The sequence below is a fragment of the Babylonia areolata genome, chromosome 21 (assembly GCF_041734735.1).
Source record: "Babylonia areolata isolate BAREFJ2019XMU chromosome 21, ASM4173473v1, whole genome shotgun sequence".
In the NCBI taxonomy this organism is placed as follows: domain Eukaryota; kingdom Metazoa; phylum Mollusca; class Gastropoda; order Neogastropoda; family Buccinidae; genus Babylonia; species Babylonia areolata.
Window position 1 is genome coordinate 46,047,337 of NC_134896.1, and position 67,257 is coordinate 46,114,593.

The 67,257-nt window shown below is 39.3% G+C and overlaps 3 protein-coding genes across 7 annotated transcripts in view; all 3 read left to right on the forward strand.

Moving 5' to 3' along the window:
- Positions 1–19,105, forward strand: part of LOC143296548 (3'(2'),5'-bisphosphate nucleotidase 1-like) — a 19,752-nt gene extending 647 nt beyond the window's left edge. The window contains exons 2-8 of one of the 2 annotated variants that reach the window (XM_076608571.1): positions 2,502–2,603; positions 3,153–3,263; positions 4,328–4,376; positions 7,561–7,704; positions 11,335–11,480; positions 12,033–12,342; positions 16,363–19,105. In XM_076608571.1, coding sequence (XP_076464686.1) covers positions 2,502–2,603; positions 3,153–3,263; positions 4,328–4,376; positions 7,561–7,704; positions 11,335–11,480; positions 12,033–12,311 — 831 coding nt within the window. In that variant the 3' untranslated portion in view covers positions 12,312–12,342; positions 16,363–19,105. Of the gene's footprint in view, positions 1–2,501; positions 2,604–3,152; positions 3,264–4,327; positions 4,377–7,560; positions 7,705–11,334; positions 11,481–12,032; positions 14,616–16,362 lie in introns of those variants that run through there. The other variant, XM_076608570.1, reaches the window with a different exon arrangement.
- A 6,211-nt stretch (positions 19,106–25,316) lies between these two features.
- Positions 25,317–34,541, forward strand: LOC143296426 (uncharacterized). 3 transcript variants are annotated; one of them, XM_076608345.1, is made up of 5 exons: positions 26,117–26,243; positions 27,070–27,200; positions 28,607–28,768; positions 30,023–30,142; positions 31,512–34,541. In XM_076608345.1, exons 3-5 carry the CDS (start codon positions 28,644–28,646, stop codon positions 31,672–31,674), a joined length of 408 nt encoding a protein of 135 aa, XP_076464460.1. In that variant the 5' UTR covers positions 26,117–26,243; positions 27,070–27,200; positions 28,607–28,643; the 3' UTR covers positions 31,675–34,541. The 3 variants fall into 3 exon arrangements, with proteins under 3 accessions (XP_076464461.1, XP_076464459.1, XP_076464460.1); XM_076608346.1 differs by lacking the exons at positions 26,117–26,243; positions 27,070–27,200 and adding an exon at positions 25,317–25,452; XM_076608344.1 differs by lacking the exon at positions 27,070–27,200 and having other exon boundaries at positions 26,079–26,243.
- Positions 34,542–43,340: 8,799 nt separating this feature from the next.
- Positions 43,341–60,719, forward strand: LOC143296191 (uncharacterized). 2 transcript variants are annotated; one of them, XM_076608002.1, is made up of 10 exons: positions 43,341–43,537; positions 46,108–46,360; positions 47,424–47,538; positions 51,209–51,340; positions 54,188–54,381; positions 55,886–55,962; positions 56,476–56,514; positions 57,221–57,367; positions 58,053–58,169; positions 59,970–60,718. In XM_076608002.1, the coding sequence occupies exons 2-10, from the start codon at positions 46,117–46,119 to the stop codon at positions 60,168–60,170; spliced, it is 1,266 nt and encodes a 421-aa protein (XP_076464117.1). In that variant the 5' UTR covers positions 43,341–43,537; positions 46,108–46,116; the 3' UTR covers positions 60,171–60,718. The 2 variants fall into 2 exon arrangements, with proteins under 2 accessions (XP_076464117.1, XP_076464116.1); XM_076608001.1 differs by lacking the exon at positions 43,341–43,537 and adding an exon at positions 44,342–44,478 and having other exon boundaries at positions 59,970–60,719.
- Positions 60,720–67,257: the final 6,538 nt, after the last annotated feature.

Below are 67,257 nucleotides of genomic sequence, written 5' to 3' on the forward strand. Positions count from 1 at the left end.
AGGAAAAATTCAGTTCTTTCCAGTCATCTTGTTTAAAACAATTTTGCACCTCTGGGATGGGCACAAAAAAAAAATGAAGCCTAATTATATGCAAACTGCATTTACTGTTATATTTATATTTTTTGTATTCTCTAAACTTGGCACTTTGATCTGATATTCTGACCCAACAACAAGAGCAGTCATTATTATCATTTTTTGTTCAAACAGGAACTTCTTTTGCTAAACATGGAAGTTTTTTTTATTTTGCAAACGTTTTGGTGCAGATAGTAAAAAAGGGAAAGTACTCTGTAATTAATGCTAGGGGACTTAATTCAAATCTGGTTGCAAAGCTTTATAATAACAAATACAGAACACATTTTAACGATTAGATTTTTTTTTTAAAGTGTATCACAAGTGAGTCTTGAAGGCCTTGCCTCTCTTGTCTCTCCTTTTTTTTTTTCCGTTTTAAAAATTTTTTTTTTTATATAGCTGTTTACAAGAGTGCGCAGTCACTTGTAAATTTAGGCCACATAATATTGCACTTTCTGCACACTGAGCCGCTCAATAAGCAGATAATGACTAAATGAGGACATTTTGCTATGTAATTTGGTAAGGATGGTTTAGTGCTACCAGCCTTCTTGGACTGGAGCCAAGTAATTATCACACAATGTATGGCAGCATCCAAAACATATCCACTTTTGAGTGCACTTTCAACTTGGTATAAAAAAACAAAACAAATGTATGTGATTAAAAATGTGTGGAAATATTATAAAATTTATTTATAATTCTGATTTGATATTTCATACTAAAAATTTATATACGTATATATATATATGTATATATATATATATATATATATATAATATATATATATATATATATATGATTTATACTTTTAAAAGATAAAACTAAGTTATTCATAATTACATTAAGATATTTATTTCTTATGATATTGTATACTATATAACAGTCATTGGTTTGTTGAAACTCTAAACAAGATTGATTCATGTAGCATTTGAATGGCTGTGTAATTATGTTTTCTGTTTTTTCCTCATGTGCTTACATGCTTCAGTGCAGGTTTATGTGTTATGTATTGTATGTGTGCTGCAAATTAAGACAAATTTTGCTGTGTTCTTACTAGCCATGGTTTAATATGCTCTGTGTTCAACTTTGTATTTTAAAAAAAAAGTTCAACATTAAAAAAAACCTTTTGACTCCAGTTTGTAAACAAAGTGAGTATGTAATAAACTAGTGTGTGTGTTTATGGTAAACTTTAATGTTGGCATTTTCTCACTTACCATAGCATGAAGTACAAGTAGCATCGGTGCTAAACTTTGTAGGATGGTAGGTAAGAACAAGACCTTTGAATTAATCTGCTTTATGATAATATAGAAGGCAGTGTGAGAGGTTAAAGATTAATATCATGATTTGACAAAATAGAAAAAGTTTGATGAAAATGTTATTTTTACATCCAGTCTGAATGATTAATCAAATTTGGTTTTTATCAATTTCTTAAAATCATACATTATGAAAAAAATTGTCTGTACCCATCCATTGGTCCAAAAATCTTAAGTAACGTCAGATAAAAGGCTACTTTTACACTTTTAGCCAGCCAGAACTGTTTCCGTTGTGAAAACTTTAGTTTTATTGTTGATAATATTAACCACTCAAACTTTCCAAAAGGTCGGTTCTAGCATCTTCTAATCGGAAGTCCTGACAACAGTCTTTCTCATTCATTGATTGATATGAACCAATGAGTGTGTTAGACATGAAATGTTGTTCACAAGATTTGATCCTAAGGACCTTTTACTTAGCCAATCTCCACCGCCAGCTTCCATCTTTTTTTTCTTTTTTTTCTATTATTTAGCCAGAAAGTCCAGCAATCATCTTTTTAAAACTTAGTTTCTCTGTCATGTGTGTGTATGTTTCATGTATATAATATTAATTAATAATAATATGATGTGTGAGTGATTTTGTTCTTATAAGTCATATGTTTCATGTCTGACATGTAAACATGTTTTGTTATCAGAAATCACTTTTATTAGTTTGACATATTAGAAAGTGTTATGTAAATACACTTATCAATATCAGTATTATATCTTGGTATGAACCAGGCCACATTCCTCTGTCACATAGTTGCATGCATTGTTGATAATGAAATTAGAGCAATACTTTTAAAAACATGTAAATGATTTACACAACCCTAGAGTAGGCTCTTATTGCCTTACTAGTGCACTGGGTTTATGTGAGGGTCAGGCATATTGCCTTTTTTTTTCTTTTTTTTTTTTTTTTTTTCTTTTTTTTTTTTTTTTTTATAGTTTAGAATACATACACCAGTTTGCAAGCGTTCATGCCTTGAAACTGAAATTTAGTGAAAACTTAAAAAAACACATGATATGATCTGTGAACTGGATGATGTTACTGTTAGGCTCACACATACACATGTACACCCACTCATTCATGGAATATCTACACTACAGCAGCATCTTTGTTATAATGTTACATGTTGACATTGTTTGCAGGGCAAAAATGACTTCCAGACAGAAGCAGACCGAACAGCTCAGAGATGCATTGTGGCTTCTCTTCACAAACAGTTCCCGAAAGTGACCATCAAAGGAGAAGAGGTAGGCTTTGGTTAGTCAGCATGTTCTGATTCTGGGGATATTTTGACCCAGTTGTTGACAGTGATAGACTAGTTGATACTTCAATGTTTAAATGTCTTGAGCTTTTTTAAAGTTATTTTACTGGCATGTGTCAAAGATAATCTCAGTACACTCAGTCTGTGACCATACAGGTCAAGAAATTCCCAGATAATGTTCAGGTGACAAAATTTTACTCACCCCTCCAAAATGTCTGTTTGCCCACCCTAAGTAGAGAGACTGTTAATGAAAGTAAGTATGTATACGCATACATGTACTGGTGTCGTAGTGACATAAAGAGGCTACACACGTTTGACCAAAATATGATATTTCATGCATAAAAGCAGGTGCATCTTAGGTTCTTCTGGCTGTTTAGATTTGATCAAAACAGTGTATTTTACTCCAGAACTAAATAATGTGGCATGTTTTTAGGTTGTTGTTTTTTGTTTTGCTTTAAATTGGCCTTTTTCCCTAAAACAGCCTTTTATCTAAGCTCCTTTCCAGCAGTGAATTGTATGTGACTCCTTTTGGCAGGAACTCAGTCCCACAGACACGGTTCCAGATGAACTGATAGAGAAGGAGATGGATGCAGAGGTCTTGAAGCAGACTTGTCCCCAGAGTCTGATGAATGCCAAAGATGAAGACGTAAGTTCTTGTCAAACAGCTGTTCTTCAGAACCCTGTCATTGTGTCTGCAAGGGGATGGATCCAGCATGCAATGGATCCATCATACAGTGTTGTAGGTTGAGCTCACAAGTATGAACAGTTATGACTACCAGGGTACGAAGGCTTGACTCATTTTTGTTCAGATTTGTAATTTTTTCGTACATTATATAATTTCATTGGGTTATGCTGCTGGTCAGGCATCTGCTTAGCAGACATGGTGCAGGGTACAGTGTATATGGATTTATCTGAAGGCAGTAAAGCCTCCTTAAGAAACTGAACTGAACTGAATTTCACTATAAGTTTCACATTGAATTGATGACTTGTTCAGGTTTGTAGTTGTTTTTTTTTTGTGAAAGTCACCAGATGTTTCACATTGAGGATTTTTTAAGTTTTGTGATTTGTCGTGGCGAAAGTTACTAGACATTTCACCGTGAAGACTTGTTTAGGTTAGTAATTTGTTTCATGTGAAAATCTCTAGAAGTTTCTCATACACATGTTCGTAGACAATACAGACCTTCCCAAAGACAGAAATACCAAACATAATACATAAGATCTGCTCACACATTCATTCAAAACAGATGCACATATGTATGGAAGAATCTATATTATATAAGGATTGAGAAAATGAAATATGGGGTAATAGAAGAAAATGATTTTCCAAGGTATGCATAGATTTACACAAAAGACCAACATATAAACACACACGTGACAGTCTGCTTTTTTTTTTTTTTTCTTGACCATCAAGCACACTTAGCAATACATTTTTCTTCTTCTTCTTCTTCTTCTTCTTCTTTTTTTTTTTTTTTTTTTTTTTAGTCGCAAGAGTTGGGAGCCATTTTTTTTCTGTAATGAATGATATTATGTGAGTTGGACAAATTGTGTCATGATGTCTGTTTGAAGTATACTGTGTAAACTGATTTATTTTATTATTTCGCCATTTATGATTAATAAGTTTTTGTACATATAAAGTGCTTTGAGCTCTGAGAAAAAGCGCTGAATAAGTATTCAATATGATTATCATAATTATTATTGTGTGTTTTTCAGATTGTGATATGGGTGGATCCTGTGGATGGCACTGCAGAATACACACAAGGTAAAAAAATGCATAAGGGTGGGGCTAACTCTTTGCTGTACCTGATCTTGGTTTCAGTAGAGTGAAAATGTATTGTATGTTTTGTGGTACTTCTTTGTTTCTTGTTTTATGTTACTTGCTGGTCTTGTTACCTTAAAACAGTTACTCTGTGTCCTTTGAACTAGTATCTTGATGTATGATCATTCTGCTGATTTTCAAAGTTATTCTGTGTCCTTTTAACTGGTATCTTGATTTGTGACTTTTTTCATGCTTGTTTTTTCTTTTCTTTCAAAATTCTTTAGCAATGACATTTTGAAGAATTGTAAGTGATACTGATAACATTAGTGTGTTAAAAAGCATAGTGATGACATAAATGATATTCACAATAATATTCAGTTATTGTTTTTAATTTATGTCCTTAAGAAGTGTTTGACTTGGTTGATTGTTTTGTTGGTGTTTTTTTTGGTAAGTTTATATCTGGAGAATATTTCAGAAATAATACTTTCTTTTATTGACATAAAGAACACTTTATTATGTTTATACCTCTCTTTTTTTTCTTTTTCTTTTTTTTTATACTGTGTGTATGTGTATGTTTTACTTTTCCTGCATTTTGTCATTTTCTGAGCATTTGTCGTTTTATTCTTTGTCACTACTCCAGCTTTTCTAACAAACAGCCCAGGTATGATGTGTTCCTGTGTGCAACCCTTCCACATTGTCACATGTTTCTAGATAAGAAAGAAAACAGTGGACCATAAACATCATGTAACATAGACAGGAATACAAGCTAAACTGAATCTGGATCTACTAAACTCTTATTAGCATTGCAGTAGTGTGAATGTATAGAATACCCAGCACTTCAATATCTGTAAACAAACCATGGTGTGACAGAGTTGCATGAACAACAGTGAAAGTACACATATTTTGATTTTGAATCAGTGTTTAATTAAAGGGACAGGAAACTGCCAGTCAGAAATGTCGGAGCACATAGCTTTATTAATTTGCATTATTTTTCTTAGTTTTGGATCATGTAGCTGAAGTAAATGAACAGATATTTTAGTCAAAGCAGTGTTGTCAATTTTTCATTGTTTAAATGAATGGTGGTTGTACTGACAGTGGCAGACACTGTGTGTATGTATATATGTGAATGTGTCTGTGGTAAACGTTTACAAATTCTTTTTCTTTGGAAATACTCTGTCAGTCGACAACATATATGGCTTTTCTTTTTCTTTTCTTTTTTTTTTCTCAGTTCTTTCCACACATCCCAGTTATAATGACAACACACGTCTGGGAAGGGCACAAAAAATGTGATGAAAAAATCTTCCCACAGTCATTTTACTGTTAAATTTTTATTCCTTTTTCTCAGAGCATAGCATTTTCATCTTACATAATTATTGACACCTGGATTAGTAACAGTGATTTTTAGTTAAATAGTAACTTTATCCGCTTAATTTGGAAGTTACATTGATGAATAAATCTGCCAAGAGCAGCAAATTTTTGCCATGTGATGGAACAATGGTTTGAATATAAATGTTTTTCTAAAGATCTCTCTCATCCAAAACATTAACAAAAAACAAACTCAAACCATGAAACTGAAAGGCTGCTATGTTATACACTTATTATTAAGGCTTACACCATTTACATTTGCCCAGTAAATCATTTCATCGATAAAAACATAGTGCTAAATGACTGTTATCCTGTTGATTTGTGTATTCCTTTTATATAGTGTGTGACTGGCTTCCCGATAAATTTGATTTTAATCAGAACGTTGACAGAACACAAGGTAAAGATTTTTCATCTTTATCACCTGTAACATACAAGTAAAAAGATACAACACCAGTAGGAATAGCTACAGTGACACCAGCCAGTAAGATTCATTGCCTAAAACATCGAAAGTTCTCGGATGTAGATGCGGATCATATCAGTACTTTCTGATAACATGACATAGAAAGGAGATCCTTGTTGTAGACAATATTTTCTGCAGTGTTGAAGTGTGTATCCTCCATGTGTGTTTATAAATTGGTCAGTTCATTGTGAATGTTTTGATTTTGGTACTTCTGACAATGTCAGTTATCATGGATATTATGATAAATTTGAGAAATTACTATACAGAATTAAACTTTGAGTTTGAAACAAAATTATTGGAATGAAACCAAAAGTTCAGACTTTAAAGCAAAAATATTGGAATAAAACCGAGTTAATGTTGTGCTTATGTCAGTGCATGGTGACTGTTTTCAATTTATGCAGTGTCTTGCTTTAGTGTTAATGTTTTATTATTTCTTGTTGATTGATTTTGTGTGTGACTGTGTTATGGGCATCTGCCATTTGACTGATTGTTTATTTATTTTGTTTTACTTCTTTGTGTGTTTTAGTTGATTCTTCATTTCTTCACTCAGATATTTACTGTCTTTTCCATGAATTTCAGCTTTGCCAACATTGATGTTTTGGTTGGAGTGTAGTAGGTAGTTACTAGTTATTTGCACTCTGTCACTTTTCTGTGTAAGAAATATGTCAGGAGTATATGTTGTTTTAGATGAGGCAGACCATATTCCCAAATTTGATTTGTTATTTATTGTGCGAAAAAAACTATTGATGAATACTTATTGATATTATATGTGTGTTGGGGGGGGGGTATTGAATTTATACTTTCTGAATTTGTGTTATCAACACACTTTTTATTACTCACATGTTGCCTTTAACTGTCTGTGTGTCTGTATAAACTTAATGCTGATGCATCAGAAGTTGTTCACACAATGTTCATCGTTGATGATTTTATTTCTTGGTGTAAGGGGTGAATACTGTGCCCATTTTTAGGGATTAATATGGTATTGTTTTGTGTTGATAATTTGAGTCCTGATAAGGTAACAGTCTGGTGGTGATCCTTGTAGTCAGCTGAGTGATTAATGCACAATTCTCTAAGTTGAAGTATTGATATTTGTATTATGTTGCAGTTTTTAGTAAATGTTTTGTGAAATGCATTTTTTAAAGTGTGTGTATTTGTGTGCGCGAGTGTGTATGTGAGCGTGCACATGTGTGTGTGTGTGTGTGTGATTGATAACATTTTAAAAGTCTCAAATCTTATGAAGGTTGAGAAGATGGGGAGCAGCTGACAATGGTGAACTTCCTCTGTCAGACTTGACTGTCAGGGCTGAGGTCATGTCCTGAGGCCATTGTGGCTGACTGACCCCTGTGACATTGGCATGTGCAGGTTTGCTGGACCATGTGACTGTGCTGATTGGAGTGGCTGTGAACGGCATTGCCACTGGGGGCATCATCAACCAGCCCTACTACAACTACCAGGCCGGGCCAGATGCCAAGCTGGGCAGGTGTATATGGGGACTGATTGGATTGGGTAAGTGTTCTCATCCCAGCACCCGTCCTTTCTTCAGCTGTCTGACTTGGTTGTGTACACAGTTGAGTGTATGGAATAATACTACTTTGATTGTCTGTCTGGTCAACTTTAACATTGTTATTATCTCATCAGGTGGTCGTACAGAAACCTGACTGGGCAAGATGATACTATTATTGAATAAGACCTATCAGGCATTACCTTAATGAAGACAGTGCACATCAGTGAAAATCCTCTTTCTGTGGAAGAATGCTTCAGGAATTGTTTTAACAATTGAAAATTGTTTTCTTAAAACTAGTGATGAATTATGCGTGTTACTTACTACTTTGGAAAATCCTTCCATTTTAGATGATTAGACATTCCACTTCCTCATCCTCTTCCGAATTTTTCTGAAGATTCATCTGTTCAAGCAATAATGCTGTCTTTGGCGATCACAGTTACAAACATGGTTTTATCCATGCTATTGATGTTGTGTATATATTATATATTTGTGTGGTTCGGTGTGTGCACACATGTGTGTATGCAAGTGAGTTGGACAAATGGTGTCGTGATGTCTGCAGTGAGTGTCAAAATTGATTTATTGTCATCTACAGTGAGTTAAGTACATGTAAGGTGTTTTTAGCTCTATTTGAGAAAAAGCATTGAATAAGATCTTATTATTGTTTCACACATATAAAAGTAAAACAAACTTTTCCATAACAAATATATGCATTACTTTTGTTAAATGGGTTCTGCCAACTTGAAATGAAACAGGTTTCATTCATTGAGTGTGCTATGTTCTGCCAGTGGGAAACTATTCTGCCAAGTAATTGTCAGAGGGGGAGAAAGGAGGCACAGTACTGACATAACTTCAGTGTGTCAAGATTTTGACGTCAATGACAAAGAGAGAAAGGAAACTTCATTTGTGTCCTTGTGAGGAAATGTGATGAAGGATAGCATTTTCCCTCTTTCCACTGTCCAGCTTCCCTTCTTCATTTCTTGTCTGTAGCTAAATGTTGCATGGACAAGAAAATGAAGTTGGCCATTTTTCAAGTCATGAGCAACAACCCTGTACTTGTTAAAAGTCTGTATGTAGTCACAAGATGTCACTGTGCACTACCCAATGGTTTATGTAATTTGTAACTTTTTCTTTTATGCATATCACCCTGAGCTCTTAGAGGGAGAGGGAGTTACACAAATGTATGTCATTCTTTTTTAAGTACATGCATATATATCTATCAATATATCTATATCTATACACACACACACACACACACACACACACACACACATAGGAGCATAAGGATGTTTTGGTGTCATGTACTGTACCATGTCAAACTGATGCAAACTAGGCGTATCGGTTTGCTCTGCTTGGCCAAATTTCGCGCTGCTAACAGTGAAAAGATGACCTGTCTTGCCCGGTCCGCTCTTAACCAATCAAACGCATCTAAAAGCTACAAGCACTGAATCATTCCTTTGGCCAAGGATCTCAATGCCATCTTGTCAGGTTTACGCTCTGTCTCATCTAACGCTTTTTTTTGGCTATTAAGCGTGTTCATTTGGCCTTATTTTGTTGCATGGGCTGCCTCTATTGCTCTGAAAGATTCTTATTTTCATATCCTCATTCATCCAGCGTCCCGTCGGTACCTGAGGATCATGTGGAGGGACAAGGTGTTCCAGTTCTCTGCCCTCCCATTTGGTCCGTCCCTTGCCCCTTTCCTGTTTACCAAGGTGGTGTGGGAATTGGTGTCTGTCGTCCGGTCAAAATCTATTCATCTCTGTGTACCAGGATGACTGGTTCATTCTTGCCCAGTCACAGGCTGTGTCAGAGTCATACGGCCAGACTTCTAGACCTATGCTTCCAACTGGGCTTCCTCACAAACCAGGAGAAATGCAATCTGTCCCCAAGTCAGTCCTTAGACTTCTTAGGGATGAGATTCGACACGCAGTTCATGATAGTCTCTCTGACGCCAGATCGCTGGGACCGACTGGCAGACCTCCTCTGCCACTTGCGCCGTTCGTGCCAGGCAACAGCGCAGACTCTTTCATTTCTCCTCTTCAGAGGGCACTGAGGCTATGGTGGTCCCAGAGAATCCAACAATGGGATACCCAGATACGTCTGGGTGAGTGGTTCCTTGAGGTGACATCAGAGTGGCAAACCACCCCAGAGGAGCGCCTATGCCACATCAATGTTCTGGAACTAGAGGCAGTTTCGCAGGGCTCTCCTGCACTTCATCCTGGCAGATGCACTCAGCAGGTCCAAGAGTGTCATCCACACAGAGTGGAACCTGGACAAGGTCACCCTTCAAGGGGTGTGGGAGCTGTGGTTTCAGCCGACAGTGGACCTCTTTGCCACAGAGTTCAACAAGAGACTCCCTACTTATGTCTCTCCGGTCGCCAACCTGAAAGTGTGGGCAGTGGATGCTCTGTCTCTAGAGTGGAACAATCTGATTGCCTACGCGTTTCCTCCTTTTCCAATTCTGTCCAAGGTGATCTGGAAAGCCCGCAGCTGATTCTCATTGTGCTGAAATGGCCAGCTCAGCCCTGGTATCAGGACCTCAAGTCCCTGACACACGTTCCACCTCTTGAACTCAAAGCCAAACCTCATCTGTTGAGGCAGCCTCGTTCGGGGATCCCTCATTCCAATCCTCAGCTGCTCCACCAGCTGTTGTGGGGTTGGAACTGTCAGCACCACCATTGAAGTCTTCCACCCTTCAGTCGGCCTCTGTGTTGGAGGCGCTTACTGAGGGGGGCACCTCCTCTGACCTCCTCTCCATAGTCTCCAAAGCAAGGAGGGCGGGAACTGAGGCTTTGTATGACTTTTGCTGGAAGAAATGGTTGCAGTGGTGTATGGCTCCCCCTACTAACCCTATGAGCATGCAGCTGGCCAACTTTCTGGCTCACTGCTCCTTGGTTCTCAACCTGTCTGCTAGTTCTGTGCGAGGGTACAGGTCTGCCATCTGTACCGCCATCAGACAGCTAGGTGGTCCTGCCTTTGAAGCGGATTTCCTGCTCAGAGAGGTGGCTAGGGGCACCTCTCTGAAGGAAGCTAGAAACCCCAGAAGAGTGCCCCTGTGGGACTTGTTCCTGGAGCTTGATTTCATTTGAAAGCAACCCTTCAAGCCTTTGGGTACTATTCCTTTCGACTTACTCACCCTCAAGACCACTTTCCTTCTGTTGCTGGCCACGGGCCATGATAGAAACAAGATACATGGTCTTAGTGGAATGCCACAAGATCTGGCCTTCCACAGAGATGGTTCCATCAACCTCCGTTTCCTTCCAGAGTTCCTGGCTAAGAACCAAGACCTGGAGGTCCCTTCCCCGTCTCTGAGGGTCAGACCTTTGTCTGATATTATTGCCTGTCCATCCCCGCGTCTCTGCTGTGGTTCTCATGGGGCATTTTCTCGATGGCCACAGAATGATTCAGCACTTGTAGCTTTTAGAGGTGTGTGATTGGCTAAGAGCAGACCGGGCAAGATGGGTCGTCTTTTCACCGTTAGCCACGTGAAATTTGGCCAAGCAGAGCAAACCGACAGGCCTAGTTTGCATCAGTTTGACATGGTAAGTATATGTATCACCAAACATGGAGTATAATACAAACTCCTCCTGTTTGTTCACAGACTGTATGTGATGGATGTGCCTAATTTGCTTCAGGATCTTTTGGCTTTGAGCGGCAGAAGCCCCCAGAGGGTGAGAACATCATCACCACCACACGGTCTCATTCCAACCGTGCTGTCACCGAGGCTGTGGAGTCATGCGACCCCTCACAGGTGGTGAGAGTGGGTGGTGCCGGCCACAAGGTCAGTGACAGATAGCAAAACAATCATGATCATTTGTTTCTTCAACTCCAGGCTTTTTTCCTCTAAAATCACATTATATAAATTGATGTCAAACTGAAAATGAACTCTAGCCTCTCATTTCTACACATGTCATTTGCCTCTCCCTTTTCTGTTTCTCGCACAAATGTATGTATACACATAGACACAGACACACACACACACACACACACACACACACACACACACACACACACACTAACTCACTCAGTTACTGGATCCCTGTTACATAGTTCAGTTGGAGTGTTCCTGCAGTGTGACTTAGGCTACAGGTATTATTCTATTGATTTTCTTTTCTTGATGTTATAATTTTAGTACTTACGGGATGTTGATTGCACTGTTCTAATTGATCAGTATGTCACCTTTTTATCAGCAAACATGTCAACAGTTCCTTGTTTAGAGATGATTAAAAAAAAAAAAAAAAGTATTCTTGTATCATGTTTTTTTATTTGTTATATCTTGACAAACGTGTATTTTGCCTTTGACTCATCCTGAGTTTGTGTGGTGCTGTGCCAGGTGTTGCTGCTGATCGAGGGGCGTGTGCATGCCTATGTGTTTGCCAGCAAAGGCTGCAAGAAATGGGACACCTGTGCCCCTGAAGCCATCCTCCACGCTGTGGGGGGTCGCCTGACAGACCTGCTGGGGAAGCCCATCCCCTATGGACCCCAGGTCAAGTTTCCCAATGCTTCAGGTGTTCTTGCTACCGTCACCAATCATGACTGGTATGTCAGCAGAATTCCTGATGATATCCGTGAGATGTTTGAACCTGAACCGGAGCAGACCCCTGTGGCCTGAGTCAGTCATTTTGTGATCCAGCAACAGACAGGTGAAGAATGATTCCATGATTGTTTGTGATGACTGTAGTTGTCATGACGTCCCCATGGAGGGAGCCCATCTTTAGTTTTGGGGAGAGAATCAAAGGCTAACCCACTAATTTTTTTTTCCACTTTACTGGTCATAGGTTTACTTTATTTTTCATAATGTATCACCTTACACTACACACCATTTCCTTTGAAATGGTTGATAAAACATCTGCTTGCCAAATGCTATAGTTGGAAACCCAGCATGTTTTATTATTGTCTGAAAGCATTGTTTATGATGGTTGACTTAATGCTTGATTCAGTCTGGACAAAGCAGTCCCCAAATTAAGTAAGTTGTTAAAATGACTGTTGTACTGTCCACAAAACCAAAGGATCAAGTGTAAGCTGATGAACTGTTTGTGTTGTGATCACCGTTCATGATAAGATTTTGTTTTTATGTGCTAAAGATGTTAATTTGTTTTGTTTTTTACTTTTTTTTTAATGGTGTGGGCATGCTGGAATGTGGTTGTTTTTTTGTTGTTATATTTTTACTTTTTTTTTCCCACAAGATCATTTGATACAGTCACGGCAGTTGTTTCCTCACCCATTTTGTTGAGGTTGCTCAACCTGCAGCGCAAAGATGGTTCCAGAATCATTTCATTGATAACCAGATAAACAGTTCACACATAACACAGCCCTACACAGCAGTTTGGAACAGAATGGTGAGATCCTGCAGTAAAAGAAAAGGCATGCCAAGATGGGGGGAGGAAGGCTGCGCTGTAACATGTCACATGGCTGAACAGGGAGAAAGGTCTGGTGTAGAGAAAGGAGGGACTGACCGCCTTGATTGTGTCGGCCACCCAATACATTCCACACATGCCTGTGTGTAAAACCGTGCGGTTGGTTGGTTTGCTACACACGGTGTCAGTGTAGGTTGTCTCTGAACATTTGCATGCATGAGTGTTTCAGTATACTAGAAGACTATATTAAAAGAAAAGTCTGTCCACATATCTATACAAATATATATCTATACTATCTACATATTAATATGTAGGTCTATATATTTCAGTGTCTGTTTTTCTTTCTGTGTGCCAGCTGGTATACATCTGTCAGTCTTCTTTTATAGGACCATGTATAAAATGAAGTAACTATATTTGAATACCTCTCTCTCTCTCTCTCTCTCTCTCTCTCTCTCTCTCAGCACATTATTGAATATTTGTTTGCATGTATGTCAGTGTGCATGCACAGACACACACACACACACACACACACACAAATGCACACGTGTGAAAGTTCAGTTTTCAGTTTTCACTTTCTCAAGGAGGCGTCACTGCGTTCGGACAAATCCATACACGCTACACCACATCTGTTGAGCAGATGCCTGACCAGCAGCATAACCCAACGCGCTTAGTCAGGCCTTGAGTGCATGCTTACATATTTGTGTACCTATGAAAGTGGATTTCATTTTACGTAATTTCGCCAGAGGACAACACTCTCGTTGCCATGGGTTCTTTTTCAGTGCGCCAAGTGCGTGCTGCACACGGGACCTCGGTTTATCGTCTCATCCGAAAGACTAGACGCTCAGTTTGATTTTCCAGTCAAACTTAGGAGAAAGGGCGAGAGCGGGATTCGAACCCACACCCTCACGGACACGTGTGAAAATCAATGCTGAGCAAGGGGAAGAAGGGAGGAAGGGTAAGGTGGATGGGGAGAGAATGGAAACATTTTGCAAAAGTCATAAATTTTCTCTATGTTCCAGGCTGGGGAACTCTCAGTGGATCCGCTATTTTCAGTGGAAGAGATGATTTCAGAGGGAAACAATTTTTTTTTTCTGAGGAAAAAGTATTTGGGGGTAAGAGAAGAAACTGATTTATTGTTTTAGCTTTCAGGAGAGGCCCCCAAAACTTGTTAAAAATCACTAATTTCATTTTTGCCAAGGGGGGCTTTGCCCCCCTTTACCCCACAACAGGGTGCTGCCCCTGCACCCTACCAGGCGCCTAAGGCAGCCCCTGGACCGTGGCCAATTTTCAGAGGAAACTCTCCTGGACAGTTCCCCAGCCTGATGTTCATATGTAATAGGAAGATGGCCAAACTTTCAGCCACATATAGATCTGTAAATAAATGTACACCAAACACAGGGAGAAGTGTTCAATTTGTGAGTTGGGCTCATTGCTTTATGGCTGTGTGGTGCATGTTTCAGTATTTGGATCACAAAAAAAACATTAACAGCAACAAGAACTGCAAGATAAAGAGGAGAGGAGGGGGAGAAGAAACAGCAACAATAACAACAACAACACCACACACACACACACACACACACACACACACGTACACACACACACACTGTGACATACTTGTGTTACCACTGGTCAAATCATACTGCTGGAAGAAAAAAACCACACTGTCCACTGGCACTGTGTCTCAGCATTGTACACTTGTAAACTACCATTCAAACTACTAGTACTACTGCTTCTATTACTTCCATCACCACCACAATTACTACTACACTTACTGCTGCTGCTATTACTACAACTGTGATTTCTTTACCCTTGGATATCTAACAGTATTTTCTTCTGCAATACCTATAAGTGTAACTGGTACAGGTTATATTTCATTCCCTCAAAAGTGATGTGTTTAAGTCACACAGCTCAGTGACTCAGCATGAGGGTTGAGAGTAATATACATGTGCAGCGCTGATGACTTACAGACCTAGCTCTGATCACTAGCACTTACCTTCAATCATCATTTTTGAATAAACTTCCATTTTTGGTGCAGACACTAGCTTTTGTCAGACCAGTGACAACACTTTGAACTATCACTCAGTGTCACTGAAGCACATACACAATGAAATCAATGCACAATAGTTATGAAAGCACAAACACCAGCAACTCATGTATGAACACCTTCAGACAAAAAGGAAAAAGCTTTGACAATGGGTTTGATAAGAGTGTGCTATGGGTGGGCAGCATTCTGACTAAGACTTTGATTTGGAAGTTGAATTGCCATGAGGTATGTGTTGTGATTTTTTCTATTTATTGAACTTCCTACTACCACATCATCTAATCTTGTTTAGACAATGATACTGTTAAAATTTGTGTAAGTCTCATTTGAAATGCTCTTCATCTTGAGTTTTCTTGTTAAATTAATCTCTTTCATGGAATGCATGTTGTTAATCAGAATTTCAATTCCAGAAGTCATAATTTATTTTCTGAGATGTGCAGAGCAGTATTTTTCTTTTTCGCTTATTTGGCATTGGTACCATTTCTTATTTTGATTGTTTCACTGTACATAGTCACTATCTGCTGTTGATTTGCTCACTTGGTAGTGCTGCTGCAGTTGTATGTCAGTCCCATTTACACTGACTATTCCATTTACTGTTATTCTGGTTTCCCTTGGTTCTTTTGAGGGAGGGGTGAGAGACAGGGATGTGGATGTCTCATTTTTGTTTTGATGATTTCCTCCAAAATGATATTGGAATTTTTAATGAAATTGATACAACTATGAAATGAAAAAAAATGTTTTAAGATAATGATAAATGATACAGATAGGATTTATCATCCTGGCTTGGCTTCACAAACACAGATTTAGAAAGGGGGTTGTCCATGTCTGTTGCAAGCACATTGGTGACTGACTGGATTTGAGGCAATATGAAGATGTAATTGATGTTTGCTTTTAACTTGAGGTTCTGTGATTTCTAGCTTTCTGTTGAGGGATATCTCAAACATGGTCAGTGTTGACAACATAGCTGTAGATGTGGATCAAATCAATTGAATCCTGGACACAACACAGTTTTCATAAATGCAGGAAGAGATACATGTCTGGAAAGAACTGTTGTTACAGAAAGTTACTGGTCTGTGAATTTGAGGTTTGTTCTTTGGTGGGGGTTTTGTTTGTTTGTTGTTTGTGTGTGTGTGTGTTGGTATGTTTTTTTGTTGTTTTTTTTTGTTTTTTGTTTTTTTAATCAGTGCCAGCATGATTAAACTTAACATTTTAACAATTATGTTCAATTCGTTCTGTTTACTTTAAATTCACATTTTGTCATTCAGGTGAACTGTGTATACAACTGTAAATACCTCTCCTGTGTGCCAGCATGTGTGTGTCTTGGTGCATCTGCTGACATGTGACTGGGAATAAATGCAGTCATGTACTCTTCACTGTGTGAAAGATTTCACTTTCCTGATTTTATGTTCCCTAATGGTTGAGTTTTTAGAGTAAATGCTGTTGACCTTGTAAGTTTTCAGTTTATAAAGATGTTTTTCTAAGAGATAAAGTTTAAAAGCAAAATGATGAAACACATTTTGAAAGACCCTGATGCCTATCCCAGTGAGTCCGCACATCAGTGAGTGAGGTCCATATTGTTGCAACATATGTGACAGATGTTGTACTTGTCTTCTCCATGTATCCAGTCTGTTGATTGTTCACATGTTGATGGATTCATGAGTTTGAAAACTGCATTTTCTGTTTTCATCATCAGTGTAAACACCAATTTAAAAAAAACCTAAATGTCTTTGTTATTGTTTCTTTTTGACACATACTGCATATTCTGCTTTCATCAACAGTATAATCACCGATTAGAAAAAATAAATGTCTTTGTTATTCTTTCTTTTTAATGCATGGGAACATGAGCATGTGTTGCAGCATTTAAATAAACTTGGCTTCCATGCTGGCATGCCTCCAGGATGAGTTAACTAATTAGAACTTTGGGGGGGGGGGGGGGGGAGATGTCATCTTTATGCTCATGTCCATCACATAGTGCTGTATAAACTAAGGTCACTTTCACATAATTTGTGCTCTCAGGCATTGGAATCTCAGCAACTAATTTCCAACCTGAAAGGATTTTATCTGGAAAGCTAATTGAGTGATCATTTTCACCTCTAGCTCTTGATTTAAAAGTTAATGGTGAGATACATTAGTGTAAGAATCCTAAGGTTGTGTGAAGAAGTATTTGGTGATTATGCTTCCAGTCTTAAATAACATACAAGGTAGTTTGAAAAGCAACACTGAGTAAAGATGAATCACCAGGTGTTTGACAAATGTTCATGATAACTGACAGCAAATTGGCTGAAAGGTGAAAAATGTCCATGATAAACTGGCAGCATATTGGCTGCATGGTTCTGAGCACAATGACTGTTTCCTCATATATTGCACAGGATCTAGAGAAATAGGCAGGCAAAAAAACCTCTTAACTGTAGAGGTTTTTTTGTTTTGTTTTTTTCTGACAGTTACAAGGCCCTCTTGTCTCATTGCATTGCAGTAAAAGCCCTGGTGGTAAAATTTATGAGAAATTATATCCACAAAAAAGCACAAAAAGGCTAATGATCTGTTTTGAGGTTCTTCAGGCCCAGTCAAAGAAAAGGTTATAATTTGTTAGAATTGTTCCATTGTATGGTCATAAGTGTTGTTTTTCTTTGTCTGCAGAGTAGACTGTTCCCCATGTTTCACATGAAGAGTGATAAGGAGCACTGGCATCAGTGCATAGAACAAATGGTCACTTAAGTAGTATGTTAGAGTGCAGTTGTTGGGGAGAAGGATGGGTGTAATGGTGTTTTGGGGCACATAACTGATCTTCATTGGACGGCTTAGATGTTTACTGGAATACATCCATGTTGAAATGATGTTTGTGGAGGCTTTTAATGTGACATGCCTGTACCACTGCCAAGGCATTCATGATTGATTGGTGTGATATTGTTTAATTTGGTTGTTTATTGTTTTTATTAAGTGTATACACGGATGACATGAATAGCATTTATACAAGGGTGTTCTGCCTTTGTTTTTTTTATTCATTTGACTGTGTGTGGAGGGAGAGGGGGTCTTTTAATGTTGGTGTTTTTTTGTTTTTTTGTTGTTTGCTGAAATTACATGTGTGATGACTATACAGGGGGCAGCTAAGAAAACTTACCTTTCTTTCAACAGTTTTGTAATCTGGAATGATGCATGGCTTTGTAAACCTCACCTTGTGTATGGAAGTTGTGAGATCAGCAATCGCAGCCATTCAGACCTGTGATATGAAACACATTTGAATGGAACAAGTAGAGAAGAATCCATCCAAAGTGAAGATAATGTTTGCAGTTTTCAGCTGTTGCTTCTCTTGTGACAGTATGACAACATGCAGAGGATGAGTAGTGACTGCAGAAGTAGAATGGTTCATCTGAAGTTCTGTTCACTCTAACAAGTCTTCTCCTCAGTGCTGTCTTTGGATCAACCTAAATCAGTTCTTTTTTCATCGTGGTTAGTTTTCCTTTGTATAAACTGCTCTAGCAGTGGGTTTAGTGAATAAAGTCAACAGGCTGATACCTTTGAAAAGAAAGCAGTATAACAAGGGTTCCACGAATTTCATTTTTGTCTTGCTTTGCATGGCTTCTATTCCAAGTGATTTGATCTCAAGACAATCAGAAATCTCATTTAATATGGTAATCAGAATATATTCAGTAGTCAAGCATTTTTAATGTGTATATTCAGTGGTTGTGGGAAACCCAGAGCTGTCCATGAAATGTAGCAGATAAAAGAGCTTAGAATTCCAATGTTCTGCAGAATGCTTGATCCCGACAGTTTGCTTCATTCTCAAGTTGACAAAGCATAATGGCTACTTGTGGAGATGGTTTTTGTTTGACTTTTGTATGCTTGCTTTTTAATTATTAATACAATCCTACCATTTATATGTCACAATGATTCCAGATATTAGTAGTAGAAATACAGATTTTTGTACTGTTTTCATTGTTATTGTGTACTGAAAAATATATACATCAGGAGCTTAATAAAGTATCTCATAAACAAACATGTGTCATGAGTTTCAGTTTCAAGGTGTCAGTGTGTGTTGACTGATCCATATACGGTACACCACATCTGCTGGGGGAAATAAATGACAGATCCATATATGGTACACCACATCCACTTTGGGGGGGGGGGGGGGGGAAGATGCAGATGCCTGACCTTCACATAACCCAATATACTGACCAGGCCTTGAGAGCTTATTCTAGAAAAAATAAATAAAGTAAAAATATTAAATGATTAAATATGTGTCATGGATTATCTTGTACAAAACTTGCAGCTGTCCAAAAATGACTTTGAATACAAGATTTTCCTTGTGAGAATTCATCAGAAATCTAAGAACACCTTTTTGACATCTTTTCAGCAGAGCATGATTTCATTCCCTTCTATCAAATCCCTTCAGTCTATATAAATACTAAAGCAAACACATCACACATAAAAATTACTATCCAATGACACTGATAAAATTTGAAGGATGCTTCCAAGAAGGAGCACACACAGAGAACCTTGGTCTGCCCAGTCACACACAGCAACAGTCGGATCCTCACGAATGAGGGCATATCAATATCTTATTGATCATCAAGAAAGACCAGCACTGCACCACCAGATTTCTGGTCAACCATTATCATAAGGCAGCAGCCACATTACGAGCTGTGCTCCAGACAAGCAGTGGGCAGGCTTTGAGCTGTAAGAATACCAAAAGCAGTCATGGCTAGAGGTTAGGTAGGTGCACTGCTGGCAGCACTCATTGGCAGCTGAGATGACCTTACTACAAGTTGCTGTAGCTGGCTAGGTGCCAGTGTGCCATTTCCTGTCATTCACAGTGTTGATCACTTTCTATTGTACCCAGTCATGTTCAAACTGTTGGCAAGCAGGTATCTTCTGCCTTGCTGGCTGTCAGAACCTTCACCATTTCTATGGCAAGCAATACTATTTGATGAAAGAAAGCACTGGGTCCATTTCCAGAGAGGAAGTCATTCTTGAACGAGAGCAATACATTCAAAGGTTGTCTTTTTCTCTGTTATCGACTTGGAAGATGCATATATATATATATATATATATATATAAAATGTGTGTGTGTAGCAGATGTGGTGTTGTGTATATGGATCAGTCCACATGCATTGAGGCCTCCTTGAAACAGGTCAAGTGCCCACCAATGAATCTGTTTTGCAAACTGCATCACTTCTAAGAATAACAAATTTAACTCACTCAGTATGGCCAGTCCTCTGTTCTCCTCTACACATACCCCTCGGATGTCCAGTGGGTGTCTGAATGACCCAACCTTTAGCTTCCGTCGTCAGAATTGTGGTGTTCTTTGTCAACATTCACCTCTTCAGTATAAGAGCCTTCTGCTTGCAATATTTTGATGATGGTAATTGGGCTGAAACGCTGTTAACGTCGTCTCTTTCGCCGTTCGTATGGAGAGAGTTAAGAAGAAGAAAAATCTAACACTCAAGCTGAGATAAAGATTGCAAATATTTCAAATATTACTGTTGCTCACCTTTAGCACCATGCATATGTATGTAGCTAGTGGCAGAGCCACTTCTGCAAAAACTGATGTCATCTTTATAGTGGCATAACTACAGTGCAGCTCACAGCTCATAGTGTGTCTGCAGCCTAACATCTAAAATAAGCATCAGGGAGAAGTACAGCAACCTGGGTGGCATTCTCTTCAAAACCAGTGCTGTGTAGCGCAGCTATCCATGGTAAACAGCATCATCAAGGAAATGAGTATCAGTTGTCCAGAACTGCGACACTTTCCACTAAGTGGCAGACACAGCCATGGCCACCAATTGACTTATCAACTGCCACACACAGATTACTGCAACATCAGTTTCCTCCCCCATAACCATCAGAGACTGGAACAGCCTCCCTCCTGAAGTTGCCCAGCACCCTCATACCTGGCATGTTGGTAAAGGTGATCACCACTCTAAACCCTGTCCCTTCTTTTTTCATACACACACCCCGCCTCCTGCTCACCCTTCAAGTGACAGTATTGGATGATAACTTGACCAATGGTCACAAATGTGCAGATCTTGCCCAGAAACTTCATGTTTCTTCTCTCACTTTGATCTTTTGCTGCAGTCCAAGGTAATCTGTGCTACAGAAAAATAGATCTTGGTACTCCCCCTCTTTCTGTCCTGTGTCACTGCAAAGTGTTGCAAGATTAATTTGGAATTATTCAGTAATCAATGGTTTTCATTTCTTAATCTCCTTTGCTTATGATTATTTCCATTGTCCTCATTAAGGGCAGTTCATGCTGCTTGTTTCTCTCTGCCATCATTTCATAATACTGTCCATCCTCACAGAAAGTTACAAGCTGTTGTAACGTTTCAAATATGTTTGCTCTTCCTCTGTAACCATGGTCTGAATATTCCCATGTTGCATTGTTTCTCCATGACTCAAAGAGTTAATGGGAATAAACTCATAGTTCTATTGCTGCTGTTTCTTACTGGTTTATTGTCTGTTTATTACAAGGTGATTTGACATGCACACGGTCACTTATTTCAACACACACACACACACACACACACACACACACAAAGGAGGTGGGATGAAACAGAAGCTGGTAGTGATGTGATTGGGAGTGTGGTGGAGAAGGTATTCATCAGTTTACCAATAAAAGGAATTATCACAATTGTCCTGCAGGACATGGTGCATGCAGCAAATAATATTACAGATGGCTGGGATTTTAATTAACACCCAAATTCACACTCAGATTTTGAGGTCTCTTTGCAATACACAAATATGTTATTCACTCGATCAAAATTGCTTCCACAATGGACAGGTACCAGAGAACTAGACACACACCTTCCCATACTGAAACTAGTGAAGGGTCATCGTCAGGTAGGCAGATAAATATCACTGGAAAGCTCATGAAATGTATAGTAGCAAGAAAGTGTGCCACAGACCTTAAACCACTGGTGTAAAAATATTTTTCCATCAGTGACCTTAAACAGAGGCTCATTCTTCCAAATTAAGGTGGGTACAAAACAGGTAACTGTGCATGGGAAAATGTGGCTGCTTTCGCATATTTCAAATAAAAGAGGAAACAGCAGTAGAAATTGACTTGGAAGATGCATACAATAAAGTCTAGTTTGCACAACTCATGGAGCTGCCACTGAAGTATGGGCTAATTTTGACACTAACAAAAAGGATAGAAGCACTATTTCAGGAAACAACCGGCATTACATATCCTAAGAGATTAGATGCCTGTCCATGGGACTGCAACAAGCTATTGCCTATTTCCCCTGTACTTTTGCAACATTTATATGAATGAACTTACAGATCTCTGAACAACAATGGGGCATTTCGTGTGCTTGCTTGAGCAGTTGACGACCTTGTCCTCAAAACGTCAGATGTTCAGGAAAGTACTATGCCCGCTAGTAACAATTGGACAATATCGCCTAAGGGCCCAGGATCGATCTTCCATCGATCAGAGTAACCCCCCAATGTTGTTATGCACTTTTAACAACAATGTTTCAGTTTCATGGATGTGTCAGATCATGCAGACTGATCCATATACGTAACATCTTATCTGCCCAAGAAAAAATGATAATAAGAGCCTACCAACACCATCTGACAGCAGGCTGAGCTCCAGAAAAAAACCGAAAAAAACACACCTGCAACTACGACATCCCTGCCTGCAGGAAACAGTACAGACTGATGTTTTTTTTCCCTGCACCATCCCGGAATGGAACACACTGGCCCAGGAGGTTGTCACAGCTGAGTAGCTGGACTGCTTCAAGTCCAGACTGGCCTCCTGCCTGTGAAACGAGTAGTTTTACCGGGAGCATGTCGATACTCTGTGTCAATACTCCCACGTGTGTGTGTGTGTGTGTGTGTGTGTGTGTGTGTGTGTTTGTTGTTGTTGTTGTTGTTGTTGTTTTCTGCCTCAGGATCAGGATCTGTACATCGGAGAGGCCAATATGGCCATCGTCGCAAATGAATTTGGGAGAGCGCATGCAAAACGAAAAAAAAACAACTAACAAACAAACAAAAAACCCTACTACTGCTACTGTTACTGATGGGAAACAGTAGCTGGCAGGGGTCTTTTGATGGCCGCGTTGGAACTCCTTCCCAGATGATGCCGTCGAGGCCCCCTCCTACAACGCCTTCTGCTTGAGGGCATTGAGGGCCCTCCAGGCACAGTAGACCCCCCCCCCCCCCCCCCCCCCTCCACACACACACACACACTAGGTCCTTCACTTTTTGCGGTTTTTTTTTTTTACTCTCTGGCGCCTCACACCCCGCCCACCAACCCAGGTGGTGCGGGGGCACTTCTAACCTCAGTCCAGCTTGCTGGTGGGACAAGCGACCGTTGTAGCCTGAAGTGACAGCGTACGTGTAAATGCTGGGCCACCCTCTCTCTCTCTCTCTCTCTTTCCTTTCTTTTTTTCCAACTAATGATTAATGGCATACGGATAAGGACTATGAGTACGAAATTCGGCCGACTAAGAGCACATACTTGCACTTCGCCAAAACAAAACAAAAAAAATGTTAGTAATGGTCAAAGTTATGACCGCTGAACATTAATGGAAGAAGAAGAAGAATGCTGCGGTCGTCCCTGTGCTTACAACGCCTTCCTCCAGCTGATTCCATTCCACTATTGTTTTCACAAAGAATGAGTTCTTTAGCTGGTCTGTCCTGTAGAATGGAATGTTCATTAAATCGCATTCCCCAGTCTTTCGCCCATACTTCCAGTCTATCCATGTCTTTCTGTAGGGTGATATGGTCTTGGAAGTAGTGGATTTCTCGGTACAGGAGACAGTCATCCGCGAAAAGGCATACTGTTGATTTCGTGGATTGTCACGGTGGCAGGTTGTTAATGTAACACTGACAGGAAGAGTAAAGGAGCCAGTACTGTACCTTGGTGAACACCTGATATCACCTCTATTTCCTCAGATTGCTCTCCCTCCAGGATCACTCTCAGTTTACGCCAGGTCAGGAAGTTCTTGATCCATGTATGGATGGGTCCTCTGATGGCGTAGTGATTCAGCTTGTGTAGCAGTCTGTCGTGTGGTACACGGCTGTGTCGAACGCCTTACTGAAATCCGTCTGGATGTTTAGTGTCCATTAACCATAGGTGTTATTCGATGTTTTGCGTCCATAAGCCATAGATGTTATTTGACAAAAGTAGGGGAAAAAGACGGCTACTGGTGAGGGAAAAGCAACTTCTGTTCACGCATGTGAGTTGTGTGTGTCAATTTACTGCTCGTTGCATTTTTATATTATTTTATTTTTCACTTTGTTTTTATTTATCATTTTCACACACACACACGCGCGCGCGCGCGCGCGTACACAAAGTGGCACACGTTCACAAACTCTCACATACAGAGACAGACACAAAATGACACAACACACACAGTGAATCATTCACACTAACACTAACACATACACTAACACACTAGACACATTGACACACCACTCAGAAACACACACACACACACACACACACACACACACACACACACACACACACACACTGACACACACAGCCACTGATCTAAAGCGGGCGACAAAGACCTAAGTCCTATCGAGATGTCTGATCTTCACACAAAGCCAACGCGCTCATCTGTCCTTGAGACACTACCCAATGTATTTATGAAACATTAACAGAAAATGAAATAAAATGATTAAACAAAATAAACAGATAAGCAACGGTAAATACACCAGAATGTGGTAAAGTGAACAATAATGCTTGTCCCTATGTATATTTCAAGGAATACGTTAGTGACAGCTGGTGTAATTACTGACGAGTATTTTTGTACAAAGGAGCGACTGTACGGCCAAGTATGGATTTGACGAGTCGGGAGCACACAGGACACTGGAAGTCTGCTGATATTGAGGGGCAGACGCTCTGGCGATGTTCTTTGCAGGACCGCTTAATTGCTGTGTTGTTCCTCTTCAATTCAGTCTCTTTCGTGCTTGTCTTGTAAAACTGAGCCTCGTGCCAATGTACTTTGTCCCGATCATTCTGCGTTGACAAATTTTATTCAGTTGGGGAGATGTCACACTCCTGACCACTGTAAACTGTATATACAGTGTGTGTGTGTGTGTGTGTGTGTGTGTGTGTGAGGGGGCCGGAGAGGCCCGAGGGATTGGACGGGAACTGAGGGGGGTGGTGGTTACTGAAACAAATCAACCGAACACGACGTGGCATTTTTGCGGTAGCTGTAGACACTGAGGTCTGAAAACCGTCGCGACTATTCTCTGTCTGTTTCAGCCGGGCGTTTTTTGTCAGCCTTCTTGTTTTTCAAGTATTGTGTGCTTTTCCCCCTCTCCGTCAGCCGGCGGCACAGCGCCGTGAACCGGCTGGCTGCGAAACAACATACATACTCAGAGGAATATCTATAAGAATCAACTCTGTGAGTATATATCTATAGTCTAATCTATCAGCTGATCCGTCTACTCCGTATATCAGTAATAGTGTGTGTGTGTGTGTGTGTGTGTGTGTGTGTGTGTTCGCGCGCCAACGTCTGTGTCAGTTTTCAGTTATTTTCACGGAGTTTTTTTTCTATCACGGTATTTCTGCCGGTTATTATTACTATATCCTTACTAGTGACCGACTTGATGTCGGGTATTGTGTAGTATATATCCTGTTCAGGGCGGGGATTGGATGCAAAAAATGAGAAAAAAAAAGGACGCCAGTGCTTATAATCTATTATCCTCGAAAATAAAGAATTTTGTTTTCTCTTTTCTTGCCTTGAGTCATAACTTCTAACCTGTGCAACTGGTCAGTCTCATTTTCTGCCACTGAGTGTGGCATATCAGTCCAACTTGATTAGGAACTCGTCTGGTGGCGAAGCAGGAAGTTGTTTACGATCCCCCCCCCCCCCCCCCCCCCCGCTCTCGCATCAAAATGTCAAACTAAGCTAGCGGGTTGTCAGCCAATGATATAAAAATATACATATCAGTGGTTGTTAGCGGTACGGAGGAACGAAAGTTAAATAATGTGGCTGGACGATCATGGTTGACCGATACTCTTAGAAGGGGAGATAAATCCGGAAGTACGTCAGACTGTCGCGGGACAATTGATAAACGCGGACGATTGCGAAAGTGTCGACAAAAACATTCTTCCATTTATATATATTCCAAACGGTCAGATGAGTCGCAACCCAGCCCCTCTTGAGGAAACCCAGTCCAGCTATGAACAGAGGTATTGGACGAAAGACGTGATCTGGTTCAATAGACCCAAACGGTTAAGTTGCATCTATTTAATAATTCTCTTGAGATGGAACTTGAACAAGAAAATTGAACTTGACAAGAGTTCAGTTTGACTTTAATCTTTAGTCAACCAAAAGCAGCGACTTACAAAACGCGTATGTTGTAAATGTATTCCATTTAATTTAAACGCAATACTGGCAACTGAATGCTGCAGCGTTAATTTTCAGCGAGAAATTGAAAAAGGGAAACTTGTGCGATGTGTTGCTTGGATTTGGATTCAGTGCGATGTGATGGTTTTCTAGTTACCTGGATTTTAAACTTTGATGAAAGACGTTGTAGGAGCTTGGTCGGATATATTTACACAAAGGGGTTGGGAGTGTAGGTTTCTTCATGCTGCTGTCACTGTAATGATGGTCCTGCATCCTCACCAGCAGCTCTTACCCAAATTGGTCCAGTCTGTTCAGGTTGGGGAAAAATGTATTATTTAGTTTTGTTTAAGTGAATTACTTGTTGTGAAGGTTAGCTCGCGGGTTTAGTTCAATTTTCAATCAAGCACACATCTATGCAGTTGAGTTTTGCACTCAAGTCTCAAGCAATCGCAGCACATTCATTTCTCTTTTACATCAAGGACACATTACACACAATTTAAAATTTTTTAAATTTTTTTTATAGATTATATACATTTTATAAACTGATTACAAAAATGATTGATTCATACATGTCAAATCAAATCCTTTGACATATCCTGGAATTACAAGGCATTATAAATCCAAATTCTGGTTATAATCCCGTGATATTCCACTCTCTTACCTGGTCAGGTTTTCACTGACACATTCACACCACAGTTCTGCCCCAACAGTCACTCTTGCCAACTGTAGCTGGCTCCAAGAATCAGGATCATGGATGTCTGGAGTGCCCTTGCCTCACAGGTGTGAGAACCTCATGCCTGGTCAGTTATCTGGATTTTTTGTCTTCTGGTGTAGATAGGCAGGAGAGTGTCCTTGTAGTTGTTTGGGGAGATGTCTCTGCTTCTCTGTTTTCTCTTCTTCACGCCTTCTTTTAGCTTCAGTCTCGTTCCTCCCTTCACCTCGGGCCACAACCTCTCTCTGCACCTTCGCTCTCACCAGTTTCTCCCACAAGTCTCTTGCTCTGTTAGTCTTAACCGGAAGTCCCAACACATATCTAGGTGGTTACTTTTATCCTGCCACAGATAGTATATCACAAATCCTGTGCTCTAACCATTCAGCCATTGTGTCAATCAGGGGACAATTTAACGATTTCAGATTGTAACAAAAGGCACACTCATGGAGTTTCTTGTAGCTGTTTGTATTTCTCTTTTTATCACAACAGATTTCTCTGTATGAAATTCGGGCTACTCTCCCCAGGGAGAGTGTGTCACCACACTACAGTGCCACCTATTTTTTTGCATTTTTTCCTGCGTGCAGTTTTATTTGTTTTTCCTATCGAAGTGGATTTTTCTACAGAATTTTGCCAGGAACAACCCTTTTGTTGCCGTGAGTTCTTTTACGTGTGCCAAGTGCATGTTGCACATGGGACCTCGGTTTATTGTCTCATCCGAATGACTAGCATCCAGACCACCACTCAAGATCAAGTGGGAAGGAGAAAATATCAGCGGCTGAGCCGTGATTCGAACCAGTGCGCTCAGATTCCCTCGCTTCCTTGGCGGATGTGTTACTTCTAGGCCATCACTCCACAGGCTATGTTATGTAGTCTCAACGTCAAACTGACCCCTTCAGTGCCCAGGGACGGAAAATTCTGTCTGTGTCATTGTAGAGATTTTCCTATCACAACATCATTGAATTCATGTGAGATTGTCGTAACTGGAAGTGTGTCCATTTCCCTTTAAGAAATGCATAGGTTATGTATACTCTGTTTTAGTAGTTTGCATGCTAATTGCTATAATTAAAAAAAGTACCCTTTGTGACTAAAATAATCTTTGGCAAATAGTTGTCACTGAACATAAAATAGGCTTTGGCTCTGAAGAGGTAAAGCATCTTGAGTTTTAAAATGCCAGTATTATCTAAAGAATACAGACACACACATGTGTGCGCACGCACACACGTATGCACACATGCACACGCTCTCACACAAAGATAACGGGAAAGAGTTTAAAGATGAAGCTTCTGAAAAGAAAGATTGATACCAGAATGTGCAGAAACTGAGATGATACTGCAACGATGATACTGCAACAGATTGTCTGGTCAAGTAGATTCTGAAATAAAAAGTTTGTTGCAATGGACTGAAGCACACAGGCCATCAATTACTATCATATGTTCCTTTTGAGATTTGAAAACAACAACAACAACAAAAATATATATATTCATTCTGTTTCAGGTTCAGCTGTGTGGTGTGTTTCTCTGCTCGCTTGAAAATGATATGGGGACAGTGTCAGCATCGAGTGTGTGCAGACTGCCTGTATGATGAAAGTGGTTGTCTCCGACAGTTGTTTATCAAATGCCCTGTATGTCAACATCGATGGAGTTTTCCACAGAAAAGGTGAGGATCTGGTTGTCCAGTTGGATGTTAGTTCACATGATGCATGCTTTTATTGTTGATTTATATCAGCTGATCATAGTCATACTCATTCAGGTGTGTGCTATTGTGTTTGCTTAAACATCACTAATAGTGATACTAATGCATTACAAACCAGTTTTATCTGATTGTATGCAGTCCTCATTTTTTATTCAGTCTGATGTACATGTCATATTAATGGAGTTTGTCTTGATACTGTAGCTAGTATAGATAAATAACATGTCATATTGATGGACTTTATATTGATATGATTGCTAGTAAAGGGTAAACCTTTAGAACTGTATTCAGTCACTGAGTCAACTGGAAATTCTACTCGGCACCTTGTTTTACAAAAATTAGAAAAGGAATGTAATGGTGCAAATGACTCAACATGTGTACACACCACAAATGGGCAAAATGTAGTGTGTGCTTTTTTTTTTTTTTTATTATTATTTAAAAAAAAAAATTACATTAACACAAACCAAGGAGCAGAAAAGTAAAGTTTTGATAAATTGGGGAAAAAACCTCTCTGTGTGTGTCTCTCTGAGTCTCTGTCTCTGTCTCTGTCTCTCTCTCTCTCTCTCCCTCTCCCTCTATATATATGATATATTGTTAGATTTGGACCACAAACTGCAACTTTTTCCCTCATACATGATCACTGCAAATAATTGATTTGTTACTTAAATGTGGGTAAGATAAATTGAAATTTTATTGAGTAAGCATTTCTTGATAAATGTCAGGCTGTGTATTTCAATCAACTCATGCACACTTGTATTATATATTGTTGATGATTGATTTTTAAAAAAATATTTCAAATAATATGGTGTGTCTGTTACTCATTGTTTGTGAACTTCAGTGGTAACTGGTATGCTGTGGATTCTAGTAATTGAAATTCCTCACTTTTAAAAGACAGTGAGGAATTTCAGTTACTAGAATTTGTAATTTTCTCACCTTGGGAAATGGTTGATTTTTGTATTCACATTCTTTCTATTTTCTTTTCGATGTGAGTTCTTTTTTCAGTTTTCAGCCTGATGTTGATGATGTTTGTATACGGTCCATAAAATCTGAAGTAACAAAATAATTAATTACTACTACTGCCACTCATGCCATGCTTCTAGTTCTAACTGAACTGACCTAAGGTGTCGAGATCTATGCATGAGGTGGTTTATAATTTGTGTAGATTTGACTTTGCAAGGAACAGTACAGAGCAAGTACAGGATGAAGTTTTGATGTGTTCAGGCCAGAGATTCCAGAGGACAATGTGGAAATGATGAGGTGTCTTGGTGTTCGGAGTTGCCCCAATCAAAGCAAAGGCTGTACCATGGACATGTGGGAATGGGAAATGGAAGAACATATCAGGTTGAATTATTCCTTCGATTTCAATTCAGTAGATCTACAATTACTGATGTTCTTTTCAGGAAATATTTTCTTTCGTTCATATAATCCAACAGTTGGAATGGCCAAACAGACCACACCTTCATAATTCAGAATACAGGCTGTAAATTATGCAGGTGGACACAGATCCCACAGGACACACTGTTAATCAGTTTACTGCTCTCCTCATAGATCTGTTTAATAAAAATCATGTAGAAGAAAATGCTTTAAAATGGGCCCGCACGAACCATAGTGGCCCAGTGCTAATGCATCTGCCTTGGAAGTGATTGGTCATCTAGATGCTATCATTCAGATGAGACGATAAACTGAGGTCCCATGTGTATCATGCACTTAAAAGAACCTACAGCAACAGGAGAGTTGTCTATAGAAAAAATCCATTGTAAAAAAAAAAAGCCACTCTGATATGTGTGTGTGTCTGACTGAAGCCTGACTGAATCAGAAATTGACACAGTAAACAAATAATGAATGCCTTAAAGCCGCTCTCTGTTGTGCAAATGACTGTGTTTGTATAGTGCTTAGAGCTTGATCTTTGACTGAGGATATATGTGCTGTATAAGTATCAGTCAGTCAAAAACTGATGTTGGCAAAGATTAACAAAACTGATTGACTCCTGTGCACGTCCAATAGATTCTGGTGTCAGAGGACTGTTGGGCCACTGGTTCAAAGTTTCATGGTTGAACTACCAAGTCATGTTAAAGATTCTGGCCACATGGTTCAAATGAAAAGACTTGGTCAGTAACCATGGTTCCCTTCCACACAACAGCTGTCTTGTTGTGACTGACATGGACAGTGTCTTCCACACCCACCAGAAGGTGTTGACCGCTGTCCACCACCCACACATCCCGCACACACAACACATACACACTGCTGACCACATCCTCATACATCACTTTTTTCCTTTGGAAACTGAAGGCAAAATGCTTCATCAGGTGTGTGGAACAGTTGTGGTTCCTCCAGTGGCACAAGTCTGCCATTGCCAATCTCATCGTGGGAAAGGTAGAAGCCCTGGTGTTGAGGGAACCACCCACACCTTTCCCAAGTGAATTCTAGTGAAGATTTGGTACTATTATTTATCAGATTAATAGATAACATTTTGTTTTTATGGACTCGGGGAATGACCTTCAAGCTTTTTTTTTTTCCAAACATTTTTATATCAACAGTTAGTTCATGGAGACACCAAAACATATGGACTGATCCACATATGCAACACCACATCTGCTGAAAGAAAAAAGAGGGGTGGATGGGAGGGGAGCATGCCTACAGTCATATTTTAAAGCAAGATTTTTGTTTGAATAACAGATTTGTTTATACCTGTCTGCTTTTTTGCCCCCAGATCCTGTGAATGGAAACCAGAATCCCCTCCCAAGAAAAGTCGTAGCAGGTCCACATCTTCACAGAAGGAGAAACGAGTTCCAGCTTCTACACGAGTGACTCGTTCAGGGAGATGGCTCAGAGCTTACTGTAACTCTGGTGCTGTTGGTGGAAGTGCAGACTGAAATGAAATCATGTGTATGGGCAGTGTCTTTATAACAAGTAGAAAAAGAAACTTTTATCAAGGTCTGAAGTGGCCAAAACACAAATATGGAACAGGAAAGTGCTGTGATATATAAGGAGTTCAAGTGGCATTGATTGTACATTGTTCCAGTGCCTCTGAGAAAGACATGGAAATGTGTTGACTGCAATCCCTTGATCCTGTCCATTGTAGCCAGTGCAGTTGTGTACCGTGTCTTCTTGAAATAAAATAAAAGTGAAGGATGAGGATTTTGGTGGCTATGTTATATATGCTTACTATTGCCATGTTACAGATGCTTACCATTCCCAAACAGCCATATTTGAAATACATGGAAATTGATGACGGTTCTGGATGCTATGGCAGTGGATTGCATGTAACAGGGGAAAAATAGTGGGCGCACCTTTGTTCACAGGTAGACAAACCTGATGGCGGATGAAAAGTTATAACGTGAACAGAGTGTGCATAAGTCCAATACCAGTCATGGAAGAGAGGCAGTTAGAGGTTAGCAAAATGACTGATGTAAAGAGATGAGTCTTCAGCTTTTCCTTTTTGGAATCAGTTGGGAACATAGCAGCTCCACATTGATTTTTGAGCACAGATATGAATAAAACTATCAGTTTAGATAAGGGAATTTCAAATAATGTCCTGTGTTGGCCAACTCCAAATTAGAAATTTTTGATACCAGTCAAACCAGGTGCGTACCAATTCAGTCCATATATGCTTCATCCCATTTCCATGTTTAGCAGCTGTTGTCAGTGTGCAGTAAACACACACACAATGACAGAAACCTTGCAAGCCAAGTGAAGGAGCATCTGGCTGCTGATGTCTGGAATATTAGTTTTGCCTGTGCGAGAGAGAGAGAGAGAGGGATTGAGTGAGTGTGTTTGCTTTTGCACATGCATGTGTGTGTTGAACTTTGTTCTTTTGTGTGTGTGTGTGTGTGTGTGTGATTGACACAGACAGACAGGCACACTGCAAGATGGTGAAGATGCATCCAAGTTAAAAAAAGAAAAGGAAAAAAGTGTAGTGTTCACCATTTAATATGGAGTGATCTGTTCACAATCTATTGCTAATTTATGCAAACAAAGAAAAAGTTGAATCAAGGTGGTACTTGGAACAGGATGTGAAATTCAGATGAGTAGACTGAAAAGTTACAAAAAACCACAAAATGTCTTGCAGTACTCAGTTTTTCATTTAAGTTATCCATTCACAATCTATAATCAGAAATGAAAAGTTGACGAAAAAAGTACTTTCCAAAATCAGTTAATTAAGTGGGATTTCAGGGATTTTTTGCCTGCTTTTTGTGGGCCCTCCAGAGAAAGTTTGCTCAACTGAAAGATGGTTAGCTGTCACAAGTGAATATGTCAGACTGATGAAGATGCTGAGCATGTCTCCTGTGGAAAAAAGAAGGGGCAGCCAGACCTGCAGGAAAGATTACAATGAGCATGTTCTCTACCAAGGCAGAAGGAGAAAACTTTAGTTTGTGCACTCTCCTTTCCCATCACTTTTATAGTGTGCATGATGATTATTATTACACTGAATCAAATAAGAAGAATGAAATGATTCCATTCATGAGAATTGTTGAAATTTGGGTTGTTCATCATCTCTTTCTGATGGGGATAGGCATGTCTGCTGTATTTAAAAATAAAAAGGGGGGTATAAAAATGGACATTAGTTTCTCCTTCACAATGAAGGAAAAGGTTGAGCTTACAATGGCTGTCATAGAAGACAAAATCTTTTGTGGCCAGCTGTGTCAACCATACCAGCATCAGAGCAAATGTTCAGGAACAATGCCTGATTTTTTGCTAGTGAGTGTAAACAAAGTGAGTCACGTAACAATGCTGATTTGGTTGTCTCTTGTATATATGTATGCATGTGTTTGTCCATGATGAAAATGCATTTTCTCTGGAAATGTTTTGTTAACACCAAAATTGGATTAAACACACATTTTTTCCCCACACATTCCTATTTATGTTACGGTTTTAGACAAAACTGTATTTCTAGATAATGGCCGGGTTATTTTGTTTAGATTCCAGATTTGCAAGATTTTCTGAGGTTGCTCCTGGTTCATTTCTGGATTACTGTTTTGTTTAGCCAGATGAGTGTTTTTGTAAGTTGCATTTTATATAAGTTTATGTTTCTTGTTCACAGATAATAGGAAATAACGAAAATCTGGACAAGCCACACAGAATGACTAACTACACCCATCAATGTACTCATTGCGTACTATTTTAAAGAGGGTACTGAATTAACTGGAAAAGTTGGTCACTGTGGGAGTCGCTCAGCATATGTTAGCTAATTTGGTAAGAAGTTCAAGTACAAATTACAATTATCTGGATATTTATGAAGTGTGGATTAGATGTGATTAGGGCTATCTAACACAAACCAGCACAACACTTCAACAGTTCTTCAACAATTCATTTTTTGATTACACCTTTGATTTCACCTGCTATACCCTGTCTCCCCCATCTCACCATTCAACTACGCCCTCTTCAACCTTTTAAATGTTAACTTACGGCCACATGCAGCACTCTTATGCTTGTAAAAGTGAAACCAGCCATCGCATCATGGAAGACAGGCCGCTTGGATAAGGTTTAGATTCTAATTCTTCATAATGCATGGGTCTGGCCAGACCCACGATGTATGGCGTTTGAAGTTTCTTCTTTGAGAGTATGGGTCTACTCAGACCCACGACATACTGGGAGTTTTATTTTTTTGTTTACTCCTTTGTTTATTGACAAAAACAAACCATTTTTGATACAGGTGTGGGACCAAGCTTTATTGACAAAGTCATAAACTTTTATGAAGGTAGCTTGAAAACTGACTCAGTTATCAAGTGAAAATCATGACTCATTGTACGGCAAAGGTTAAGCCCATAGCAGACTGTTCTAGGTACCACCCATTGCCGGCTGATTGGTCAGCTGTCACAAGTGTCTGTTGTAGGTGTTTGGCTGGTGTCATATTTGGTCAAAGAAAGTGGCTTCTCATTAATTTTCTTTACCTTCAGATTTGTTATCAATCCTCCATGTTGTAAAACTTATTATTCTGTAACTTCATTACCCCTGTGAGGAAGTAGCTGCATCTTTCAGTATAAATGATGTCCACCTGGAAATAATGTGCTGGAAATTTACTCTTTTTCATTCTTTATTTTTAACTGCTGTCTTTGTTTCTGGCTTTCCTTTTTTTCTTTGTTTTCTTGTCATTTCATTTTGCCTGGCTGGTCTGTTCACCTATATTTTTTCTTGAAAGGCTTTTGTATGGTATTTCTTTTTTCTGGACCTGATAATTGGGATGCTAGGAGTCTTTCAGTATAAATAGCATCCCAATTGTCTGGAAATTCTGTGTCTTTTTCAGGACCTGATAATTGGTCACTTTTGCTGTGTTGTATTGTTTTTTGTGCCATGGACATATGAGGTGCCAGTGACCAATTCTTGGTTTTGTATGCCTGTTATTACATACATACAGTTTTGTGTATTAGGTATTATGTCCAGATGTGCTGTTTTTTTGTTATGTGTATTTTGTTTTGTTTTTTTCTCAAATTCTCTGGCATCACCCATGGGATACCAGGGGTCTTTCAGTATAAATAGCATCCCCACCATCTGGAAATTCTGTGCTAGAAATTTCCTCTTTTCTTTTGATCTCTTTATTTTTGCCTATTTTCTTCCTTCATTGTGGCTGCTTTTTCTGCCTTCCCAGTCCATCCCCCTTTCTTTTTTCAAGCAAGCCTTGACACTTTTTTTTCTCTTTTCTGCATGTACTAAGTGTGCTGTTTTGCTATGGTGATTAGGTAGTGAAACTGTACATTGGGATGGGCACTAGCTGTCCGTTCTGCAATGTTATTTGCCTATATGGCCTTTTTATGTATTTTTGTTTGGCTTTGAAGTATAGTTTTATCCTTTTTCATGATTTTTTTGTGATCTGGGTATTATAAATTAAGTGGAATGCCTGACGTCCTCAGCACTGCATAATACTATTTGCCTGAGGAGCAAATTGGTTAAGATATTGTGTCATGAACTGTTTTGTGGGTTTATCTTTATGTTTTTTTGGGTTTTTTTGTGAATGTGAGTTTTATGTTTGTGATTGGACGTTTGTGAAGTTGGGCAGTCCTGATATGGCCCTGTGCAATCAGCTTGACTAAAAGCAACAATAATAATTCATTATTCTCTTGGAAAAAATTGACAAATATTCAACATCTGAGGCATGTCCTTCGTTTATGTGCATGAATGTGACTATACTAGAACCTAGGTTTCTTTTTTTATGTATTTTTGACTCACTTGTGTAAACAAAGTGAGTCTGTGTTTTAACTGGGTGTTCGGTTGCCTCTGTGTGTGTGTGTGTGTGTGTGTGTGTCCGTGGTAAACTTTATAACAATGCCATTTTCTCTGCAAATTGTCAGTTGACACCAAATTTGGCATAAAAATGGGGGAAAAAACCCTCAAAATATAAAACATTACATACAATTACAAGTATACTTTAACATAGTTAAGGACACACACACATTTATCCAGAAAACGAAAACCAGGACAAAAGATCAGATTGACAGTTATGAACCATATATATATATATATATAGTATATATTCTGTCTGCTGTCGATGCCACATGTAATTTGTCGCCACCGCTAGTTTGAGGAGTGTGTCACAGTATGCATCCTCACCTGTCCTCTGACTTTGATCCTATTCCTCTACCTGTCTTTACCCCTATACCCTATCTTTTGTTTTCTCCCCTTTTTGCATACATATATCTCTATATATAATTGTATTTTCATAAATAATTATGTCTGAAAATATGCTGTGATACTGGACTGAGCTACATGTCTGCATGTTCACGTTAAGTATAAATCAGCTGGAAATCTCTACACTTTTGTTTTGATAAACTGAGCTGGCAGAATGGTTAAGATGCTCATCTGCCAAGACCGGCAGAGTCTGTGAGGGTCTGGGTTCGAATCCCGCTCTCGCCTTTTTGCCCAAATTCGACTGGAAAGTCGAACTGAGCATCTCAGTAGTCCGGCGTTCGGATGAGGCAAGAGGTCTCAAGTGCAGCACACACTTGGTGCATTGAAAAAGGCAGAATGGCCCATGGAAATGAGTGTTGTTCTCTGTCAAAATCCTGTAGAAGATCCACTGATAGGTACACTCACACACACCAGTGTACGCGCGTGTGTGTGTGCGTTGGTGTCTGTGCATCAGTGTGTATGTAATTTGTGTCAGTGTGTGTGCATGTGTATTGTGTGTGTGAGTGTGTGTGTGTGTACCTATATATACATAATATATATATATATATATGCACTCAAGAAGTAAAGGGACTAAGTGCTGGTCAGGCATCTGCCTATCTGTATTATAGGACTTGTCCGAATGCAGGAAGGAAATTGGCAGAATGGTTGAGATGCTCTGCTGCCAATATATAAAGTCTTTGAGGGTGTGGGTTTAAATCCTGCTCTCGCCCTTTCTCCCAAGTTTGAATGGAAAATCAAACTAAGTGTCAAGTGTTGTCCTCTGGCCAAATCTGGCAGAAGAAAGCCACACTGATAGGTGTTATACATTGTACGAAACTATGTCATACGAAACCATGCCAATGGTTGGCGGCTTTGTCTGGGAAGATCTAGAGAATAAACAAGAAAGATCCACACGCTCTGGGTTGTGTCCATTCTGTCATAAATACTGTATCATACGAGTATTACATGGTGGCAGCGGTGGGATACTGGCAGTTCAACGCTTCTAACCGCAAGTAAACATAAACTTTTGAAGAAGACGAAAAAGACGCTAAATCGCCATTGTTTAGGTCAATGCACAAAACAAGAACAGTTTGTATAGCTGCGATATCTCGACGCGACATAACGATGACGGTAAACAGCGCTGCTATGACGTCTTTTATCGCCAAAGAGTAACCCACACGACACGAGACAGACTGGTGACACATCAAACAGACGTAAATATCTCTCTTGCAGCCATACACATTACACAATCATGGCTGCTGCACGCATACCTCAAATGAATTGGGCTACTGACAATCACGAGGAAGCTTTACAATTGTTCAAAAGCAATATCTCCGTATACTGTGAAGACGAAGAGATCGAGAACGATAACAAAAAAGCGCTCAAGATCTTGCGCGGCATCGGTGACGAGGGCACCAGACGACTGCAAGTGTCCGGCCTGTCAGAGGAGGACAAACGCAAACCAGACAAGCTGTGGGAGTTCTTCGAATCCCAACTCAAGCCCAAGATCAACTTCAGAGTCCACCGCTTACATCTGATGGAGTGTCGGCAACGCGAGGATGAAACTCTGGATGATTTCATCCTGCGAGTGCGCACTCTGGCCATGAAGTGCGAGTTTGACCAAACAGAGATGGAAGAGAGACTGATAGAACTGATTATAGCATCCACTCCACTTGAGGACTTCCAACGCGACCTGCTGGGAAAGGCAAAAGGGTACAAGCTGGCCGACGCTCTTGCTGAAGGCAGACGATACCAAGCCATAGTTGCCGGACGCAGCAAGCTTCAGCAACTCAACCCTAGCACAGGGGAACACAAGCTTGACCTGCTTAGCGACAAGCACGTACGGAAAACCAGGTCATGTGGGAATTGTAATACTTCCCATGATCCACGGAAATGCCCAGCGTTCGACAGCACCTGTCACCATTGTGGAAAGAAAGGACATTGGCGACGAGCATGCAGACAGAGAAAGAGAGAAGACCTGGCCCGCATACAAAACAGTGATAGCAAAAAGAAAACCAAAGGCAGAAAGAAAATTCACGACATGGCGTCGGAGACTGAAGACACAAGTGATGACGACAACATTCAGCATGACACAATCAACATTTCCAGCGTCCGTAGTGAAGCTTTCACAACGATGGATGTCATAGCCCCAGGAAAGATGGGCAAGATACCAATTAAGCTGAAAATTGACACTGGGGCATCTGGTAACACTCTAACTCTACAGACATACAGGAAGCTGTATGGAAAACGTGATCCATCCAAAATTATCACACCTGTCAAGAACACAAGACTGACGGCATACAACGGGCAGAAGATTCCTTGCCATGGTAGCCTCGAGCTTGAGCTCAGTCACAAGGGCAAGCTCACTAAAGCCAAGTTCTACGTGGTAGACGTAGAAGGCCCATGCATCATCGGTCTGCCTACCTGTGAGAAGTTGAGGTTGGTGACTATCAACTGCAGCGAAATCAGCACAACAGACGTTTCATCAATTGAAAGCCTAAAGCAGGCTTACCCAGGCCAGTTTGACACTCTTGGGGACTTCCAAAACCCAGCCCAGCTATACACCAAACCGGGAGCAGAACCCTCCATCGATCCCCCAAGGAAATGTTCAGTGCACCTTGAAGAACAGCTAAAAGCAGAGCTGGAGAAAATGGTTAAGCAGGGAGTCATCCGTAAGGTCAAAGAGCACACAGACTGGTGCTCCAGCCTAGCCTACTCAGTGAAAAAAGATGGCTCTCTCCGTATCTGTATTGATCCCCAGAAGCTCAATGCAGCATTGAAGCGATGTCCCCACAAAATCCCTACGCTAGAAGAGATCAATCCCAAATTCACTGGATCGTCAGTATTCAGCAAGATGGACGCCAAGGCAGGATACTGGTCAGTTCACCTCGACGAACCAAACCAACTGTTGACCACGTTCCGAACGCCCTTTGGTCGTTATTGTTGGAAACGACTCCCTTTTGGACTGCGTGTATCGCAAGACATTTTTCAAGCAAGAATGGACGAGATCCTGGAAGACCTTCCAGGCGTGACTGGCATCACAGACGATGTGTGCGTGCATGGCAAGAATGTGCAGGAGCACGACGACAACCTCAGGCGCTTGATGGAAAGAGCCAAACAGTGTGGGCTCGTTTTCAATTCAGAAAAGTGCGACATACGCAAGGAAGAGATCTCCTTCTTTGGGAATATATACTCCAAAGACGGGATTCGCCCAGATCCGGCCAAAATCCAGGGCATTCAGAGCATGCCAATCCCTGAAAACAAAGAAGACTTACAGAGATTCCTCGGCATGATGACGTATCTGTCGACGTTCATCCCAAATTTCAGCAAGGAGTCACAGCCGCTGAGGGAGCTGTTGAAAAAAGACGTGCCATTCATCATGTCAGAAGACCTCATCCACTGCTTCAACAACCTCAAGAAACTGGTGTCATCAACCACATGCCTCAAGTTCTATGACCCGAAGAAACCGACTGTGCTGGAGGTCGACAGTTCCATGAAGGGCCTGGGTGCAGCCATCATTCAGGATGGGTATCCGGTTGCCTTCGCATCGAAGTCACTTGACTCCACACAAAGCAACTACCCAAACATCGACCGTGAGATGCTCGCGGTGGTCTTTGGAATCACACGGTTCCATACATACCTCTACGGGAGGCCTTTCAAGGTGATCTCGGATCACAAACCGCTCGAGATGATAGTACAGAAGCCACTGCTCAAAGCCCCACCACGTCTCCAGCGCATGCTACAAAAGATCCAGGGATACGACTATGAGGTGGAATACCGCAGCGGGAAATCCATGACCCTCGCAGACACGCTGTCAAGACTCCCATCCCAGGCGGACAAGGCATCCATTGATCTCGACATCCGTGTGGACGGCCTAGACCTCTCCGAGGACGAGATTGGTTTCTGTCAGTACGACTTCATAAGCTTCACACCCAAGAAGCTATACCAGCTACGTGAAACCACCAAGACCGATCCTGTGCTGAACAGCCTGATGGAGACCATAGTTCACGGGTGGCCAGACAACATTAAAGCACTCCCCACAGATGTCAGACCATACTGGTCATTCAGAGACGAGCTAGCAATAGAAGATGGGATCATCTTCAAAGGACAGGAGGTAATCATACCCAAGGTTCTCCAGCAGGATGTACTGAAACAACTCCATCAATCTCACCAAGGCCTAGAGAAGACGCGACTCCTGGCCAAAGAATGTGCGTACTGGCCAAACATCTCCAGAGACATTGAGCAAGTAGTCAGATCATGCACAACCTGCCAAGAATTCACGAGTGCAAACCAGCGTGAGCCCCCTTCTTCCCCATGACATTCCCAACAGCCCTTGGAGAAAATTAGGAACAGACCTGTTTGAAATTGAAGGCCGCAACTTCCTCCTGATTGCAGACTATTTCTCAAAATACCCATCGTGACCGAGATGAAAACCACGTCCAGCCAAGCCATTAGCGGATGAGATGGTGAGAAGGTCATTCGCCATGTTCGGAGTGGCTCCGAACCAGATGTGTCAGTGACAACGGCCAATAAAATGCCAGCTTTCGGAAACAATGGACAAGTACAACATCGGCACATGTCCTTTCATGTGCATGAAGTGCACAATCAAACGGCTTTCTTAAGTATTTTGACTCAGGTATAAACAAAGTGATCTGGAAGGGGTTGGTTCCACTGTGTCTTGTCAGTGTGGTTCCTGTGACTCAACTCCCATTCCTGCAAATTGTCATTGTGTCCCATAATCTCATAAAACTCGGGGTACGCCGCTCGAATAGTAAACATCATACAATACAAGCTACAACTTGACATAGAGGACAACACATTGATCAAAAACAAACTAGGACAAATCATTGACAGTTATGAACCCATATACTTAATAAGGATAGTGATTTCGTATCTGGCAGGACCACAATGATGGTCGACCTAGTGCAGGAGTGTGTACAAAGCTCCACTCCTGTCCATCAACTTCAGATCTATCACGGCACCCTATCCCTAACTTGTTTCCCTGCTACAAACCTCTAAATAGAGTATTCAAATAATAGCTCGTACTGTGAATGACACGTAGCATTGCATCCGAAATACAGCTGGACATTTACACGAAACATCAGAGGTAGATGACTCTGCTACAGACAGAGTCTGTGAGGGTCGGGTCAGACATCCCCTGCCTTTGCCCAACTCGATACAACGTCAAGACACAAATATAAAAGCATGCACTCAAGGCCTAAGCGCGTTGGGTTATGCTGCTGGTCAGGCATCTGTCTAGCGGATGTGGTACAGGGAACGAGTGATGACATCATGAAACTAGGATTGTCAGTTATTTCCCTTCATTTCAGTCTGCTTCAACAGCACTTTAGTTGATTCTACGATCCGACTTGCTCAAACATCTCGTGCTCTTGATCAATTAACAAGTGTAAAATAGAAAAGCAAATGAAAATAGGAAGAACGTTGACAAGTTTGATCTTGAGGCAAGATGTCCATACATCAATAAACTTAGCTTTGTGAATGGCTTTGACCAGTACGATTTAGTTGAGAGTGATTGTGTCTGCGTATGTCACTTTTGCTATGTGTGTGTGTGTGTTTCTTCTTCGATTTTACGCCTCTTCACTAAGACGGAAAAAAAAGTATGTGCACACACATGTTCTGTTAGTGTGCTGCCACGGTGTGCTTGTATGCACTGATCTAAACAAAATTTAGATCCATGGTTTGTGAGCGTGTGTTTGTTTCTGAATGGTATGTCTAGTGTGTTACTGTGTGTGAATGATTCACTGTGTGTGTGTGTGTGAGTTTGTGAACGTGTTCCACTGTGTGTGAGTGTGTGTTGTGTTAGAGATGGAAGGGGAGAGAGTGTGTGCATGTATCTTGCTTGTGTGACTTATGTATGAGTTGGGTGGGGAGGCTGGTTTCAAGTTATGTGAGCCAACAGGTCAAGCACACATACACACCCACACTATCACAGCACAAAACAAACACACACACTTACTCTGCACACACACACTGCGTACAGGGTAAATTTCACATCATAGGGATAAGATGCTGATCCACAATGACACTGAAAAGCAACAACCAATAGGGATAAGATGCTGATCCACAATGACACTGAAAAGCAACAACCAATGCCCACATTAATCATCTCTCCTTTGTTCATCATCTCTCCTTTGTTCATCAGAAGGGAACCAGGGACGTGACTGATGAAACTAACAAACAGGTCAAGACTGATGGAACAGTAACAGACACAGGTCAAGACTGATCAATGAAACTAACAGACACAGATAAATAAAATAAGTTTGGCTAACTCCATATGATAAGCCAACAGATTGTGGGCCTTCATCTGAATGCAGGTCGGAATTCACCAGAAATAATCATGTAAGCCAAAATTTCAACACATGTAATGAAAACTAGTGTATTTAATTGGGGCGAACACTTGAGAATTCACTTTATTTCACAGGTAACAGCATTGTTATCTTCACGGAAATGCCTTGAACAAACACGTAAATTTTCACTGGTATTTGCAAACGTCACTGTGGTGCGCTGGATTGCTGTGAAACATGCCTGCATCCTTTGTTCTGTGACTTCTTCAACCTGCTTCCGCTGTTGTTTTAACAATGAGATATCGTTAAAAACAATACTCAGTGGGTCTGGAGCCAGTATTGCATACTTGGCTACTACAGCCGAAAATGCAGCAAGTGAGTGGTATTGCTCAATATCTTTGTGGAGACCATCGTGGTTTAGCACCGCGTCACGTAGTTTCGGTTTCGTTTCCGTTCGTTGCGCCTGACCGGCAAAATGGCATCCTGTCCCACAATGCACCACGATTGACGTCAACTTCTCAAGCGTATATGGATTTGTCCGAACGCAGTCACGCCTTGTGAAACTGAAACCACTTTACTGAATTATATTAATATTCAATGAATTTAATTTTCACAAAGTGCCTAAGATCATCGTTGTTTTACTGTTAAACCAGGGACAGGAAATCGTTCAATCGGAAACGACAAACGCAAACACATATGCTGTGTCCACGGATTCATCTCACTGGTTGGAGCACCAGCGCTCTCTGTGAAATGAGTGGGCGATAACTCTGTCGGACTGATGTGCTGTTATTGTTTTCCTTCGAGAGAAGTTCGCTAACTTTTTCTTTTGGTAAGTTGATACACATAAAAGTTTCAGTTGTGGTTGATTTTGACATAGTTTCAATCCGATGCTATTTTTTGTATTAAAAAAAAAGTGTGTAGGTGAAATATTATGGTATTGGAAACTGAGGAGCGCCTCATCATAGTTGAATTAAAATGAGTGGAGTGATAAAAAATGGTTGGGCGATAATGCCACATGTGCTCCATAAGAAGTAATGTTACAAATCTGATATGATAAAATGTATGTGTGAGTATTCCAAACAAGAGGTCACAGGGGAACAGCATCCATTTAACCATCCCAAAACAATGGGATGTTTGTCTCAGCAGACAACTCTGACAAGATAACTCGGTGAAACTAAAGAGAAAGGATTCACAAACGGAGAACCTTTGCACCGTGTCGACAAACCGAGCACGGAAGCGAAGTACTTAGGTCAGTGACAGATTGTCTGACTCAGTCACAGTAGATAGTCTAGACAAGCCTAGATAGTCTAGACAAGCCACACATTGTGAACGTTAAGTGAACGGAAATACCGTGTGATCTGCTGTTGATACCGTGTGATACCTGTTAGCCAGCAGGTCATCATTCAACTTTTTGTTGTTGTCTGATACATCTGATAGCTTCCATTGAACAAGAATCTTGTTATTATGTCAGTGTAATCCTATACCTGTGCTGGTGTGGCCGCAGACAGTGGTATAGAAAAAATGATATAATTATTCATGATAAATTGATTACAAGCTTTAAGACATTGAGGTATCAGTGTTGTTATGCTGTAGCTTAAAAGTTAAACTCTGTTACAGTGTCTATAAAAATAAAATGCGACATTTTGAAAGAAATGTTTGTGTTCTTTACTTGAAAAGCAGAACATGCTGATTTTTTCTTCTTTTTTATGTTTTTATGTGTGTATGATTCATCTTTTTTTCTTTCTTTTTTCTCCCATAAACTCTCACATGGTGAGTCTGAATGTGTTTTCACTAGTAGTGGTACATATGTATATTTTGATATATGTTCAAAAACAGTGTAACATTAGAATTATACAGATTCTTTGCTGGAGCAATTTTGTTTTTGTTTTGGGGGTTTTAAATAGAGAAAAACTCCAGGATGAAAACAAGTACAGACATGTAAACAGTTTTTATGACATGGAAATGACTTTGCAAAAGTGCTCTAATCTTAAAGATCCCCAGAACGTGGTTTTCATGTTCAGAATTGCTTGGAAACATGTCAGACCATCTTCTTTTCTTTCACTGTGTGTGTGTGTGTGTGTGTGTGTGTGTGTGTGTGTGTGTGCAACTGGGAGCACAGCCTTATTCTTACTTTGGTCCCTTTGATGATAGTCCATTTATCTACATATGACAGAGAGACAGTGTATGTTGCCATTGTTGGGGAGAAGAGAGAGGGATGTGGATGGAATGATGGGTTTCCAGATGGGGGTTTATGGGTACTGGTGTGTGTTCATGTGCATACGCAGAGTGTATTAATAATAATAATAATAATGGATACTTATATAGCACACTATCCAGAAATCTGCTCTAGGTGCTGTACAAAAACACTTTTGTTAACATAAAACATTACATCAATGTTATATATACACACACCAAAATGTGACTACACACACACACGCACACACACACACACACACACACACACACACACACAATGTATACTTGCATTTTAACATACATGTGTATCTAACAGCAACCCTAACACATACACACACATAGGCAGGCACAAACTTACATAAACACACGCACACACAATACACATTCATATACATGCATGTAGTTATGTACACATACATATGTATACACACATAGTCAAGCACAGCTAACACAAAGGAAGTGGACCTGCCACAATTGAACTTATTGCTGAGGGAAAAGGTGAGTTTTGAGACAAGATTTAAAAGATGCAAGGGAATCAGAATGACGGAGGTTATCAGGGAGTTTGTTCCATGTCTTTAGCGATTGAAAAGAAAACGATCTGTGTCCATAGGTTTTACTTCTGACGTGAGGTATCCTGAGAAGTCAAGTATCAGAGGAAGAACGGAGCTGGTGAGACAGGGTATAGATGTGTAGGAGTTCAGAAAGATACTTGGGGCCAGATCCGTTGACTGCAGAAAAGGTCAGAGTGGATAGCTTATAGTCTATTTGATCAGAAACAGGCAACCAGTGGAGAGACTGAAGGAGAGGAGAAACATGGTCAAATTTAAAAGCTCTGCAAATGAGTCTGCCATCGTTATTCTGAATTCGTTGGAGTGTGTCTAATAGATATTTGGGAAGGCTGGCCAAAAGAGAGTTGCAGTAATCCAATCTTGAGAGAACCAGAGAGCATCCAAGTGTCTTGGTTGCATCGGTTGAGTGATAGTGGCGGATAGAGCTGATTCTACACAGTTCCAGATAGTGAAAGTCTATTTCAGATTAGTCATTTTTCAGCCTCACTCTTTTCTTTGTCATCTTCTAAGTTCTATAACTCAAACTCGTGCTGTCTGTGTTTAGCGTCTTATGCACTGTGATGAAGTCTGTACATGTGGAGATTAAAGTGCAGGTGTCATTTTGTATAATTTGGGTTATAAACTGTCTGCACAGGTGGAGAGCATGGAGGAAGGTTACACATGCATGGACAGTTCACGGTTGAGTGGCAATGTGTCCTTCAGCACTTCCCCTTCAGGAGCCGTGGCTTCCTACAGCAACCAGCCCCTGAGTACTTACTTGACCCCTACCAGCCCCACACCCTCCCTGGCTCCACAGCTTCCTGCTTTTCCTGCCAGTTTTTCACAGCCCCTGTCATCACAGCCCTTGGGGCCACGTCATGCAAATCCACCATTCAGAGCTGATTCAGGTATCTTCTTTTCTGGTCTTTGTGTTGTGATGTGTTGCAGTTAGTCTAAAATTACAACTTGTCAGTTTTTTCTTTTCATTTCATTTGATTAGTCTGCCATGAAAGTGCCCTTGAAAAGTTTGCTTTTGTCTTCTTTTTTTCTGTTTACTTTGTTTGCAATTATCTATCAGTTATTTAGATCTGTTATTGTAACTTCAGCATTTCGAGAATGCATAATAATATCAAGAAGTTGTGTCAGAAATGTTGAGTTTGAGTGAGCTTGATTAGTCGAAATTTGCTTGGGATCTGCTGCCCCCAAATAAAATGAAATGTTGTCACATGATTTTTTGTATTCTACATCACACACACACACACACACACACACACACACACACACACTTTTTGTTGTTGTTGTTTGTTTTTTTGTGTTGGTGGAGGGTGGGAAGATGATACAATTAGAGTGGCAGGGATGAAATTTTTATTAGAAATTGTGTACAGGATAGTCTGCCAGTACAGTAGTAGACTAAAATATTGAAACAAAACAAACCTTACCCATTTGCATATATTTATGTCATTATATTTAATGAACAGCGGTTTCAATAAAAATGATTTTTGCCTTGTTTTGCAGATCTTTTGTGTGTGTGTGTGTGTGTGTGTGTGTCTAGGTAAATTTATTGGACATTATTTGCTGTCTATTATGAGTACAAAAAGCAGTCTTTAGCAGTCCTGAAAAATATTTGCAAAATATTCATGTTGCTTTTATTGAAATTTTAAACATTAATCTGTTATATTTCTGTCACCTTCAAAGCATGTTTCAATGTCCTGTCTATGTGTGCATATTTTAAGTCCATGTGAGATGTTATTCATGTGTTTGTGAATAATAGGGCTTGATAGTAATACCATCATGATAATGTATATATATATATTTGCGGTCTTTTTGTTAAATATGGGCAAAACAGAATTTTAGGACATTCGGAAAAGGTTTTGCAGTACATGTGTACTGAACTTTAATGTTTTTTTGTTTTGTTTTAAGATTCATACATCTGACCAAAGAATTGCATTACTTTTTATCTTGTTTATGTAGGGATTGAAGCAGATTCTCCTTCGACAGCAACTCCAAGTACAGTGTCCACTGCAAATCCTCGTGGTTCTACACTGTATGAATACATTGATCCCAAAGATGTTCGGGTGGAATCAGAGTAGGTGAAAGAAGATGTCTTTATATTTGTTTATTTATTTATTTTCCCTAGAGCTATGGCTTTTGTGTATATATATATATAGATGTTGGCTGTTTTAGTTATCAGTAAATGCATTGTGTTGTACTGTGTTGAATCGTATTCTTTGTTATCACAACATATGTCATGTCCTGCATGTACGAACATTTGCTGAAATAGTTTTATTCATGCTCAGATTTCTGGTTGATATGCATATGTGATGTAGTGCGTGAAAACCAAGCTCAAGTCGGAATTTATAATTTTTGACTTTTGTACTTTCAGGAAGTTAAAAAAACCCACAGATTAACACACAAAAAACGGAATTGGTCTATATATCATAATTTTTTTTCTATATTTTTTTCAGAGTTGGTGTGCCTGAAAATAACACATGGAGAAATCAGCTTATGAAAAAAACAACAATTGCCTGCCTGTAACTTTAGAACAGGAATTATCTTGAATATGTATGTGGTGTCAAAAGATTCAGAATTAAGTAACTGACATTAATGTAGATTTCTAATGCTATAAAAAAAAAAAAAAAAAAAAAAAAAAAAAAAAATTAAAGCACAGGGAATTTCATATTTTCTCTCTGTACTCAAATGAAGTTAAGAATGGCGAGTGGAGAAGTGATGTCATGCCACGAGAGAGCAGAGTCAACGGTGACAGTGAATGTTCAGATCAGAGACGAAGGCTGCATTTGTGTTTGAACAAAAATATTTCCCTTAATCTGATAATGCTGATGAATCATTTGAACTCTGGCTTTAAATCCCAGATCAAAATAATGTTTTCTAACTGCAGTCATTAAGTGTATTGCTACATCATAGGCTACATAATTTCAGAAAAGCCTGCAGTCAAATGTACTGAACATTGAACCTTAATTGACGAATGTGTGCAGCAGCGCCAACAGCACATGCACCTGAAAATATTAAAAACACTACAGTTTCAGGCAGTTTTATGCTAAAATACTTACCGACAGCAAAGATAAGACCTGAAGATGTGAAATTTGTAAAAATATCAGTTTTCATTACTTTGACCCTGTCACAACCCGTAAGGGGTTGCCCATGTTCCCCCACCCCTTCCCAGACTAGCTAACGTCCTGACAACACAAACACAGAGACACAGAAGAGTTCAGCTCGTTGTTTTACTGTGGTCATGCAAGAATACATAAATAAATAAACGCCACAAAACAAAGCATTAAAAAAAACAAAAAACCTGTGTCTAACCACAGCACAATAATAATTGGCATACTTCACAGTCAGCTGCAGCACCAGTTCTGCTCAACCATGCTGCCAGAGTTCAGACTCATACTGACAGCTGAAGACGGACAACGCTTGTTGATTCAATGGCTGAAGCTGGTCGGGGCGAGAGGGACAATGGTAAAATGGGAAAGGGTACATTGGAAGTGTGGAGTGGGAGCGGGAGTGGGAACGGGAGTGAGGAAGTTTTGGGATGGACACGGTAGAAGGGGAACGAGGACCGTTCCAGACTTGTGTCCTAGAGATCCGTCAAAGGCAGTGGCACTGAAGGGAGGGAAACACAGGAAAAATCTGTAACAACCCACTGTCTCTGTAGACTATATTGTTGTTTTTTACCGGTTGTAAAAGAGTATACCATCCCCCTCCCATCCCTTCCTTAAGCAGTATTCATTTAACAAGACAAGGAAGCAAGTGGAGAACCTTTTGCATAACCCACCAGCATCCAAAAGCTATCACTGTGAAAAATATCTGAACCGTTCATTATAGCTTTCCCAAATAATAAAAGGGTTAAACAAACGCACAATCCAAAGCAGCCATTGTGACTAACTATAAACGGCAATAACAATATTTCAGTATCCACTAGTTCCGAATAATAGAAACAGCACTAGTCAGGCTACATTGCAATTACATCTCATCTCACAAAAATATTCGGGAAAATTTACAAACTGTAATCAGACATTTTTTCATACCAACCCCCCCCCCCCCCCCCCCACAAAAAAAAAAACCCAACCCAAAACAACTGAAACAATAACCCGAGCTGAATTTTTGGCAAAATGATACACCTAAACACAACAACTTTACTGATTCCCCCCAAATATTTAGAAGTAAAAGAATACTAGATTTAAAATATTTCCAATAAAAAAGAAACGATCACTCCAACCTTACAAGCACCCATACCCATTTCACTTTGATAACACCAAAAGTCACAAGTCACATAACTAAATTAATATTATGAAGACAAACACAGGCTCCCTCACCTGTCACCAGGTAAATAGGCACACCACTGGCCCAGGGTGAAACAGACCCACACAGACCAAAACTGAAGAAGGGAGTGACAAGGGAAATGCCCCACAACTTCACTGATGGCACCCAACAGCACACACACTGAACAGCGACCCATCTCTCCTCATAGCTGGGCATGAACAGCCCAGAGGAATCTTTCTCTGCTAACTTCATAGATTTATGAACTTGGCTCAGAGTTAAAAAAAAAAAAAAAATGTTCACGAGAAGGGACATGTCACACGCATATCCCCAGATATGCACGTGCATACGCACGAAGGAGAGAGAGAGGTGAAGGAGAGAGATGGAGGGGGCGGGGGTGGGGGGGGGGGGGGGAGAAGGGAGAGAGAGAGGGGGGTGGGAGAGAAAGTGGGAGAAGGGATGGAAAAGAGTTGCACATGAACACATGCAATGATCGCCAATGAGCCGTGACAGACCCTAATGACATGTTTTTGTACATGGCTAAGAATAGCTGGCTGTGATTTTAGCCGGGTTTTCACATATTGTGTCACATATTCTGGAAATTAATTCAAACGACATCATAAATTAATGGAAGTGTGTATGCTTGTGTGCATGTGTGTGTATGAAAGAGAGAGACAGAGGGAGAACTTTGAAAGTTTGATGTATACCAACCATGGACCACAATAACAGGAAGACAAGGAAACATGCACAAGGGTGAGTGGGTGTTGGTGGGGGTAGATGGATGGGATTTTGTGGCATTCACAATATCAGCTGCTGCCAGCAAAGTGCAGTTTGCTGCAAGAAACATTCTTATAAAAAAAAAAAAAAAGGCATTTGAAAAGTATGATCATTCTCGCAGGCTATTTGTCACTGGTTGTGCTGAAGTGTACTAAATTTCCAAGATGGGAACTGATCACTCTTGGTTAGTTGTTGACTGAATGCATTACACAGATAGGGTCTGTACCAGTGATGCACGTGTCTGTCGTGTGCTCTGTATGTCAGACGTGTTGGTGTATTGTGTACTGTGTTTCAGACATGTTGGTGTTGTATTTACTGTGTTTTAAAGGCAACCTGGTTTCATGTGTAATTTGTTCCATACATCCTGGTGATGTGTGTACTGTGTTTCATACATCCTGGTGATGTGTGTACTGTGTTTCAGACATCTGTTGGCATGTGTACTGTGTTTCAGACATCCTGTCAACATGTGTACTGTGTTTCAGACATCTGTTGACATGTGTACTGTGTTTCAGACATCCTGTTGAGGTGTTCTGTGTTTCAGACATGTTGACATGTGTACTTTATTTCAAACATCTGTTGATTATTGATATGTGTATTGTGTTTGAGACATCCTGTTGACACGTGTACTGTGTTTCAGACATCTGTTGATTATTGACATGTGTACTGTGTTTCAGATATCTGTTGACGTGTGTACTTTGTTTCAGACAACCTGTTGACCATCTAAACAATAATACACGAGGGGAAAGCACTTCATCAGGGGTCTCTTCAGCAACGACAGTGCCATACTCGGGCGATGTTGTTTCTGACTCAGAAGAGGCAACCAGTAATGCTTTAAGGTCAGACTTGTAAATATTTTAACTTTTTGTATTGTGCATAGTATTTCCGATATTGTTTCTGTCTCAGAAGGTGGAACAGGTAATGCTTTAAGGTCATACTTGTGAATGTCTCTTTGTCTTTGGTAGAGAAAGAAAGATGTATTGTTCTAAAATGGTGAAGATAGAAGATACATCAGGGAAGAAAGGCATGTTCTAAAATGGTGTAGATAGAAGACACACCAGGAAAGAAAGATGTGTTGTTTTAAAATGATGTATATAGAAGATATATCAGGGAAGAAAGACGTGTTGTTCTAAAATGCCGTAGATAGAAGATAGTCAGGGCAGAAAGACATTGAAAAAAAAAAATGATGTAGATAGAAAATACATCAGGGAACAAAGACATGTTGTTTTGACCCCTTTGTTCCTGACAATTTTTTTACGTCAGCTGTATTAAATATGCCGAGGAAAAAAAGCTGTATCAGTACTTTACTTAAACTACTATAGCTTCTGTTTGACAGAACTTAAGCGTGAAATAACACCAACTGATACTTAATAAGTTTTACTTTCACATGAATATAAAACAAAATGACTCACTTTATGATTTGTTGAGTATTTATTTAAATTATTATATGTTTATAATATTTTGCAAAATATATCCACAAACAAATGCACTAGCACCCAATACAGAAACAAATCAAAAAGGAGCAATAAGCCTCAGTCTTTACTTCATCAGAATTATCATCTTAATCATTGTACTAATTTTCTTTATCACACTTCGCATCATTCATAATTTCTGTGAATACTTAAAAAGATTGGGAGTTCAAAACTGTTGTGTTGTCACCATACTGAAGAAGGCCAGTTTCAATTATTGGTAGAAAAAAAAACCACAGCAATTTTGCAAGAACTGTGTGACTCAGTGAGCTGGAAAAGGGGAGGAGAAAACCACTTTTATGAACCTTCCATGAGCCTGTCAACAGCAATCAGTGGAGAAAGACGTCACAGAAGGCTCTGAGAGCTCTTTTGATTTAACGGAGCAGGCCGGTCAATGGTTAAAAGGTTAAAGTTAGAAGATACATCAGGAAAATTTTATTTTTTAAATGATGACACATCAGGGAAGAAAAATCATGTTGTTTTAGCTCTTTGACTTACAGAACTATTTCTGATTTTTTAAAAAATCACCAGCCTCTAAAAAAAAAAATCAAGATAATGCTCTAAAGTATGTAAAAGTATATGCTTTCTTTTAATTCAAGGAAAGTGAATGGAGAATATAATTACCATGTGTTCAGTTTGACAGGAGGAGATAACATCCAACCAGAGGAAGATAACTCAGACTTTTAGAAAACAAAATAAAACAAAACATTTTGGAAAAAAGAAGAGAAAATTCAAGTCTGTTTATTTTATGGGTGGAACGGTGCCAAGATGTTTGCAAATGTATTGGACACAACAACCAAGTGCAATCATTTTGTTTTCCTTCACTATCATGTCATTTTGAACATAAATACTATCCATAATCACTCACACCCACACACACCTCCTCCCACCCACTTACCTACAGACACTATCACACAATATTGCAACACAAAAACTGTCTTTCAATAATATTTCGGCTTGAAGCTATCATCTGGAGGGTTTCATAGTAAATGAAAACCCCCAAATGAAGGTTTCTAGATGAAATATTGGGTTTTTTCTATACCCACTTCCTGTTGATGTACCTTGTAACATGTAACCATCATCAAAAGAACCAGAATCACTTCAACTGACCAGCAACAACATCATTTTTGTAGAACTTTGCTATCATCAACTCTGTGGAAAATCAAACAAAATTCTACCTCTCCTGTGCCATACATTCTAGCAGTCATGTTGACACACTCGACCACTTTTTGGGTAGCAAAACGCAAAAATAACCACATCAAAATCAAGCCAAAACTTGCTGAGATACTGCTTCGAACATGCAGTCACCATATCAAGGAAGTTCGCGTATTCAAGTTACTGGCTGGACTGTTGATAATGCAGTCACCCCCAAAGTGCGGATATGTCTGCAGTTGGAAGTGAAAGGCTTAAAATGATGACACACCAGGAAGAAAGCTGTGTAGAGAAACATATTGTTTAAAATGGTGACACATCAGGGAAGAAAGATTTGTTTTGAAGATGACACATCAGGGAAGAAAGACATGTTGTTTTAAAATAGTGACGCATAGCATGTTTTAAAGTGATGACACATCAGGGAAGAAGGATGTGTCGTTTAATATTCGTGACGACACATCAGGGAAGAAGGATGTGTCGGAAAAAAGACATGTTATTTAAGATGATGACGCATCAGGAAGAAAGATGTGTTGTTTAATAATGATGACACATCAGGGAAGAAAGACATGTTGCTTTAAAATGGTGACACTTCAGGGAAGAATAGCATGTTGTTTTGAAATGATGACACAACAGGGAAGAAAAACATGTTTTAAAATGATGACACATCAGAGAAGAAAGACACATTGTTTTAAAACGGTGATACATCAGGGGAGAAAAACATGCTGTTTTAAAATTGTGACACATCATGGAAGAAGGATGTGTTGTTTTGAAATGGTGTAGATTGAAGACACATCATGGAAGAAGGATGTGTTGTTTTGAAATGGTGTAGATTGAAGACACATCATGGAAGAAGGATGTGTTGTTTTGAAATGGTGTAGATTGAAGACACATCATGGAAGAAAGATGTGTTGTTTTGAAATGGTGTAGATTGAAGACACATCAGGGAAGAAGGATGTGTTGTTTTGAAATGGTGTAGATTGAAGACACATCAGGGAAGAAGGATGTGTTGTTTTGAAATGGTGTAGATTGAAGACACATCAGGGAAGAAGGATGTGTTGTTTTCAGACGCAGGGTGAACCCCATGTATGAGGCCCTTGAACACTCAGCAACCCGGCTTTACGCTCAGACGTGTCACTGCAAAACGCAGTCCTCAGCACAGAGACAGCTTCGCTACCTGTGGTGTTCCTGTGTCGCTCTGATTGTCATGGTCATCTTCCTGCTCTGTGTCCTGGCCTACATTCTCTTCATGCTGGTTCCAGGTGAGAATTGTTGATTGTCATGGTCATCTTTGTGCTGGTTCCAGGTGAGAATTGTTGATTGTCATGGTCATCTTTGTGCTGGTTCCAAGTTAGAATGACTTTGTATTGGACATTTTTGCTCATAGTTAAGCCAGAGGACCATATCAAGACTGCCCAAGTAGAAAAGTATAACACAAAACTGTCACACCTGGAAAAAAAAACCTGCAAAATAACACAGTTCAAGACATCTTAACCATTTAGCTCTTTAAGGCCAGTAGACTATTCTGTGCTGAGGATGTTAGCCCTTCCACATAATTGATCATCCCCAGATTACAAAAAAATGTGAAAAAGGATAAAAAAAACCAACAACAAAAAACAACACTTCAAAGCCATACAAAAATGCACATAAAGGCCGCAGATAACACTTAAGAATGGACAGCTAGTGACCATTCCAGTGTTAACAATTATTGCAAGAGCAAAACAGCACAGATAGTACTGATAGTCTGCAGGGGGAAAAAGATAAAAGATGTTAAGACTGGCTGAAAAAAAGAAAGGGAAATGGACCGGCAATGCAGAAAATGCAGACAGTTGTGAAGGAAGGGAAAAATGCAGAAACAAAGAGAACAATAGAAAAGAGAAAACTTATAGCACAGAATTTCCAGAGGGCAAGTTAGAATGACTGATGTGTAGTTTGGAAAAAAATTGTCTTGGGTTTGTCAAGTGTTTCTCCTTGAGCAGACTGAATAAAAGAAGACTGGTGAGTAACTATAAGTATAACCCTGTCCAGAGTGTTCAGTGTGAATGCAGCCAGTGCTGCTTTGTGCTTCCCATCACTGGATAGAAAGTAACAGTGCATCAGCTGTACTGTGTATATGGTGTCAAGCCTCTTTAACCCTCTTGCATTTAGATGTGTCACCTGGAAACTTTTCCTAGTATTGGTCTTCACTCAGTCTTTTTCCAACGAAATCAAGCGCACAGTCATACTCAGTTTCTATTTATAATTCAGCTGTCTTATTTGGCAGAAGTATTTTTGACAGATCTCACTCATTCAAAATATGAACTATTGCATAAAAAGGCTGCTTGTACTCGGTGTGAAGGCATTCATTTACATTAGTCCAAAAGGTCCTATATGTTATAGGTGGTGAAAACAGCATCTATGGTGGCATCTTATTTATTTGTGGGGGGTTTTTGTGTGTAGAAGGTATTTCTTTAACAAATTAATTTTGATAACAACACAATGGAATATGAACATCCAGCTTACTCCATATTTACTGCACGTAACATACAAACATCAATACACATCAATATTAATTGTTATGACAACACCAGCCAGAGATAATAGACACTTGGGACTGCAACAGTTTTTAGACAGAAACTCAGAATGTGGATGGTATCAATAGTTTGTGGGAACATATTGAAGGGAGCAGAAGAGGGCACTCAATTTTATTGGCAGAATGCTTATAACTGATCTTTCATGTGAAGTGTGCAGTGGTCAGTTTTGTCTCCCTTGATGTGCCTTGTTCAGGGTTGACATCCCGTGTGCATGGCCAGGAGAACAGACTTCAGCTGCTGGAGACGGGTTACGGAAAACTGATGAAACAGGTAGATGTCTGTCTTGTGTTTCTTTCTGTTCTGTGTGTGCTTTGACTGTTTCACTGGACTGTTGATCAGTTGCTGAGGAGCTGCAGAGAGGGAAAACGTGTGTATGTGTGTGAGTGTGTGCGTGTGCGTGCGTCCTGCAGATGGCTTTTTTTTTTTATCATCAGTGCATTGGCATAGATCATAGCCTTTTCGGAACCATTTAAGAACATTGGTTTCTTGCATTATATTTGTTTGGTTTTTTTTATCACAACAGATTTATCTATGTAAAATTTGGGTTGTACTCCGTAGGGATGGCATGTAGCTACAGTACAGTGCCACCTTTTCTTTCTATCTTAAGTGTATTTGTTTTACGATTAATGATAATACTTCTTCAGAATTGTGCCAGGGACAACCTCTTCATTGCCATGGGTGTACAGGTATACATTAACTCACAGTATGTCATCAAAGTAGACTTGTCACAGTATAAAGACTATTGTCAGTGTTGCACAAACCATTTTCTTTTCTTTTTTTCAGAATCAAGAATTGTTACAGATTTTTCCAACAAATGAGTCGGTAAGCGTTCAATTTTTACTCCCACTTGCTTTTACTTTATGTTTCCTTTCAACATCACTTATTTTATTATCATTGATAAAATTCTATTGTCATTGATGTTATTTATACGGTAAGAAAAAATCTTGTTGTCGTTATTTTTATGTTGGATTTGAATCAGTTGTTTCAACTTTTTAGTTTTATATATACATATATATATATATGTATATATATATATATATAATATGTGTGTGTGTGTGTGTGTTTATCATACATTTGTATACAGATGTGATTATAAAGTATAATGTGCATTTTTGCTGTTTTTGTTTTTTTGCTCCTCTATCTCCCATACTTTCTGACATTGTATGTCAGTACTCCTTCACTTCTTTCCCACATGCTACTTCATCTGTGAGTCACCTGTTACACCTATTAACATATACTGTACATTTATTTCCATTATTTGGTGTTACTATGTCACCTGTTCACTTAATTTGTATTCGATATGTATTTGCATTCTTTTGTGTTACTGTGTTACCTTTGAATTTTACTGTACATATATTTGCATTATTTGGTGTATATTATGATTTGGTGTTACTATTTTACCTATTCACTTATATTGTATATATATTTGCATTCTTTGGTGTTATTGTGTTACCTGTTAAATTACACTGTACATATATTTGCATTATTTGGTGAATGTTATGATAAATACCAACCATTGACGGTGCAGGCTCCTGATGCATCACTGGCAGCCTCCATGATTGACACATTGTCACGGCTCAACAGCAGTGTGTGGACCTACAATGAACAGTTCCATGAAGTGACCTCTGACCTGCGCCAGCAGATTTCCAACATCAGTCTGACACCAGGACCTCAGGTGAACCCCGTGTTTTGTTAAAAAAAAAATGACCTGAGTCTGGATGAACTATGTTCTTGATTCTTTTTGTGAATCTGCAAGAACCGCATTCAAGTTTCTCAGTGTACATTGAATTTCATATTGTTGACTTCAGCAGGGTAACTTTTAGCATTGTATACGAACTAGCTGTTAGCATCTTCAGTCAATGTGAGCTGGAGTCAGACTCCTGTTCAGCAGTTTCTGTTGAAGTGTCCTTCTTTGACACCCACGACTGAAGGTGAAATAGCACTGGAGTGTTCTCAGTTTTAAATTTCACCTTCTGTGTCCACAAGTTTTTTTCTTTGCTTCTTTCCCCCAAAGTTACAATGCTGTAGAGACATTACTAAATATCACATCAACAACTGAATTACTTCTGGATTATTGGGCTATCTTCCATTACAGTTGAGGCAAAAGTAACTGTCATCCATTTCAGTTTTCATTTCCATCTGGTCTTCATTTTATGCATGAATTTATAACACTCACAGAGTAAGTCAGTTGTAATGATACTGGATGAAGTAATAGGGCCGTTTTATTATGTGTATCATGATAACAGCAGTGCCTGAAGTAGAGCCTCATTTATGATATATATCATCGTAACAGTAACACATGAAGTAACAGGGTCATATTTATGGCACACAGCATGGTAACAAGAAGAGTTGGTCTCCAGGGTCCTCCAGGCGTGGGCAACTTGAGCTTGTGTTTCTACACCAAGAGCACTACGTACCAGGCATTACCGGGGCCTTACTCCACCACTCCTTGGCAGCCGTCCACAGACATCCTGAGGGTCAGCTGTTTCAGTACTTTGTCATTCTTTACACATCTCCATTACTGTGCTGTGACTGGCTTCATTCTGTTATATATCCCCATCGCTTTGCTGCGTCTAGTTGACATCATTTTGTTTTATATTCCCGTCACTATGCTTTGTCATTTGCAGTCATTCTATAATATATCCCCAACTCAATTCTTTGTCATTTGACATCACTCTGTAATATATCCCCATCACTATGCTGTGTTAAGACATCATTCTGTTGTATATACCTGTCACTGTGTTGCGTCTATTTGACATCATTCTGTTAGATATCCCTATCACTGTGTTGTGTTATTTGACATGATTCTTTTATATGTCCTCCATGTCACTATGTTGTTTGTGTTTGACATCATTCTGTTATATATCCTTGTTACTATGTTGTGTCTGTTTGACATCATTCTGTTATATATCCTTGTCACTATGTTGTGTCTGTTTGACATCATTCTGTTATATATCCTTGTCACTATGTTGTGTCTGTTTGACATCATTCTGTTATTTTTCCTTGTTACTATGTTGTGTCTGTTTGACATCATTCTGTTATATATCCTTGTTACTATGTTGTGTCTGTTTGACATCATTCTGTTATATATCCTTGTCACTATGTTGTGTCTGTTTGACATCATTCTGTTATATATCCTTGTCACTATGTTGTGTCTGTTTGACATCATTCTGTTATATATCCTTGTTACTATGTTGTGTCTGTTTGACATCATTCTGTTATATATCCTTGTCACTATGTTGTGTCTGTTTGACATCATTCTGTTATATATCCTTGTCACTATGTTGTGTCTGTTTGACATCATTCTGTTATATATCCTTGTCACTATGTTGTGTCTGTTTGACATCATTCTGTTATATATCCTTGTTACTATGTTGTGTCTGTTTGACATATTGTTTTGATATATTATTTTAGGGTTGCTGTGTCAGTGTGACATCATTCTACCTCATTTTGCTGTGTTGTTGTTCATTGATATTATGTCTGTTTACTAAGACTGAGAGTAAACAATGAACAAGGAAAGTGGGTTGGGGATGAAGTGGGAGTTGGAAGGTGGGTGGTGTTGTAATGAACTGGATATGGGAAATGTGGCCTTAGTGTGTGTGTGTGTGTATGTATGTGTCTGCGTGCGTTGGTGCATGTGTGAGTGCATGTGTGTGTGTGTGTGTGTGTGTGTGTGTCAAGTCAAGTCAAGTCAAGTCAAGATTTTATTTCATGATGGTAAATTGAATAAGCAACAATTGCTTTTTTACATCAAGCCATCAATGAAAATAATAATAATTAAAGAGAAGGGGAAAAAATGAAAAAAAAGAAAAAGAAAAAAAAAAAAAAATTGAAGAAAAACTTTAGGGGAGAGAGAGAGAGAGAGAGAGAGAGAGAGAGAGAGAGAGAGAGAAACAAGCAGAAGAAGAGCAACAACAACAACAAAATGCATATATATATATATATATACAAGAATACTGTGATAAAGAAATACAAAATTGCATTTCCATTTCACACACACGCACGCACACACACACACACACCACTGAATACAAATTCTCGGACAGAATTACACCATGCCCATCCCACCCACATGTACATGTTCCCCCAATTAGTGCAAAATCCTTGCCAACACAAGCATATACAAAACATTTCACAATTGATAGGAATATTAGACTAACAGTGTGTGTGTGTGTGTGTGTGTGTGTGTGTGTGATTGTGTGTGTGTGTGTTTTGCTGCGTCTGTCTGACAGTGTGTCCCACAAAGCCCTGAAATAACCTTATGATTGTGTGTTCAGGACAACATGGTGATGTCAGCAACATGCGGCGTGATCGGCGGCAATGAACACTTTGTAGAATCCAAGGAGATGAACGCCAGCTTTGTGCAGTTTCGCTGCCGCTGCGATGGGTCAGTGGACAACTATGACCGCCGGGCCTGTAAGATCCACCTGGTGTTGTGTCCACGCCTGACTGGGCAAGACTACACCACATTGTCATAGCAGCCTTTGAATGCTCATCTGAAGTGCAACGAACAGGAGTAGCAACAGCCATATTGTAATGGCACAAAATGAGATTATAGGTATCATAGTTTGTAAATACAGCACAAATGAAGTGATATGTGTCATAGTTTGTAAACATAGCATAAAAGAAATAACATATAAATCCTGGTACATAAGCACAGTACAGAATGAAGTGATATGTATCATGGTATATGTAAACACAGCACAGATGAAGTGATATGTGTCACAGTATGCAAAGCACAGAAGAAGTGACATATAAATCATGGTATATAAACACAGCACAGAATGAAGTGATATGTATCATGGTTTGTAAACACAGTACAGAATGAAGTGATATGTATCATGGTATGTAAACACTGCACAGAATGAAGTGATATGTATCATGGTATGTTAACACAGTACAGAATGAAGTGATATGTATCATGGTATGTAAACACTGCACAGAATGAAGTGATATGTATCATGGTATGTAAACACAGTACAGAATGAAGTGATATGTATCATGGTATGTAAACACTGCACAGAATGAAGTGATATGTATCATGGTATGTAAACACTGCACAGAATGAAGTGATATGTATCATGGTATGTTAACACAGTACAGAATGAAGTGATATGTATCATGGTATGTAAACACTGCACAGAATGAAGTGATATGTATCATGGTATGTTAACACAGTACAGAATGAAGTGATATGTATCATGGTATGTAAACACTGCACAGAATGAAGTGATATGTATCATGGTATGTAAACACAGTACAGAATGAAGTGATATGTATCATGGTATGTTAACACTGCACAGAATGAAGTGATATGTATCATGGTATGTAAACACTGCACAGAATGAAGTGATATGTATCATGGTATGTTAACACAGTACAGAATGAAGTGATATGTATCATGGTATGTAAACACTGCACAGAATGAAGTGATATGTATCATGGTATGTTAACACAGTACAGAATGAAGTGATATGTATCATGGTATGTAAACACTGCACAGAATGAAGTGATATGTATCATGGTATGTAAACACAGTACAGAATGAAGTGATATGTATCATGGTATCTAAACACAGTACAGAATGAAGTGATATGTATCATGGTATCTAAACACTGCACAGAATGAAGTGATATGTATCATGGTATGTAAACACTGCACAGAATGAAGTGATATGTATCATGGTATGTAAACACAGTACAGAATGAAGTGATATGTATCATGGTATGTAAACACAGTACAGAATGAAGCAATACATATACCAGTATGTAAACACAGCTCAAAATGAAGTGATATGTATCATGGTATCTAAATACAGCACAAAATGCAGTGAAATGATATGTTTAACAGTATGTAAACAGAGCACGAAAGAAGTGACATATTAATCATGGTGTGTAAACACAGCTCAAAATGAAGTGATATGTATAATGGTATGTAATCACATTGTGCAGTGAATTGATACATTTCACAGTATGTGAACAAAGCACAAAAGAAGTGACATATAAAACATGGTATATAAACACAGTACAGATTGAAGTGATATGTTTCACAGCATGTAAACACAGCACAAAATGAAGTGATATGTTTCACTTGTAAACACAGTACAAATGAAGTGATATGTTTCACAGTATGTAAACACAGCATAGAATTAAGTGATATGTTTCACAGTATGTAAACACAGCACAAAATGAAGTGGTATGTATAATGGTATGTAAACAGAAAATTTTGTATGAATTGACTTGATCATATTAATGGCATTTAAATTTGAACTTTTTTTTTAGCTGATTGTGTTTCTTGTCGCTGATTGTTATTGTTACAAATTATGTTTTAGCTTTAAGCAATGCAGCTGAAATTTGAAGTTTAAAATCATGAGTACTTTTAAATAGTTTAGAGAGGAGTGCCATTACATAAGCTGACTCTTGTAAATATGCTTTTGTTTATGTTTTGGATTGTCACACATGAATGTGATTTTTGCATCCAGTATTGTGCATTTAGAATGTGAAACATATGTTGGTGTTTCTCAGCTACAGGGTAGCCGTTTTCCCCCCACCCCCTTCAATCTTTCCCACCCCATCTTTCCACTTACATCTCCCTTTTATGGGAGGATTAACTTGCTGGTTTTGAACTACACTGTTTCGTTTACAGGTGTCAGCCTCTGTTGACAGGCCAGATATTGATCTCTCAAAGTCAGTTGGAATAAGATGAATTAAAAGCTTTGTGAAAAATATGACAAAGGCAAAGGCTTCAAGATCTTACTCTATTTGATCACCATTTCAGTTATGTTATCAAGTATTGGCACAGATGTGTAATGAGCCAAATGAAATCACCAGTTTTGTTTGAATTGTAGGGCTTGGGCTGACCCAAAGCACATATAACAACCATTTGCATTCTCAGAAAACTGACAGATTTTGCTGAAAAGAAAAGCAGTTTTCATTGTATTTGACCAGCATAAAAGTTAACAGAGGACTGAGAGTTCCTTTTTTCTTACACACAAGTGTTTTCTTGTATCAGTATATAAATAGTATTTTCCTAGTGTTTTTCACTTTCAGTTTCAAGGAGGCATCAAAGTGTGTAGACTGATCCATACATACTCTACACTACATCTATTGTTAAAAAAAAATTAAGGAGCAGATGTCTGATACTCACTTAAAGTTAAACCCAATGTGCTGATCAGGTTTTGAGAGCCTAACCTAGAAGGGATACAACACCTGGCGTCTTGTTAAGTTCATTGTTGGTGGGGTCATGACTTGCCAAAAAATAGACATAGCATTCTCCACCTTCCCTATCTTAAATGATGCTGTGACGTTGTGTGATAGATATGTGCAGATCTGTACATGTATTGGATGCTTTTATTGTACACATACAGCAGGTGCATCCCTTGTGTGAGGTGTACAGCAGGTAGTGATGACTTTCACATTGTGGTTGTTCATGAGTGTTAATGATTTGTGTAGTATTGTATTGTATTATCACAACAGATTTCTCTGTGTAAAATTTGGGCTGCTCTCCCCAGGGAGAGAGTGCCGTGATAGTGCAGCACCACCCTTTTTTTTCTCTTCTTTTCTCTGCAGGCAAGTGTATTTTCCTATTAAAGTGAATTTTTCTGCAGAATTTTGCTGGGAAATGACGCTTTTGTTGCCGTGGGTTCTGTGCTAAGTGAATGCTACACACTATACCTCAATTTATTGCCTCATCTGAATGACTAGCATCCAGACCACCACTCAAGGTGTAATGGGGAGGGAGAAAATACTGGCTAGTGTGGGATTTGATCCTGTGCAGGCAGATTCTCAGACTGTGTCACTTCCAAGGCAGACACATTGCCATTAGGGCACCACTTCACTTTTGCCAGACACATTTCACTGCTCCACATGTTCAGGGATTAGTCATACACATTTCACTGCTCCACATGTTCAGAGATTAGTCATACACATTTCACTGCTCCACATGTTCAGGGATTAGTCATACACATTTCACTGCTCCACATGTTCAGCGATTAGTCACACACACTTCACTGCTCCACATGTTCAGGGATTAGTCATAACATTTCACTGCTCCACATGTTCAGAGATTAGTCATACACATTTCACTGCTCCACATGTTCAGGGATTAGTCATACACATTTCACTGCTCCACATGTTCAGAGATTAGTCATACACATTTCACTGCTCCACATGTTCAGGGATTAGTCATACACATTTCACTTCTCCACATGTTCAGAGATTAGTCATACACATTTCACTGCTCCACATGTTCAGGGATTAGTCATACACATTTCACTTCTCCACATGTTCAGGGATTAGTCATACACATTTCACTTCTCCACATGTTCAGGGATTAGTCATACACATTTCACTTCACATGTTCAGAGATTAGTCATACAGCAAATCCACAGGCATGTTGATTATGTGGAGAAGGGTTTAAAAAAAAAGCAGACATGTGCTATCAGGAATAGTGGTAAAAAAAAAAAAAAAAGGAAATTGTCCTAATGTTGATATTATGTGTTACAAAACACTACAGAGATTTAAGCATTTTTATAATACTGTTTGGTACATTCAATGTTCGCACCATTGAATGAGTGTCATGGCCAACGCAAATTTTTTATATTGCATGTTTGTGTTTATGTGATTTTTGTTGTTGTTTTTAATGATTAGTCTTGTAACTGAACACTTGCAGCATCTTCATATGTGTCCATTCGTCATATTGTCCAAACTGCTTTTATTTCAGTGTAAAATGAGAAGCAAAAAATGTTTAGAAGGTGAGAAAAGAGGGAACATTTTAACGTTTTCTTTATGCATGACCAAATGTTTTTTGTTTTATTTTAATTTGTGTAATATTTTATTGGAGGATAAAGAGCTGAAGGCTTTAACTCTGAAAGATGCATGACTTTGCATTCCACAGCTTCATGCTGTGCATTGCATACTTCTGCATTTTGCTCATTTTAAATAGCATCCTGCAGTCACTGTCTGTATCATTTGTGCCTTGTTTGAAGGATTGCTCTGCTGTCTGACCAGTGTTAAAGGATGTTGATGCCAAAGTGCTGAAGAACTGGACAGTGTACCGGTGCACCAGTTTTCCAGATTCTTCTGTTTTTCGTCGTTGTTTTTTTTTGCACAGTACCATTGGTATTATAAATCCAGGATTTTGGGGCAGATGACAGTATTCTGAGGTATAGATTCTTTCTTGCCAGAGCAGCCTTTTCCTGTTCACTAATGATGGACATTAGTAATCATGTTCAGTCTTCCATGTCATTTTTTTCCCTTGACTCATGCACACGCAGACACAAAACACAGCTACACACACACACACACGCACACACACACACACACACACACACACATGTGCATGAACACACAAGTCTGCACAATACTCATAAATGTTCCATCAGTTTGGTGTTTTTCTTGTCAAAACATTCCTTTTAATCGAATCGTGCATACTTTACATTCCTTTCCTGTCTAGCCCATCTTTCCCAGTACCCTGCCATGCAGTGGGTGGTGAGAAATGGCACAAAATAAATGTTAATGGCTCCCATTATTGAAGTCCACATTCCTCTCTGTCTCACAGCTGGTAAATCAGAGAGCAGCTATAATTACAGCATTGGCATGGTGTTTTCCATAGCCAGGTCATTATTGAACAGAATGTCAGGTATTGTTGTTTTAATACTTGATTGTATAAATATGTCATGGAAACAGAAGTAAGATAATTGTTAAACATTGTAATTGATTGTTTTTTTAACACATGATTGTATAAATGTGTCATGGAAATACAAGTAAGGTCATTGTTGAACATGTCAACATATGTTATTTTTAACACTTGATTGGATTAATGTGTCATGAAAACACATCCAAGATATAACTGTTGAACCTGCAGTTATTCAGACATTACATTTATGAAATGAAATTGCTGTTATGGTTTTTTTCTATTTGATAGAGAATGGATATTAAGAATACATGTACACTGCTTGCTTGTTTCATTTTGTATCTTTTGTTTCAGTGGAAATGATTGTACTCAGTAGATGTCCATTGTCTTTTTCTGGGTGATAGATCATTCCATGTGCAGCTGTTGGCAGATTGGTGCAGATATATTTTGTATTGGATATAAAGGGCTTTCTGGTGTACAGTGTGCAGATGCTTGTACTTTGTATTGGATATAAAGGGCTTTCTGGTGTACAATGTGCAGATGCTTGAACTTTGTATTGGATATAAAGGGCTTTCTGGTGTACAATGTGCAGATGCTTGTACTCTGAATTGGATTTCAGCAAAAATTAAAAATGAGATTCAGCATTAAAAAAAGAAGAAAAAATAATAGTATAAAAAATTCAACAAGTGGCACCTGCAAGAGCAACTGAACTAGATCAGTCTTATTTGCTCAGAGTTAGAGTGACAACTGGGAATATTGGTACTTGAGACACTATTGAAGCTGTGAAGGTGAAAACTGAGAAGTGCTGGTATGTATCAATGCCTTTTTCATCCCTGTAGATGTAAGATTGGAGGTGCTGTGTGTGAGTTGTGGATTTATGGTAATTGCAATAAACTGCTGTGAATGCTCTCTGATGTGTGTCAGATTGCGCCATTTTGAAGGTAAATTTCAAAGTTTCCTAGACCTTCCCTGAATTTCAAGGATTTTTTATTTTCCTCAGTGGGAGCCCTCAAATGGCTTTCTGGTGTACTTTTTCTAGTTGTGTTTGTCTGCTTCTTTGATTTGTTGGCATTGGTGTTTGTGTACTGGACCATGCATTGTGACATTCCTTCTTGACCTCTTATTTCTCTGCCATTAACTTGAAAAGGCTTGTATGATTAAATAGAGAAGATATTTTGAGTTAAGATCTGGAATTGATTTTTTTTTTTTTTTTTTACTTTCAGAGAAACCATATCTCATTATGGTAAAATTTATTGCTGGCACAAGTGCAGAAACATATTCATTCAGTGGAGATTACATAAATATCATAATATGTACAATTGTTTCAATTTTTTTGTTGAACAAAGCTTGCGGTCAGAGAGGAAATATGAATGTGATCTTCATTAAAACAAAGTTGTGTATCTAACTGAAATATGTTAGCTTTTGTCAGTGTACAGATTTCAGTACTCAAACTTCAGTTTCTTTCTGTAACTGAAAACAAAACTTTTGAATCTCACTTCCTAATTTGAATCTCACTTTCTAATTTGAATCTCACTTCCTGTGGCTAAATTTTGATGGATCTGGATCAGGATCAGTATCTGTACGTTGCAGAGGCCAATATGGCCATCGTCGCAACAGAACCTGGGAGAGCGCATGCGAAAACAACAGCAACAAAAAACCCCTACTACTGTTATTAATGGGGAACAGTAGCTGGCAGGGGTCTTGTGATGGCCGCCTTGAATGCTGCGGTCGTCCCTGCACTCACAACTCCTTCCTCCAGCTGATTCCATTCCGCTATTGTTTTCACAAAGAATGAGATCTTTAGCTGGTCTGTACTGCAGAATGGAATGACATAGCCCTTACTGTTGTTGAAAGTTCTTCTTTCTGCTATATTGTCTATATCATGATCTTTATAAGATGTAGGCTTGGATCTTCTGCTGGTCTTGCTAGCAG

Coding starts and splice junctions, on each gene's coding strand:
- LOC143296426 (XM_076608344.1), top strand. CDS start 26,191: ATGAGTCGCAACCCAGCCCCTCTTGAGGAAACCCAGTCCAGCTATGAA. Junction 26,244..28,606: donor CAGTCCAGCTATGAACAGAG/GTATTGGACGAA, acceptor ATTCTGTTTCAG/GTTCAGCTGTGTGGTGTGTT. Junction 28,769..30,022: donor TGGAGTTTTCCACAGAAAAG/GTGAGGATCTGG, acceptor TGATGTGTTCAG/GCCAGAGATTCCAGAGGACA.
- LOC143296191 (XM_076608001.1), top strand. CDS start 44,392: ATGCTGATTTTTTCTTCTTTTTTATGTTTTTATGTGTGTATGATTCAT. Junction 46,361..47,423: donor ACCATTCAGAGCTGATTCAG/GTATCTTCTTTT, acceptor TTGTTTATGTAG/GGATTGAAGCAGATTCTCCT. Junction 54,382..55,885: donor TCTCTTCATGCTGGTTCCAG/GTGAGAATTGTT, acceptor TGCCTTGTTCAG/GGTTGACATCCCGTGTGCAT.